The sequence below is a fragment of the Sprattus sprattus genome (assembly GCF_963457725.1).
Source record: "Sprattus sprattus genome assembly, chromosome: 16".
In the NCBI taxonomy this organism is placed as follows: domain Eukaryota; kingdom Metazoa; phylum Chordata; class Actinopteri; order Clupeiformes; family Clupeidae; genus Sprattus; species Sprattus sprattus.
Window position 1 is genome coordinate 30,718,625 of NC_137914.1, and position 72,089 is coordinate 30,790,713.

At 41.9% G+C, this 72,089-nt stretch overlaps 1 protein-coding gene and 1 long non-coding RNA gene across 2 annotated transcripts; one reads left to right on the plus strand and one right to left on the minus strand.

The window, feature by feature from the left end:
- Positions 1-1,760: 1,760 nt before the first annotated feature.
- LOC308377895 lies at positions 1,761-4,009 on the minus strand. The gene is made up of 3 exons (XR_013968959.1): positions 3,527-4,009; positions 2,634-2,716; positions 1,761-2,038 (listed from the first exon to the last, which is right to left on the minus strand). It is a non-coding gene; the product is annotated as an uncharacterized lncRNA (long non-coding RNA).
- Positions 4,010-10,448: 6,439 nt separating this feature from the next.
- Positions 10,449-34,586, plus strand: slc7a4 (solute carrier family 7 member 4; the record flags this gene model as incomplete). Its single annotated transcript, XM_080853890.1, has 4 exons — positions 10,449-11,430; positions 12,137-12,927; positions 26,545-26,653; positions 34,360-34,586. 4 exons carry the CDS (start codon positions 10,449-10,451, stop codon positions 34,584-34,586), a joined length of 2,109 nt encoding a protein of 702 aa, XP_080710016.1.
- Positions 34,587-72,089: the final 37,503 nt, after the last annotated feature.

The window sequence follows — 72,089 nt, forward strand, 5'->3', positions numbered from 1 at the left end:
TTAGCAGCTAGCTTCTTCATTCATCTTCAATCAAAGCGTTAGCAGCAAGCTAACATAACGGTTAGGAGCTTAATTTAAGACCTACAATATTCAGTTTGCCCTGACAATGTTCATATAGTATATACACAACAAACTGAGTCGATGTAGACATATAAAAGTCGTGTAAACACCTTTGTTCACATACAAATATTTCCAGTTAAACAGACTCCCGGGACCCAGGATTAGCAGCTAGCTTCTACATTGATCTTCAATGAAAGCGTTAGCACCAAGCTAACAATAATGGTCGAGAGCTTATTTAAGACCTACAATATTCAGTTTGCCCTGACAGTGTTCGTATAGTTTATAAACAACAAACCGAGCAGATGTTGACATATTAAAGTCGTGTAAACACCTGTATCCAGCTTGATTCACATCAAATATTTTCCAATCCGGACTTGCGAGGCTCCGCCATTTTCTATGAAATATTTTGAATTCACCGGGCTTCTGCACTACGTCAGTAACGTCAAACTCCAATTCTGACACACGCCGCGCTGATTGGTGACCGCCTGGTACACATTTGCATAAAGTTAAAGGTTCGTCAACTTTGATAGTCAGGCGGCGGCGTTTTTTGCTCAACAGATGGAATTTCGTTTCCATTCATTCCCAATATAGGCCGTATGGTGAACCCTGTTATCGTTTCATCCCGCTCCACAGACGGCGAACTACACAATCTTTAGCTCATAAAAAAGAACGAGTCGTGCTGAGCTACCAAAAAAAAGTTCGCCGCTTACTTTCGTGTCGATTGTCGATACGTCTATGTTTTATGCAGAACTAGAGCCTTCGCAGCGTAATAAGATTTTGGTCGCGGGTGGTGGCACGGTTCGACACGTGATCGTTCTACACCAATGAGGTAGCTGCTTTTTGAAAACAGACTGGCAAGATGGCGACCACCATGGTTTGAATTTACGTAACAGATAAAGAGGAACACATCCGAACATCCTCAAAATCGGGCCAAAGGGATTCTAAACAGTGTTGTATACCTAGCCACGTCCAAGAAGAACAATGAGGCAAATATACGATGATATTATGTTTATGTTAAGTCATTTAAATCAAGTTTGAAATACATGAGAATACGCCTGACTGAGGATCTAACATGGACTGTGAACACCCAGCAAACAGTGGGGTGTACTACGAATCTCGTTACAGATAGCCGGGCTATCTAGACATAGTGAGGCTTGCTAAAACCTTAACTGAGGCTATAAGTTAAGTGGTACTACGACCGCAGCTATGTGATATATTTGTCAAACTGGGTTTGGATAGGTGGAGCTTCCCCTGTAACATATGACAGAATCTTCCACGTGAGATCGCTTGTTCAGTAGGCGGTGTTTTCACACGATTTGAGTTTTACTTAGCACAAAATCTCCTCCCGACCAGGTTTACTTGCTAGCATAAGATACCATGGTGATGTAGCGACGCAAAAGAGAACAACGTTCGTGGTACTGCATACCTATCTCTCTAATCGAGTTTCGTAGTACACCCCACAGCTGTGGATAGTGTCCTGACGGCATCATCACTGGCCATTGACTTTTCAAAACACTGAGGTCAGGCAAAAAGCTTAACACCAAACAAAATGTCACTACATGCTTTACGTTAGTATTTCTATGTATGTGACAAATAAACCTCCTTCCTTGTATCAATAAAAGGCAGCATTGTACTTAAACCAATGACCATTTGTTAATTCAGTCATTCATTCATTCTTCCACAAATGAATACAACACTGATCAACCATATAAACAATCTTTATGAAAAATATGAAAACAGTACAAAACAGAATTAAAGAATAACAGATTAAGGACACTCAGTCCTCACTGTCAGTGTCAGGACAGCTATCAAGTTCCTCACTTTCTTTCGAATTGGCACAATAACTATAATGACATAAATCTGTGCAACACAGTCCTGCTGAAAAGCAAAGACCAGTTCAGAAGTGTTGCGTTTGGCGGGGATGTGGAACACTAGCTGTGGAAAATCACGGCTGAGTCTCTTCTTCAATACATCCTGTCTGCAACACAACAAATCAACAACAAAAAAAAGAGTCATATGAGTACCAGCAAAGGGGGGCTTCATGTTGTGGCTGATATACAATAGCCACCTTCGCAAATTAACTCAGAGTGAATAAAATAATATTGGTGGAGTTTACTTGCTATGCAACAGATATATAATACCAAGTATTCCCAAGAGAAGCACATACTGTAACAAACATCACACTATCAAGAACACTGCCATCCTCCTTATTGCAAAATAATACATGTACAGTATGTGCACACAAGGTCAATAAATGCCTTCCTCAGTTGGCTCATCCTCAGCACCTCCTGGCTGATCAGCAGCCTTTGACGGATTACCCTTTCGCAGAATAATTTATAGCTCAGATCAAATGTTGACCTGATCCTTACAAAAAATATAGAAGAAGATATGTGTTGTGAGAGCTTTCGTTGTGAGATCCGTGTTGTGAGAACAAACTGTCTCAATCATAGGACACACATTGTACTGTATGTGTTTTCATAAAATTAAGATATGACTTGCTGTTCTTTCTCTCCTCTGGCAGGCTCACTCAAAAACCTTGTATATTCTCTGTAGTAACTTTTGTGGTACTGCACCTCCAGAGCCACACAGTCTCTGTCCTTGATGTGAATGAGGATGCTCTGGTCATCCTTTACTTCAGCTGCTTCCTGCAACTTGCCTTGTACAAAAGAAAAGAAAAAAGAATTTATAGGGGTATTATAGGCATGGGAATGTTATGTATTGGATTGTAATTTCACTCTCTCACACACACACACACACACACAGGACATTACGGCAATTCACACATACATTCATATTAGAATTAGACAAATACAGGGATTGTAGCAGTGTAGGCTAGATAGTAAAAAGGGTGCTAGGTGGTGCACCCAAAAAAAGAGTCCTTAAGCACACATATGTGCAGCACAGGCAGGATACACCTCTAGAGATGGAGTAAGGTTACTGGGACCGCCCAGCAACACACAGGGACAGAAGCGGATAATCCCAAGTGTACAAGTGAGGGGGGGGGGGGGGGGTATGGGGGAATGGGCTTACTCAGAAGCGGTGTGCTAACCAGACAGGCCATCAGGCTGAGGAGTCACATTTCTGAACAGGTATTCAGTGTCATATTAACATCAGGCATGCTTTGACATCCATATAAACATACACACTACCCTATTAAAGTCAGATTGTGATTCAGTCAATATCAAAAACCTAAAACACTGGAGGGGAGGGGTGTAATGTAATTTCACACCCAGACACATGCACAACACATTATGGCAATTCACACATGCATTCATATTAGAATTGGACAAATACAATGATTGTGCAGCAGTGTAGGCTAGATAGTCATTCAACTTCTCCAAACATCTGTGTGTGTGTGTGTGTGTGTGTGTGTGTGTGTGTGTGTGTGTGTTTTGGGGGATGGGATGCATTCACATAGACTACCTACTGTTAGTGTGTGTTGGGGGTGAGGGTGAAACAGTCTTACCTGCTGTTAAAGTCTGTGTTTTTGACAAAGCTTCTTTTGGACGTCTGCCACTCGCGACGATGAATTTGCTGTCTTTCTGGCAAATTATACAGATGGCAGGTAGGACGGGGCCAGACCTTGATCTGGATCGAAGTTTCCTAGGTTTCGATAGGTATTCCACCTTACGTTGGTGAAATTATGTGTTTCCTCATGCTTAACAGAAGACATATGCATGTAACACATCTTGCGTTTCGAAGATATCTTTTGTTTTACATTTTCTGTCGAGATTTTTTCTTCTTCGGCTAATACGATGGCTGCCATGCCACTTCTGTTTACTCGAGCTCAGCTGACATACTAGCTATCTGATTCGTTCCTTCTGATGACGTCTGAACCGTGGCACCTCTCGAGGCGAAAAGTATTATTACGCCTGCCGAATATGTACATACGCCTCGGAGACACTAGTTCTTCATTAAACGTTGTGAATTTGAATAGCCTTGCATTGCGAAAAACGGCGAACTTTTTTTGAAATCCTTAACATAACTCATTCTTTTTTATGAACTGAAGTTCGCTTAGTTCGGAGCCTGTGGAGCGAAGTTAGGTTTCTAAAGCACTTTTCGAGGGTCACCTTACGGCCTAATAGGAGCGGCACGAAGTTCGTCTGTGTGTGAACGTACCGTCAGTGGAAGAGATATATGAGGCAGCAAGCTGGAGTTCTCGTCACACTTTCATTAGATTATATTTGTTAGATGTGGTTGAGACCAATTTCTTAGTTACAATGCGTTCCGCAGCCAAGCGATCTCTGAATCGCCAGAGCCTAACTAACGACAATGACCAAGCTCGCGGTTATTGTCGAATATTTTCTATTATTACACGGCTCTTCTTAATGCTGTAGAATGCTCCATTCACTTGAATGGGGCTTCCCAACGTTCTGCGGTCAACTATTTTCCGATAACTGACCGTTGCTATGCAGTTAATGACCGCTGTCAAGGAAAGTGGCCTTTTTGCCTCTGATTCACATCTTTCGTAGCACTCCGCAAGTAGTACGGTAACTTATCAAGGGAGTTTCAGCGGACGGTTGAGCAGCTGTGTTCTAAAGAATGTTCAACTGTCTTTGAAGTTCAACGTCTTTGGCGAACTATTTCTCTGCTTTTTAACCTCACTACGTATAGTAACAAAAGCAAATACATTGTAAAAAGACACACTGTGTTAAGTATTTTTTTTAGTTTTAGCCGTATGATAAGCGGGATAATGTATAGAACGCCGGTCATTGTCGGGAAAATAAGCCCCTTCAGGGTGAACCAACACCCCTCCGCTTTCGCGTCGGGGTGCTGTTCGCCCTGTCGGGGCTTATTTTCCCGACAATGACCTGCGTTCTATACATTATCCCTTACTTATTATACCACACAAACAGTTCTGCTTTTTTACGTCTACAATTCAGGTTCTTTACAATTTAATCATTTACACTGCATGCTCTGCTAACTCAAACACAAAGAGGCTGTTCGAAAACCAAGAAATGTTTTTATTATTGCTGTAATTAGACGACGTCTCCCTATGCTTTATATGCCGCGAGAGCCACGATGGAGCAAGGAAGAAGGGAGATGTCGGTTTTCCTCCTGCATCGCCGCTGGTGCCCTTCATAGTTTTTTTCATTTTTACAAACTTGTCCCTGATCTTCCTCCAACTCCTAATGCACTCCTGGACCTCCAGCCCCAGGTTCCCAGCGATCTCTCAGCGATTTTTTTTAAAAACGGAGGTGCTGTCATATAGGGAACGAAACAGGAAACGTCATTTTAGCCAGGGGTGTCGGACAGCTCGGATCGGATAGTGAGAAAATTCAAGCGGTGCTCCAGAGGCCATCCGACACATAGACATGTATAGGTAGACACCGCCTCCACTGCTTCTCGGTGAAACGCGTCGCCGCCATTTTGGGAAAGGAGCTCTCTGCCGTCAGAGGTCTGTCAGACGTGTCAAACTAGCGCAAGTTGCCAGGAGCTGCGGTTTATCTGGATAAAAATCACGATAACCTTTTACATTTCGCAACCAATCTCATGGAGTATTCAAGGGTTTATGCTCTACGTGAAGTGTGTGAAAAAGATTTGCCTCTACGTTACTTTGAATCTCGCTAGTTTAATCGCCAGTCATACATGTGCATGGGTCTATAATAAACGCTCGTGCATTTTGAAAATACTGAGAAGATCTATAAACTATCGAAATAGTGCTTCTTTAGTTACTACGTATTGACCATCATTAAGAGAAAGAGCATACATCAAATAGTGAGAAACTGGCAGTCAGTGTGTTTTTCATAGTTTAATAGTTCTTTTTCAAGTATGTGCATTAAGAAACCTTGAACAGTGCAATTGGCAATACACAGTTATTTCACAAATCAACATTAGGCTGCAAAAAAAATCTATATATTTCTATAGCAGTAAAAATATACACATCTCAATATATACATAGCCTACACATCTCAATAGTTGAACTGTAATATAAATAACATAGCATATAATACAATATAATATAATGACTCAGTATAATGTGCAATGGAATAACATATGATATATATATTATGTGATACAATATAATGTATTTTAAGTATAAGTATATATGCATATTATAATATATATATATATATATATATATATATATGTACATTTGTACAATTTGACATAATACACAATCATGCTCTTAACATTTTCAGATCTATGCAGTGCAATTGACACAATATATAATTGTGAAATAACGGTGTATTGCCAATTGCACTGTTCAAGGTTTCTTAATGCACATACTTGAAAAGGAATTAATTAAACTATGAAAAACACACTGACTGCCAGTTTCTCAATATTTGATGTATGCTCTTTCTCTTAATGATGGTCAATACTAGTAACTAAAGAAGCACTATTTCGATAGTTTATAGATCTTCTCAGTATTTTCAAAATGCACGAGTTTTGAAAGTAAAGTGAGCGTTTATCATAGACCCATGCACATGTATGACTGGCGATTTGACTAGCGAGATTCAAAGTAACGTAGAGGCAAATCTTTTTCACACACTTCACGTAGAGCATAAACCTTTGAATACTCCATGAAATTGGTTGCGAAATGTAAAAGGTTATCGTGATTTTTATCCAGAAAAACCGCAGCTCCTGGCAACTTGCGCTTGTTTGACACGTCTGACAGACCTCTGACGGCAGAGAGCTCCTTTCCCAAAATGGCGGCGACGCGTTTCGCCGAGGCAACGGGCTGAAGCAGTGGAGGCGGTGTCTATCTATACATGTCTATGATCCGACACCCTCGGATGGCTCTCCGAGGTGCTCAAAGGTGTGGTCCCACTTCAAGGAGGGCGTTTAAGGGCGTGCCTCGTGAGATCGGAGAGCACGATCGGACAAGCATGTGAGCGCCTTAAGATTAACTTAATAGTACAGGTGTTCATCAGCCCTTTGGGCCAGACATAAGGCATGCTTGTTTAACTTCCCCCACGGCGTTCGTACACCGAATTTTATTCAAACCATGCGGGGGAGACCCCAGATCTCTCCCTAGGCAGAGCGGTAGCAGATTTAGGTTATAATTATTGAATAATGAGCGGGCCAGCAGTTGCCAGCAAGCTAGCGCTGATTGGCTAGTCAGTAAAGGATAAAATGTGTTGATTGGCGCTTAAGAAAATCTGCCAAAAGCGCTGATTGGCTCTTTTGAAAGGCTGTAAAAACAGTGCCATTTTGTAATTCGTAACAGAAATCCGTAATGCGTAACTGAAATCCGTATCTGCAGATAGATTTTGAAAGTGTAGATAGTTTTTGAAAGTGTAGATACATTTCGTATTTGGAATCTGTATCTGTAAATAGATTTTGAAAGTGTAGATAGTTTTTGAAAGTGTAGATACATTTCGTATTTGAAATCCGTATCTGTAGATACGTTGAAAGTGTAGATGGTTTCACAGATGCTAAATCTATATTGCAGATACAAAATCTATATTACAGATTACAAAATATTTATGGCATTGATCTGATTCCATACAATACCGTTGCGGACCCTCAATTGAAAACATATGCTCTTGGTTAATGAAGAGATAGGTGACATAAGGAACTCTTAGTCATTGGCGCCATCTAGTGGCTGAGAGTCTCAAGAGGAGAAAGGAACTCTTGATATGAGAAATGATAGGTGGGGGACGCATTCTGAGAGATTTGGATTGTCGTTGAGAGTGAGACCGACTTGGACTCTTGGTTCTTTATTGATTAATTATGACTGACTTTATTATGTTTAGTAATCATGTGTGCATATACTCTGTACATTGTACATAGTCTACGATTTGTTACATTTCACCCTGTTGGTGACCCTGGACAAAATGTGTCTGGTACCAGCAGACAGACAGGCATGAGAAAAGTCAACATTACAGTCACACACATGATTTCTGACTTTGGCCAAAGCTGGCATAACCTGCAGGCATAAGCGGATTATAATGTGAAATGCCTGGACACATAAAAGGCCCATCCAATGCACACAGACACACACAGCGCATATACGCACAAACACACATACACAGACACACACAGCGCCTATACACACAATTAAGGCCAGAAAAACAGGATTTACAGTACAGCCATCCAAACATTAAAAACTAACAACACAAAACAAGAAATCAATTTCCGGTCGGGGCCCCCTGACCTCTTGGGGCCAGCAGGCCCGTGTGGTATCCCTGCCTGTAGGCCTACTGGACATAAATCCAAGGATGGTCTACTTTAAATAGAAGTGCCCCGTTAAAACAACAGGCATTGAGCATACTGTAATAATTGTATTATTGTTTGAGCATGGTAAAATTATTTCGTGTCTTGCAGTGCGAAATAAGTGAAAACAGTTATGATAACCATTGGCGATTGTGATCATAAATTGTGACGATTCGCATCAATCCTTACTGTGATAAAGAGTATAGGGGACTGTCTCTTTAAATAGGGAGAAAGCGCACTGTCTCTCCGCACCGCCCTCGCTTTATCGGACGGTCGTGATGTAGAAGCGTTCGGATCAAGAGGCCGGACAACAAATGAAGACGATATCACATAGAAGGTGAGCCAATTAATTTACTCTTGAACCAAATGTTTTGTTTTGGGCTTTTATCTGCTACTGTGATGTCATCTATGCTGGAACGTATTCTGGAGTTCGTATACCTGCCATTTTAGGCATCTCGGTGCACCTTATTGTCCGCAGCGTGACCGCTTATGATAAAATACAAAGGGCTGTAACGTAACAAACGGAGCTGGTTCAAGATCCTTTGCACATAATTCAGCCTTAACAAACCACATTTAGACTACTGTCTGTCCTGAAACAAAGACACCTGGAAACCGCCGTTTCTCCATTTTGTTCTAAATTATTCATTGGGCATTTGAGGATGAATTGGCTACGATGCCCGTTAAATGTTCAGTTTTGTGAGTTGTTTTTAATTACGATACTTTTCCTGCTGAATAAGAAGAGTTAGGTTTTCTGTAGCGTAGCCTATCTGAATTCGGGGGAAATAATAGGGAGATCAAGTATTACGTAATCCATCGCAACCCAGAGAGCCTTGTAGGCTACAGGAGATTTGCCGCGTTGAGCCGGAGCATCCCAGCCGGTAAGAGCTATCTGCGTAGCATCTGCCAACTCATGCTCACGCCACAGAAACACACACTCATCGTATGGCGTCCAGAGAGTAAGGAAGACAGAGACCCTGGGATTGTAGATTTTGGCCTTATATATAAACTGCGTTCAGGTGTAGATATCCCAATCCTTTTAGTTGCTATGCTTAGAAATTTGACTAAATATTGTACGCTGGGGGCTATTATGGTAATTTGACGCACGTGTTGGATAAGTGGTTTGTAAAGTGTTTACTTACTTTTGTAGGAATAAAAGTATTATTGCTGGGATATAAAGAATTATGTGAATTAGCCTACTCCTCATAATTTACCTGATGGCAGTCCTTGATATGTGCTTAAAATCAGTAACAAATTAATTCAGTTAGTCTTGACATGTGTTTGGCTGGGGTCTACATTGACCCTATCCTGCCGTGTCTCTTTGTCTTTCTCTTTCACCGTCACATAAAAAAATACACACACGCATTCAGTCTAAGTTTCTGGTGAAATTGTCCGTGTTAAGACTAGTAGACCCAGGGAAGCCTCCCGTGGACCCAGTGAAGCGGTGACGAATCTGATTAGCTTTGAGTCCGGAGAGCGATGAGAGAGCTGATTAGATGATTGGATGAAAGGAAGGTTTATGATTATTCATCTCAAGGGGAGAAGAGTGTGTGTGTGTGTGAGAGCGGGTGTGTGCAGTGGTGTAGTGGTCCCTGGAGAAGTGGGTATACTCTTAATTTTTTTTTAAGCAGCCCATACAGCACAGGATAAACGCCCTGTTTTGAGAAGTGGGTATACTCAATGCTGACTGAAAAATAAGTGGGTATACTCCGTATACCTGCATATACCCTGGACTACACCACTGGGTGTGTGTGTGTGTGTGTGTGTGTGTGTACAGTATGTGTTTGTGTGTCTCATCACACCTCCATTTCACTTGCACATCAATTCTCTCGTAAAGCAGTTGCTGCTGTCTTCCGTGACAGTAACAACAAAAGTAGTTCTGTATAGTGTGGCATTACTGAGAATGTTTGGTGTGCATTGACAGGGGTATTTTTAATTCCTTTACTACTTTTTTAGATTTTTTTTTTCCTAGTTGTGTGTTTGTGTGTGTGTTTGGTAAGTGTGTGTGTTTGGTAAGTCTGTGTGTGTGTGTGTGTGTGTGTGTGTGTGTGTTTGATAGTGTGTCACTTCCTTTCTCTTTCATGCCTTCTCTCTGACAGTTGACTTGGGCCTGTGGCTAGACTCTGGGGAGGATGGACCACGTCTGACCCAGTCTTGAGTCCTTCCCCTCCTCTCTCTCTCTCTCTCTCTTTCCTTCTCCCTCCCTCTCACCCGCTGAACCTGGCGTAACCATGGAGACGTGCACACGGGGCTGCTCCTCGGCCATGCGGCTGTGTGGGAAGCTGAACCGGCTCAAGACGCTGGAGGAGGACGTCATGGCCACATCTCTGAAGCGCTGCCTCTCCACCGTGGACCTGACGCTGCTGGGCGTGGGCGGCATGGTGGGTTCAGGCCTCTATGTCCTCACGGGCACCGTCGCCAAGGATACGGCCGGCCCGGCCGTGGTGCTGTCCTTCCTGATCGCAGGCGTGGCCTCTCTCATGGCTGCCCTGTGCTACGCCGAGTTCGGAGCCCGCGTGCCCAAGACCGGCTCCGCCTACATGTTCACCTACGTGTCGGTCGGGGAGATCTGGGCCTTCCTGATTGGCTGGAACGTGATTCTGGAGTACATGATTGGCGGGGCGGCGGTTGCGCGGGCCTGGAGCGGCTACCTGGACTCCATCTTCGATCACCGCATCCAGAACTTCACGGTGAGCCACGTGATGCGCTGGGACGTGCCCTTCCTGGCGCACTACCCCGACATGCTGGCAGCAAGCATCCTGGTGGTGGCGTCCTTCTTCATCTCGTTTGGCGTGCGCGTCTCCTCCTGGCTCAACCACATCTTCTCTGCGGTCAGCATGGCGGTCATCCTCTTCGTGCTGGTGTTTGGCTTTGCGCTGGCCGACCCGCAGAACTGGGGCGCGCGGGAGGGCGGCTTCACCCCGTTCGGCATCTCCGGGGTGTTGGCCGGCACCGCCACCTGCTTCTACGCCTTCGTGGGGTTCGACGTAATTGCCGCCTCCAGCGAGGAGGCCCGAGACCCCCAGAAGGCCATCCCCATGGCCACAGCCATCTCCCTGGGCCTGGCCGCCACGGCCTACGTGCTGGTCGCCTCGGTGCTCACGCTCATGGTGCCGTGGCACTCGCTGGACCCCAACTCTGCCCTCGCTGACGCCTTCTACCGCCGCGGGTACAGCTGGGCCGGCTTCATCGTGGCTGTGGGGTCCATCTGCGGTAAGTGTGTGTGTGTGTGTGTGTGTGTGTGTGTGTGTGTGCACGCACCTGCGTGTGTGTGTTTGTGTGTGTGTGTGCTGCAAGCTTGTGTTGCTTCACATTTTGCAGCCTGTGTCTGTGTGTAAACTAGGTAAACTGTGCTGTGTATGCATGCATTAAGTGTTTGTGTGATGGTTTATCGCTCATTTTGATAAGCGTGTGTGTTATGTTAGACCCGCCATGATTTTCTTCCAGAGTGTCAAGGTATTAAGAGTATCTATATACACACACACACACACACACACACACACACACACACCCACACACACACGCACACATTCACAGACTATATGCTATGGCCAGCAGTTGATGGCTAGCAGGTCATTCATAGGAATAGGTCTTGATCTTTGTGTACCAGCTCTCACAACCAGGAATCTGACTACTCATTAACCAGGAAACATTATGGAATGCTCGGGAGATGGATGTACGTTAAGGAACACCATAGAAAGCCTTTTTAATGTCTTTCAGTGACATATCAACATGGCACTGTAGAGTACAGAGTTTGAATGGGAAGAAATGTCAGCTATGTGCTGTGTGCAGGTATTATGCCTTGGCTTTAAAAGAACCACAACTGGAGGACATGACTTTGATGGCATGTTGTGTTTTATTTTTGTTTACCCAATCCCCCCTGCCCCCCCCCCCCCCCCTCCCCCCAATTCAACCCCAGCCATGAACACCGTGTTGCTGAGCAACCTGTTCTCGCTCCCGCGCATTGTCTACGCCATGGCGGAGGATGGCCTCTTCTTTTCGGTGTTCTCGCGGGTCAACCCGGTGACCAAGGTGCCGGTGGTGGCCATCCTTGTGTTCGGCAGCCTGATGGCGCTCATGGCGCTGCTGTTCGATCTGGAGGCGCTGGTGCAGTTCCTCTCCATCGGCACCCTCCTGGCCTACACCTTCGTGGCCGCCAGCATCATCGTGCTCCGCTACCAGCCCGAGAGGAAGAGCGCCTCGGACGGCGGGGGTCAGAAGACCGATGCCTCCTCTTCCTCCGGCCCCATCACGCCCTCCCCCGGGGTTACCAAAGCAACCACCCCCTGCGCAGCCCCCCCCGCCACGAGGCAGGCGGATGAGACGCAAACGCTGACCACACCGGACGGCGGCGAGCTGAAGGAGTACGAATCGTTCTCGGACAAGCTGCAGCTGGTGGAGCGGGACCCGAGTGACGGCAGCGGTGGCGGGTGCGACCGGCGGCCCCCGGGGCACCTGAAGGCGCGCTGGGAGCCCTACCTGGGCCGTGTGCTGGGGCACTGTGAGGCGGGCGGGGTGGTGCCGTTGGCCGTGACGGCGCTCATGGTCAGTGCCGTGTCGCTGTGTGCCGTGCTGGTGTTCGGCTCCAGCCCGCTTCAACTGCCCCCCTGGAGCTTCGGCCTGCTGGTGGCCATCTTCAGCCTCACCTACCTGCTCAGCCTTGCCCTCATCTGGGCACACCAGCAGAACCTCAACCTCAAGACCTTTCAGGTGAGAGCAAGGACAGAAACACACACACACACACAGCATACACACTCAACACACACACACACACACACACACACACACACACACACATTCATTATCACACACGTTCACACAGCAAAATAATGCAACAAGTGGTCCCACATGGTCAGGCCAGTGACATTCACTGTAAAAAATGTGCTTAAAATTGACAGTGAAATGGCGTAAAGTCGTGACATCAAAAAAATGTAAATAGAAATACAATAGAGTATTGCTTATTTCACAAAAAAATTTGGTACAATACTAAACGGAATATAAATGTTAATTTTAAAGTAAGATTATGCATATTTCTTTTTAGAAACGACATATGGCTGTCATTTTCAGGATGAAAAACTGTATTACAAGAAGCAATGCAATGCAGTTTGAATTGCAACATGGTGGTGTTAAAATACTAAACGAAATACAACTGTTAATTTTAAAGTATTTCTTTGTTGTTGTTTTTACAAGAAAGATCTGGCAGCTGAGTTGCCAGAATAATTCTGTAAAAAATACGGCCAAACCGTAACCATCTTCACAAAACATAGCATTGTAAACCAGTACATTTAACATTGGATTTATGCTGATTTTGCATAACCGTTGCTATAAAACAAATTATTTCAGTAAAATGTACATCCAGTTGTTGTCTATATAGTAAATCCCATTCAATTTATTCAACTGATTTTCAATGTAGATTCCCCTATAAAGTTCTTTATAATATAATGTTTTCAAATGCATTAATAACAGTTTGGACCAGGGCCTTAATAGAAGGGGGTGCAGCAGTGGCACTAGGGACCCCGTAACCTTCCCCCCTTGAACTGTGGCTGACAGAAGTCTCTGACTCCAGTGTCCACCCAGTGAAGATCTGATATTCAAATTGCAAGGTGGCAAATGTTATATAATCCCTTGAAAAGGTAAAGTTTTCTCGATCATGGTGGGTATTATTTGTGGGAAAAATAGTAACAATCTATAAAATAAATGATATGCGTAACTTACATACACTATAGAAACTTAAAAAAAAAAACATTCAATGAAATGAAAAATATTATTTTCTTTGGTATTTTTGTCATTTTCAGATTTGCAATGATTGCTGGGTAATATGTATGTTTGTTCATGTGACGAGACGGTACGATATAGCAAGTCTCTCAATTTGCCAAGATGCTGACTGTGGCAACTGCAAAGTGACCCTTTTACAAATTGAAACTCATTAAGACCTACCTGAGGAGCAGCAGAGGCTGAATGGTCTGGCTATCCTGTCCATTGAAAAAGCAATCATGCATCACCACTTTTATGTTTGAAAGGCATCGTTTCGGCTTGCAGGCCTGCTTTGTACAGTCAACATGTCGGTCTTGACTTTCAGATTTTGCGCCTAAACTAGCTATATCGTATTGTCTTGTCACCGGACAACAACATACATATTACCCAGAAATCATTGCAAATCTTTAAATGACAAAAATCCCAAAGAAGAAATCCTAAAGAACTTGTTCATTTCATTGAATCTTTTTTTAATAGTTTCTATAGAGTGTGTAAGATAAGCATATCATTTTGTTATAGATTGTTACTATTTTTACCACAAATAATACCTACCATGATGGAGATACGTTTACCTTTTCAACTCTCTAGCTAGCATTACACACTCTCTTAAATGCATTACCAGTTCTTCTCTGTTTTTATGCTGCAGAAACTGGAGTCATAGACTTCTGTCAGATGCAGTATAAGAGGGTGATGGCATAAATTTAAACATAACATGTCTATGGGCCCCCAAGAACTGCGGGCCCAGGTTTAACCACACCTGCTGCACCCTTCAGTTAAGGCCTTGTTCCCAACTGTTATTAATACATTAAAATATCTTATTTTATAAAGAACTTTTTAGGGGATCTTCATGAAAAAACAGTTGAATAGTGTTATAATGAGACTTAAGCAGTTAAATATTGTTGTTTGCTTGGTATTTCTCATTGAAATTGAAGGGGATTAGATATACAATAGACATCAACTGTATGTACATTTTACTGAAATAACTGGTTTTATAGCATAATGGTCATGCAAAATCAGCATAAATCCAATGTTAAATGTACTGGTTTACAATGTAATATTATACATTATAAACTGTTAAAGATACATATTGCTCTGTGAAGATGGTTACGGTTTGGCAGTATTATTTACTGAATTATTCTGGCAACCACAAGCTGCCAGTTTTTTACAGTAAAAACAACAGGATTTGTTTTACAGTGTAGCATAGCAGTGATGTAAATATAGCTAAAGTTCAATGTTGAATACACAGGCTTAAAATGTTACATTTACTGAACATACTTGTCCAATATAACATAACAGTGACGTAAATACTGCTCAAATCCAATGTTGAATATACAGGTTTAAAATGTTAAATGTACATGCTGCTCTGTAAAGAGATTTACAGGTGGATGTATTCTTTACAGGATTGCTCTGGCAACTCAGCTGCCAGAATTTTCCTGTAAAAACGATGGCAGTTTTTTTTACAGTGTTGATCTATAGCGTAGCTGCACCTGTTAGCGACCAGTCTGTTAAACAATCTGCCAGTATGTTAAACAATCGATATGCTACGTTTATAAATAGATTAACATCACAACGGGAACATAGCCGATAACTCGCGCATGCTGCTATTATATCCCATTACGATACCAAGGCTAGAAAAGCTGCTTAAGCATTACATTTTAAAATCACCCTACCCAACATACTGCAAGGCTTAAAATATGATGAATTTCAATTCAAATATGGTTTCACCACCAGGTAATCCTGTTATGTTTTTCTTTTCTCGGAGGCTGATAACAGTTCTAAATACAATCTCAGCCACAGCTGTGCCCCCCCCCCCCCCCCTCCTATTTCCTTCTATGTATTGCATGCTGTGCTATAGCCATAGGGGTTCATTAGTTTATGAATCCACCCATCCCTCCATCCATCCATCCATCCATTCAGCCATGCGTTCATCTGTTCATCTGCTCATGGGTTTCATCACTCTCTTCAGCTAAGAGAGTCAGGTAACAGGAGGGGGGACGGGGAAGGGTGACATGCAGAAAGGGCCACTCTTTCACAACATCCTCCCATCTGCGGAGACACACACACACACACACACACACACAGACACACACACACACACACACAGAATGGGGTCTGTGAACTGCTGAATACTGTAGGAGGTTTGATGGGGGAGGGGAGGCAGTGGAAAGACTGGTTTTGTCCTCCTTAATGCAACTGTTTGTCCTGTTTCATAGTGGATGACTAGTTATACTAATAACCCCAGCAGTTGAACTAGCTCTGCACAGAGGCAATACTAACTAGACGTAACGCAAAGCGTTACAAAATATGACCGCCGAACTGTTCAGTAGGTTTTGGCACAGAATGAGTCATGGTTGTCAGTGTGTTTGTGTGTTTTTATGTGTTTCGTGTGTGTATGACTTGTTTATTTCACGATATGAAAAGGCGTTATAATCCAGCGCATTCTTTCAACAGAAATAAATCACATTTTGTTATATGTAAATGAATATGTGCAGAGCAGTGACGTGCCGTGAGGTTCGCAGCTGGTGCGGCACAGAAACCGGAAGTGATTACGTCATTCCGATTGCTAGTTGTTTAAAAAAAATAGAAATGTATACATCATACATGTATATATGCTTATGGTTTAAAAATTGTCATCTCACCAGAACTGAAAAAACTTTATGTTTTATTGTCTAAGTAGTTATGCGGCTCAATAGTCAACTGACTTTTACGAGGCCTACAGCTAAACGTACAATCGGTGTGGTAATTGAACTTTTACACCGTGTCAAATAAGATATTAATAGTTACAAGGTAGCGTATGTAGCCCTCCCACCAATGATATGGCTCATTTCATTTTGTTTAGGGAAAATATAACTACGTTGGTGGGATGCTAATTTAAATTACCTTTTACACAACTCGGATACTTGAATTCGCAGTTTAGAAAAAAAACAATTGCATATTTATTTACACAACGTATTAACAAGCAAACAGTTAAACACCGCAGACATAGCACACAATACCAAAATGTTCTACTGACCGGTACAATTTAAAGTTGCAGTGTTTCCCACAGAAATTTTGGAGACTATGGGGGGGGGGCGCACATGTCCGGGGGTGGGGGGGGACGCGCGGTGGGCGCATGTTTACCGGTTTACCACTTTGGGGGGGGGGGATGTTTTTTCGGCCTAAAATTCCTGATTTCGCGGGAGCTTCCCACTTTTGGGGGGGATAAGCCCCTACATAAAACCTATTATTTTTCCTGTGACCCAACAAAACTAGGGGGGTCTGGGGGCATGCTCCCCCATAAGATTTTTTTTTTTTTAAATAACCTTTTAAATAGTGTCCTCTAGTGGGTTTTAGGAAGATAAATTAACAAATTGAGATTCAAAATATGGCACAAATATAAACATATTGAAGACATCTGCTGAGATTTTGTTTGGGATTTGTGTGAAGCAAGAGCACCCTGACCCGGGAGAGAAAGCTTAGGAACAGCTACTACACTTTGCCTCCACATATTAATGTGAGGCCTCCTTCTCTGCAATGACTGATCAAAACAAAGCAGAGAAACAGACTGTGCCTGGAGAAGAGCTTGATATCAGCAGTTGCCTCCCTTTGTTTTAGGAAGAGAAATTAACAAATGTAGATTTAAAATATGGCACAAAATAAACATATTGAAGACTATAATGGTCTAAAGGTGCTCATTATAGTTAATGTCAGATATCCTCTGTTCAATTTTCAAACTCTCCCTCACTATATTACTTTTTTGATCGAGCAATATTCCATGACACCTGATACGATGCCAACGTGACCGTTTTAGAGTACTTAGCCGAGTCTGACTGATGTATCAAAGAATGTACCTTGTGCTTGCCCAGCTCTGCTTTTAGGAACTCCTGGGCTATGTTAGCATCCAAGTTCAAGGCTTTAAAATGCGACCGTGACGTCTGCATATTAAGCAAAGGGGTTTTCCATTTCGCTCCGCAAATAATTCCTCCCATTCAGGCAAGAAGGCCCGGTGTTCATATTCATACATTCGTTTAGCTCTACGCTTTGCTGGATCCATGGCATTCTTTCAGTAGCTAGCTACCGCTAGTCTGGCTAGTAACTTTCTGAAACTGGGTGCACACATTAGAATGTTTCACTTTGGAACATTAACGTTACTTGAAGACATCTCTCAAGATCGAGTGATGACAAAATACACATGAATAAATACCCCCATTCAAATCGGACAGCTTTTTGACTGTATTTCCAAATATATTGCGAGCAAAATATGCTTTTTAGATGGTTTAGATGGCCGGCAACTACTAACTGCTATCTTATCTTCAAACAGAAAGTAACGTGTGCGCATCGGGGCAATTGTAAACTCGCGATCATCTAGTGACAAAAATGACATGCCGTTGTGCAAATAAGATAAATAACACAAAGCTATTTATTGTGTTTAATAAAATAACAAGCTATAGAGTATAGACCTGTTCTACAGGAAAGGTATCCTTAACTGACTTCCGTTGTGATCTGGCGCTTTATAGAAAATTAAATTGAGCAAAGTTAACTTGACCTTTCAGGGGGGGTGCCGTTGGGGGGCGGGGCACCCCCTTATACAATGGTAGGGGAAACACTAACATATCTCAACAGTGTTTTGTTTTCGGCACAGTCGCAGGCAGACAGCCGAACTTCGTGCTCTCATGCAATCCCAATGAGAGCGACACGAACTTCGTATAGCAAAAAAAAAAAAAAAAAAACTGTGCACGCAGAGACTATGGCGGCCGAAATTAGACTATGGCGGTGCGCCATAGTCTCGTCAATATGTGGGAAACACTGAGTTGGTGCACTTTTCGTTGGAGCTCTTAACCGTCAATTTGAGGTGAAACCAAAGTAATCCACTCACGGCTCTCCGTACAGTTCAGTAGAAATCCGTTGTCCTTTTCATGAATATGTCCCGTTGGGAAACTTGAAACACTCCAAACACTTCTGTCCCGTCGTTTGAAGCAAACATTTTAGCTCCGCCATTGGTCTCCCATTATTAATCATTTCACGTTTGGACTGCAAGTCCAGTTTTGAGAACTGCTTCAGCTTAGCAATACAACTTTAGCAATACAACACCATTTTCGCCGTCAAGCAGAAATGTAGAAGAAGACCTACTTTTAGAACCAAAATATACCCGACAATTGAGCTCTCGCTCGCCTCCCTTCTTGAAGCAGTGGTACTGCCTGCCTCACTTACAATATTTTTCAATGCGTTTTGAACTCAACTCAAAGCTTCTACGCTTGCGCACGCATGCGTTAAACCCAGTTTGGAGTGATTGCGCAATCCTAGAAAGGCACTGGCTCAGCTGCCCATAGACACCAATGCATCTGCCTCCCTTGACGGCACGTGCATGTTCATTGGCTGATCATTGTCACTGGGAACCGGAAATGCGCAAATTCAGCGATTTTGATAATAAAAATGCTCGAAATGATCGGAATCATGCAGAAATGACACTCGTAACACAGATAACTAGAGAAATATGAATATTTATTTTATAATACAAATATATATTATTATTATTATTTATTTTTTTTAATATTTTTTTTTTTTACTTTTCAAAATGACAGGTATGACTGCATGTCCCTGGTGTAGAGTGTTGTTTCTGTGTGTGCCTGTATGTGTTTGTTAAAGTGCACCCATTTCACTTGCATAAGCTAGTAAATATTTCGGCATGAGAACGAGGAAAACAATGTAAACACACATGTGCTAATGACTTCTCAGCCCACAAATGAGGAGAATACCAACGGACTTACGCTAATATTCCACACAATAAAAACAACTTAACAAAGTTCTACAATGTATCAATGTGGCCGATAAAGCATTAACTTTCAGTCAGATTTAAATCGCCATTCAATTGGCAGCTTGCGCATTAACTAATGTTTGTATTTCATATCAGCATTATTTACACACACAACAGGTAAGCTACAAAATACATTGGCAGCTGCTGGCTTGTGATAAACGCGTGTTATGTGAAAATGCACTCGTGAATATTAATTCTTTCATACGATGTTGCATATAGTCACCCTGAGGATTCCTAATTCCAATTATAATAACATCAGCTAGATAACTAGCTTTCATTTCACGCTAATTAAACTCTTAAATCATTTAAGGTTAAGGTTATTAGCTAACATAGCAACAAGATAACCAAATACACCAGGAGACAAAACGTTACCTGCAATTTAAGTTTAATTTCTCAAAATCAGCCTTGTTCGCTTGGAATACGAGTAGTTCATCGAGTTATCATATGCCCCTTTGTTTGAAGCATACCTTTTAGCTCCGGCATTGATCTCCCTTTATTGATCACCCTAAGTTTTGATTGAAAGTCCTGTTTTGAGAAATGTTTCCATTTTCGAGATCAAGCACATACCCGACCGGTGGGCTCTCGCACGCTCCCGTCAGTGAGGGAGAGGTACTGCTTGCCTAACAATTGTTTCTTTCGCTGTGGTTTAAGACATAGACCAAAATATGTCAATGGTTTTACACATATATACGTATATGTCTTTGTTTTTTTATGTCAGATCACAAGACTATAGGTTCTGTATAACTGAGCGTCAAGTGTTCCAAGCATGCATGTAGGTGTGCTTGTGTGTGGATGCATGTACATAAGGGAGTGCGTGTGTGTTTATGTGTCTGTGTCTGTGTCTGTGTGTATGTGCATGTGCCTGTGTGTGCACCTGTGTTTGTACATGTGCATGCATGCGTACATATGTCTACTGGGTGTGTATGTGTGCATACGAATGTCTACTGTGTATGTGTGTGTATCTGTTGCAGTTTTGACCATGCAATATGGTGCAGTTTTGACGATGTTAGCCAGAGATACCTGCAATTACATCACCTCATCAGTGTTTCCCCTACAATGATATTAGGGTGGCGGCCCGCCCCCCCAACGGCCCCGCCCGCCCGCCCCCCCTGGAAGGTCAAGTAAAAAAAAAAAAAAAAAATTAGCGCCAGATCACAAAATAAGTCATTTAAGGTTACCTTTACCATAAAACATGTAAAATTATACTTATTGACTGCTGTCATTCAAAGAAACACATGAACATCACAATTCATTTAAGTGTTTGTGTCCGTGTCCGCCGCCGCGGCGCACCGCGCCCCTGCCGCCGTCCCCCCCCCAAGCTGTAAACCTAGGGGAAACACTGCTCATGTTTGCTTTTTAATTTTTAACTAGGTGGCGCTATACATAAGATTAGTGGTTATGGGATGGGTTGACATGGCCCCTTAAGACAAACATACAAAAAACATGTGGCCCTCCTAAGCCCTACAGTTCTCGGGATATTCGAAGTAAACTGTGTCAGGCCACCTACAGGCCAGTTGGTGTACAGCCACATAAAAAAATAAATATTGTATGGCCCCCCATGGACGGAATTGCACGAAACTTGGCATGCATTCAGAGGGTCTCAAAATGATCCACCTCTTTCAATTTCGTGCACTTTCGACAATATATTTATGCATAAGTTATAAGTGACTGGAGTTGTGAAGAGTGCATAGTTTGAGGGTCTGTTACACCCACACCCTCCAAACTTTGTAAAAGATTCTCATAACTTTCAATTCTCCATTGCTGAAGAGTAACCTGATCACGTTTGAAGGCATTACCAATACATTTGTAGGAGGAGTTCAATCACATGCGAGGTGTGGAAACAAAGTGAAGTTTCCAACACCAACAGGTGGCGCTATAGCTGATATCAGTCAGGCATATGTAAGCGTTCGGGCCGGATCCAGCATCCACCCTAAGACATTTTCTCTGGATCAAACAATGTAGGCAAGACTTACAAGAGACTTTGTGTTTTGTGGCAAGCACTGACAAGTTGACAAAGTTTGAGGGTCTGTCACGCCCACACCCTCCGACTAATGACAAAACGCATCTTCCACTTAAAATGGCCGACTTCCTGTGGACCTGCCACCATGGCGTCAAGAGACTTTTTGGTGCGTCCAAGCATGATGAAGACGTGTACCGAATTCCGTCAAGCTACGCCAAAATAACCCCAATGCGCAGGGTTTTTTGCAATGTTCTAGGGGGAGCTACAGAGCCATTTTGCTCCATCCTTGGACAAAAACTCTACCGAAGATGGACGGTTACATGCTTGATGTCCCTGGCAAATTTGGTAATTTTTCGAGCACTTTGACATATATGCGATTAAAACCAGGGATTAAAAACGAAATATTTTTCATTTCATTTTGTTCTGACCAAAAACGTTATTTTTAAAAGGATAGCAAGAAAATGCAGCAGCATAGACCCATGGCTATTCAAAACAAAATGAGGCTATATCACCTTGCAGTTAAAATTTGGCAACATGAAATTAGGCTGCCATATACCATTAAAGCACAAACATTAAACACAAACATGGCCATGTCTTTCGAACTGACAAACAAACAAGCAAACAAACTTAGGCCTAAGTTCAAATTCTTAAAGCATCTCAAACAAAACGTTCTCCCTTACGCGCAAAATAAACACAACCCTACGCTAACCCTTTGAAATGGACACACCAAATTGCTGAATAAGAAATTTGGTATAGCTTACATACCAAATTGCTTATTTAGCTTAAGGAAAAGTATGTCCTCCAAAACATTCTCCTTCAAATTGCTGCGCAAAGGAGACAGGATATATTTGAGCGACGAAAAGGCACGCTCTACACTGACCTGGGTAACGGGCACAGGCAGCACACTCATTGCAAGCTTGTATAGCTCAGGGTTTGCGCTAGACATGCCAGTCCAATAAGCAAAGATGCTTTCGCTTCTTTTAAGTCTAGCCTCTCTAGCATAGACGTCTAGGAAATTGGACAGTGAAACGTTTGGGACTGTCCTGCGACTGGTCTCCCTTTGTTGAAGTAAACGATCGACTTCGTCTTCTTCTTCCTCAGATGAGGATGACGGGGTTTGAGGAGAAGGTTTGGTGGATGCCAGGGTCTGCATTATTTCCCACGTTTTAATGAGGTGGACTTTAGCCACGTCAGTCTGGTGGTCACTTAGGAGGACTTTGTAACGCGGGTCGAGAAAAACGGCAGAGATAAATGCGACATTGTCGAACAGCATCGTTTTGCGTCGCTGGAGACAGCTTGACAAGGTTTTAGCGAATCTGGACTCCACCTTATCTGTTTCGAGTTGGCATTTTAGCCACACACCACAAAAATCTCCTGCTGTTAACTGGTCACACTGTAGACATTTTGTTGCTATTTTGGCAGGTTTCAATGCATCCACTAAAACAGAGATCTCCTGCCATTCTCCTACGTTAAGATGCAGCTCTGGGATGCTAGGGGCCATATCCTCACAAAAAGCTCTGAGTTCACAAAGTCGCTCTAGCATATCGTGGGTTGAATGCCATCGTGTTATGCAATCGATGATGGCTCTTTTGTGACCCATTCTCTTTAGCACGGCACCTACAGTTGGCGTTCTAAGTTTTTTAGTGATGTGCCTGGCTTTTGCAATGAGGTTAGACACTTGTCTATCTTTTAAGGCATCCAGTACTGCTAACTGTAAGGTGTGGGCAGCGCATCTTACACTTCGAAGCATTGGACGCCCATTCAGCTCACTAGTGTCAAACTCCACCTCAAACCCGTCATCCAAGTCACTCTCCCCCTCCTCACTATCTTTGTCATCCATCCCCTGGATCTCCTCTCCCTGCATCTCAGTCATCAATGACACAGCTTTGATCATATTAGCCCCATTATCAGTTGTGACTGAATAGATCTGATTAAGCGTTAAATTATATTCCCCAAGAACTCCGCGAACGATCGATGAGATGTAGCTTCCAGTGTGCTTCTCTGTAAGTTCTCTTACTGCTAAAGTTCTCAGCACTATTTGCTGCCCATCTGTAAACTGTACATTAATCCCAAGAACAGAGCGTTCCCTGCATGTTGCTGCATCTGTTTTTAACATCAGCAGCTTGTCACTGAGCTGTTCTGAGAGTTTTTCACGCTCAATTCTGGCGGTATCTATAACCATCTCCCTGACATTTGACTGGTTGATTGCAACAGAATTCCCCATCGCCTCTACAATTGGAGAGATTATCTTCTGGAAACCAGAATCTTCCATAAGGGAAAAAGGTCGACCATTTGCAGTAACGAGCTCTAGACAGGCTTCTTTCAAAGTGTCCGGTGCTAACTGAACAGATATACTGCGAGGTTTTTTAATTACTAAAGAGTCCAGTGTTGTTTGGCTATCAGCTGGCCTCTTTGATCCAGTCGATCGTGTATCAGTTGACGCGCATACACTGTGGGATGCCTCCTCTGAATGTGCCGCAGTAGATTTCCTCCATGGTTGCCCTTAATCGAGTCAGAGCAGCCATCTACCTTGCACTGCGATGTGTTATCTACAGGATTGTAGTTGAAAAACTTTCTGGCTGGATTTCCCTGGTGACGTCCCATCTGTTAGGTCGGAAGAAAGTGACCCGTTAGCCCCAAATTCGCAGGCTAATCACACCACTTTTTAACTGTTAGTTAACCCATTTTCTAACGAAATTGCTGCCAATTGCACGACACGTTTTTAAGTGTGGCTGGTAGCACTAGGCCTATGTTTAACACACTTACAGTATTTATCATTAGGAAAATGTAAGGGCATGTAACATTGGATGTAGCATCTTACCACTGTGAAATAGGACCAGGAAGATGGCTGAAGTAAAATTGTTGACACTATAGTCTAGTCTAGTCTACTCGTTAGTGTCAACAATTTTACTTCAGCCAGGCGCTCTGGGGAACATTGAGCGGGCACTTCCGGAATAAAACTTTATTTCAAGATTCACTGAGGATGCATCCCAGCGCTTCCGCAGGAAGTATTCTAAAAGTATTTCCACATTTCCAGTATTTCAAGAAAGGTTATTTGGAACGAAAAATAACGTTATTAACCGGTTATTAAAAATTGAAAATATCGTTTTCACTCCGGAACAGCTGAAATAGTTTTTGTTCCCGTTTTCGATTACGTTCATAACAAAATTTGATTCTTTACCGGTTTTCGTTTTCGTTCTTTGAACCGTTTCTAATCCCTGATTTAAAACATCTCATTTTTGCTTTTTCATTTTTAACTAAGTGGCGCTATACATGTAATGACTGGTTATGGTATGGGTTGACATGGCCCCTTAACACAAACATACAAGAACAATTTGGCCCTCCTAGGCCCTACGGTTCTCGGGATATTCGAAGAAAACTGTGTCGCGCCACCTACAAGCCAGTTGGTGTAAACCATATAAATCAATTTATTGCATGCCCCCCGTGAACGGAATTCCACGAAACTTAACGTGCAATCAGAAGGTGTCATAATGATCCCACACCTCCGATTTAGTGCAGTTCTGACCTTGTCAACTTACAATTAATTTTTTTTACGACACTCCATTTTTGCTTTTTCATTTGTAACTAGGTGGCGCTATACATGAAATAAGTGGTAGTGGAATGGTTGACGTGGCCTCTTAAGACCAACATACAAAAAAAATGTGGTCCTCCTAGGCCCTATGGTTTTCGACCTATTCACAGAAAACTGAATCGCCCCACCCTCTTTAAAAGGGGTCAAGTCCGACGGGGGTGCAACGGATCAAAACGAAAATCAATGGTTCCACGCTTATCTAGTGGGGCTACATGCCCACCAAATTTCGTGCACCCCGGTGTTTCAGTGTCCCGGGAATCGTTGACAGAAAATCGGCAAACCCCAAAAAAACTGAAAAAAAAAACTCCGACTAAACCTATATGACCGCCGCAGCGCTGTTGCGCGGCAGTCATAATAACCCCAGTAGTTTAACTAGCTCTGTGCACAGGGGCAACACTAAAAACCCCAGTAGTTTAACTAGCTATATGCACAGGGGCAATACTAATGACCCCAGTAGTTTAACTAGCTATATGCACAGAGGCAACACTAAAAACCCCAGTAGTTTAACTAGCTATATGCACAGGGGCAATACTAATAACCCCAGTAGTTTAACTAGCTCTGTGCACAGAGGCAGACAACTCTGACCCTGTGGTTGCATCTGCTAATGCTCTCATGTGAGCATTCATCTGTCTCTTTCGCCTACATACTTTCTTTGTCTTTCCCTCGCTCTGTCTCTTTTCTCTCTCTCACACACACACACACACACACACACACACACACACACACAAACACACACACACACGTACACACGTACACAATAACAATAAATAACATTTGTTAATAATGTAATAACTCGATAACACATTCCTAAGTAACACAATGACACATTCTCAGTTTCTAATCAGGAGTAGCAGTTACAGCCCTGTTTATGGTCAAATTGTGTGTCTGTGTTTTGTGCGTGTGTGTGTGTGTTTGTATTTCTGTATGTTGGTGTGTATATGTTCAAGAACATGGTTTGTAGATGTTTGGTGATGTGTATATGGGTATGTGGATCTGTGTGTCTCATGTTTTTTGTTGTTTTCTGATTGTTGTCTAATTCTTCTGTGTGTGTGTGTGTGCGTACGTGCGTGCGTGCGTGCATGCGTGTGTGAATGTGTGTGTGCCTGTGTGTGTGTGGTGTTTGTGTGTGTGTGTGTGTGTTTGTGTGTGTGTGTGTGTGTGTGTGTGTGTGTGTGTGTGTGTGTGTGTGTGTGTGTGTGTGTGTGTGTGTGTTTTCTCTCTGGCCAGGTTCCTCTGGTGCCATTTGTGCCAGGAGCCAGCATCCTGCTGAACCTGTTCCTCATGCTCAAACTCAGCCCTCTCACCTGGATTCGCTTCACTGTGTGGGTCGCAATAGGTATGTATGCACGCACGCACTCACGCACACACTCACACACACACACACACACACACCCACACATACATTAAACACACACACACGCACACACACACACACACACACAAACACACACAGCCATCCCATCTGGTTATACTTTACAGTGTGATTCACAGCAGTTATGAACACACAGTGGATGGATTCCGTCAGATTTACTCTGTTAAATCATTTCTATCAAGGAGCTCAGCAACTTGTAATGCCTGAGCAGCTAGATTCTTCCATAGCTGCATTTGAATGCAAACAGAAGATGTTAATGCACACATACCAAGCGCTGTTTAGTGGAAACACTTTATCAAGTACAGTTGTAGGGAAAGGCTGTGAGATTTACTCAAAGTAAATTATTTCAAAGTAAATGTAAATGTTTGAACTAACACACACACACACACACACACACACACACACACACACACACACACACACACACACACACACACACACACACACATATACAGCAACACGCATACACGCTGCACAAGAATCCCAATGCTTGTGAATGAAGACCTACCCAGTACATCAAACATCCAGACAAAGCTGCCAAGCATTGAGGAGAGAGGGTGTGTGTGTGTGCGTGTGCGTGTGTGCACCTTTACCTACATGCACAACCCTCACCACTAGTATCCCGTTACCAAATACTTGTTGAGGTAACAGACAGGACAGGAGCTGGCACTCACCAGTCATCCGTCCAGCCTGCCACTGCCCTCCAATAATATGGTGGACCACAAGAAAACAAAAGCCAGTTCAGTACATCCAGCATCTGCTTGTTTGTTTGTTTGTTTGTCTGCTTGTTTGTTTGTCAGCACAGGGTGAACAAAAACCTAGTGTGACCACTGCCTAATCTAACTTCCCTTCCACCCCATCTCTGCGGGGAGAGAGGCTTCTAAGTCATTCTTATTAAGTAATACTCTGCTATGCTTTCCCATGCCTGTTACCCAACCCCCCTGTGTCAACGTGATGATAAATATCTATGGAGGTGTGAGAAGAGATGCTGTTCACGTGTACATTAGGGTAGTGTTGATAAAGATCTATGGAGGGTTGTGAAGAGATGCTGTTCACGTGTACATTAGGGTAGTGTTGATAAATATCTATGGAGGGTTGTGAAGAGATGCTGTTCACGTGTACATTAGGGTAGTGTTGATAAAGATCTATGGAGGGTTGTGAAGAGATGCCATCTAAGTGGACATTAGGGTAGTGTTGATAAAGATCTATGGAGGTGTGAGAAGAGATGCTGTTCACGTGTACATTAGGGTAGTGTTGATAAAGATCTATGGAGGTGTGAGAAGAGATGCTGTTCACGTGTACATTAGGGTAGTGTTGATAAAGATCTATGGAGGGTTGTGAAGAGATGCCATCTAAGTGGACATTAGGGTACTGATGATACAGATCAGGTAGGAGGAAAAGAGACGTGTGTGTGTGTGTGTGTGTGTGTGTGTGTGTGTGTGCGCGTGTGTGCGTGTGTGTGCGTGTGTGTGTTCGTGGGTGTGTGTTCTATCTGGCCAGGTACCTCTGGTGCCATTTGTGCCAGGAAGTGTCCACATGTACATTAGGGTAGTGATGATAAAGATCTATGGAGGTATGTGAAGAGATTGTATGTGTGTGTGTGTGTGTGTGTGTGTGTGTGTGTGGTGTGTGGTGTGTGGTGTGTGTGGAGTGGTGGTTGACTACACAGTTGATGTTTCTCCTGCGTCATCTGTTCTCATCACTGTGTGTGTGTGTGTGTGTGTGTGTGTGTGTGTGTGTGTGCTCTTGTCAAAATCAGCGAAATTAATGGTGTACAAATGTTGCTAATTTGATACAATGTGTGATGCAAGAAATTAATTGTGGAAGTATTGGTGGCTTCACATTGGCTATGAACCAGCTCACAGGAAGAGTCAGTGGATAGAATCAGAATAGAATCTGTTTCTCTCTCTAGTCTCCTTCTTATTGAAACATAGTCAAAGAAACAGAGGTCAGGCTGAAGCTACACTGAGGGCCACCTTTGTGTATCTTTAGTGTCATTCTCAGAGATCACAGAGAGAAGACAACTGATCCTCATTTAATCAATGCCACTACTCCAACTCCATCTGCTAGCTATGGAGGCCCTGGGGAAGTCCCCAGGGGCTTTCTGATTGGCTGTGCTATGAGTGGTATATATTGCTCTGTGTGACACGTAAATGTATGTTCAAAAAGCAAATAATTAAACACTTGGGTACAGCATACTTGTGACACATGTATTTTAAATTGTATGATCATTATTTTGTGTATTTAAAATCTTGATATTGGTATCGTAATGTATGGTTCAAATGTTAGATATTGGTATTGTAATGTATGTTTTAAATGTAAGGTATTGGTATTGTAATATACAGTAGCTGAATCAAGATGGCTGCCGTGTCAAAACCAAGATGGCTGCCGTGTTGTTGCTCTGAGACAGAGGCTCTGTACATCCAATTCTAATCGTCACAACTCTTGTAAGATCTTGCCAATTATCGATCTTATTTGGCAGTGCTCAGTAATATCTCTGCATATGGTGAACATTGTTAAATCCATCTACAAGTTTGAGGCAATCGTATAAGTGGACATCTTCAGGCCTATTAGGCCTGTCTGCAGACTAACAGCTCATCTTATCAACATCTCTGGTACATCTTGGTAAGATACATTTTCTATTCTACCTTTTGACTAAATTGCAAAAGTCTGTGGAAAATGGCTGAGTTGCATCCAGTCAAAGAAAAGGAGCCCTTAACAAAGGAAGCAGTCTTGCCCATCTTCATCCTGGAGAGGGAAATCCTTTCTAAGGATGAGTCTATTAAGAATCCCATAAGGGAAGGAGAGATCTACCACTGCCTCATACAGGAAATTCATCCCCATCATCTTCGGTCTGTCCAAAGAGTCGGAGCACTCTGGCGTATTTATCTGCATGATAGGGACGCAAGAGCTAAACTCCTTACAGAGGAATCACTGTACGCAGCAAGCATATTTACCTCAAAGAAGAAAATCCTTTCAGTCTGAAATCACGCATGGCCGACCTAAACGCCATCCAGATTACTATCAAAGAGCTACCTGAATCCGCCAATGATAGTATTGTGACTTATTGAGTTTTTTAATCAAAGAGGATGCAAGATTGAGAGTAATGTCATGAGACGCATGATTCACTACAACAACCAGCTGACAAACTGCTCTAATGGAGACCGGATGGTTTACATAGAAGCATTGCCCCCCAAGCACATTCCTCGGTCAGTGAAAATGGGCACACACTGGGCAAAGGTCTTTTACCATGGACAGGTTAACATCCAACCGCATGAAAAACACAGTAGTGACACAGTACCCAAAGTAGATTTTAGTCCTGCCACCCAAGACTCAATCAGGGTCATAGAAGACACTTTAAATGAGTATGTGGTAAAAACAACTTTTACACCCAATCCTGATACAGACCAAACCAAGTCTGAGGAAAAGGAGCCTGAGGTAGAGAAGGCGCCCTTGATGGGAGGCGAGTCCCCTCCTGAAACTCTAACTGCGACTAAGAAGGGTAAAAAACAGAGGAAAAGGAAGACGCTGGCTATGAAGCCTCCCAATAGTAAAGGATGTAGATGGGACAAATCAAACCGACAACTCAACTCTTTGGGAAGCGCTTCAAGAGCTGATACATCTTCGCTACTTTCTTATTTCCAATCGGTAAAAGCCTTACAGACTAAGCGAGCAAGAGATATTGGATCACCAAGCTCCGAATCAAGTATCAGCTCACCAGCAAAAAAGAGGGCTGATACAGATGATGTGGATGCACAGGACCAGGAGGAAAATCAACAGCTGCCAAAGCAACACCAAGGCCCCTTGTGTTCGTCTGAAGCTGGTGCAGCACCAGGGATGAATACCAGCCTACCAGGAAGAACCAGCTCGACAGTCAAATGCACCCAGCATGACAAGTGCTGCACAACACCAGACATACAGCCTAGCCTGGGGGTTGCTGCCCCTGGTCTAAAAGGATAAACAGTCTTACTGAAAAACTCCAGAAGACTAGTTACCATTAGAGATGATTTTCCATCATGTTGCTTCTGTACATCCCTGTATCTGTTTACCAATGGGATTTGAACACTTGATAAATAACAATGACAGTCAGCCATGTGTTGACTATATGGATAGAGTAAACTGCTCAAGCTACTCTCCCAATCAGGTGAAACGTATTCCCAATGATAATAATTTCTCTCTTCTCCATCTTAATACTAGAAGCCTGCAAAAACACCACGACGACTTAGTTTCCCTCCTGTCTACTACCGAACATGGTTTTGATGTGGTGGGCTGTAGTGAAACCTGGTTAAATGAGAGATCACACATAGATTCGCTAAATATTGAGGGATACCAGCTCTTTTTCAGAAACAGACCAGATAGAATTGGAGGTGGTGTATGTCTATACGTGAAATCCATACTAAATGCTAGAGTGCGTGAGGATTTAAAGATTGATGATGGCCCTCAGATTCTCTATTTCTTAAAATCAAAATCAGTAATATCATAAATTACATAATTGGAGTGGTCTACCCCCTGGTTCAGACCTTCACTCTTTCAGGATGAAGCTTGATGAGCTCCTTTTTACCCTAAATAGCAACAAAAAGGATTGCATTATCCTTGGAGATTATAATATTGACATAGCAAAAAATGATATGGAAAAAAATGATTTTATTAACACCCTACACTCAAATATTTTTTTTCCTACTATTAACACTTACACAAGAGTCACACAATACACAAAAACTATTATTGACAACATAACCACCAACATAAGAAATGCAAGTCTAAGATCTGGTGTAATCATCTCCGACCTTTCTGATCACTTCCCTGTACTGTTATCCATTGATCGGGTAGTCAAACATATAACCTCAAATCCTAAAATTAGAGTCAAAATCATAAATGACCGAACACTCCAGAAATTGTGTCATAGCCTACAAAATAAAAACTGGGACTCCCTTTATCACTCTAATGACCCCGATGCCGCATACAATTCCCTTATAGACGCCATAACTGCCTCCATTCACCAAACCATACCTGAAAAAGTGGTTGTAAGCAGTACTAAAGTCCATAAGCCATGGCTGACACGAGGCATCTTGAAATCTCAAAAATAAACTGTATAAACGTTACATAAAGGACCCCAATGATTCAAATAAGGACATCTACACCAAATATAGGAAAAAACTGACAAACATCATCATGAAGAGTAAAAGAGATCATTACACCAACTGCCTCAAAAAATCGTGGGGGGATTAAAAAAAAATGTGGCAGGTTCTCAACAATGCCCTGGGTAGGGACAGGAAAGACCTTGTTCTCCCTGACATTGGTGGCTCTACTGGATCAGCTGCTGACGACCTAGCAAACCGCTTCAATAACCACTTTGTTTCTACTGGGGAGAATCTAGCTAGAACTATTATCCCACCTAGAGGAGCATCCTTTACTCATTATCTGCATGGGGAGTATCCAAACTCACTTTTTATTCGCCCAACTGATCCTCATGAGATTTGTGCAATCATAGGGAGCATGAAAAGCTCTAAAACATCAGGCATAGATGAAATTAGTAGTGTCTTACTTAAGGCTATTAGGAATATCATCACTAAACCACTGGCTCACTGTGTAAACCTCTCCCTGTTCTATGGGATAATTCCCAAACTTACCAAAACAGCTAGAATCATCCCAATATATAAGTCAGGTGATAAAAATGACATAAATAACTACAGACCTATATCAATTCTGCCTACACTGTCAAAGGTATTTGAGAAGGTAGTGCATAAGAGGTTGAGTAGTTTCTTAGACAAATACAACATACTTCACCCCTCTCAGTACGGCTTTAAGAAGCAAAGCACTACCTGCATGGCCATCCTAGACCTCCTAGAAAACATCAGACAAGCCATTGACAATAATCAACTGGCGATTGGAATATTTCTGGATCTGTCAAAAGCATTCGATACCATTGACTTTAATATCTTACTTCACAAGTTGCAGCATTATGGGATCAGAGGCACGGCATGGAGATGGTTTAAAAGTTACCTCCAGAATAGAGAACAGTTTGTATGTATAAATGACCATAAGTCAGAAGAAAAAACTGTCACTCTTGGGGTTCCCCAGGGATCCATCCTTGGGCCTCTCCTGTTCATTCTTTATATCAACGACCTCGTCTATGCATCTGATGCCTTCCATAAAGTGTTATTTGCAGACGATACCAACCTGATCCTATCTCATAAAAATCTGTGTGTCCTACAGGAAACTGCTATCAGGGAGTTGTTGAAGGTGAACACCTGGTTTAAGTGCAATAAATTATCACATAATATTTCGCACCATCAAAAATACAGGTAATGTGGAAAATGGCCATGCCATTGATAGAGTAAAATCAACTAAGTTCTTAGGTGTAGAGATGGATGAGTTCATAAACTTTAAAAAACACATAGATAACCTAGTAAATAAACTTTCAAAATATGTTGGTTTATTTTTTTAAATTAGACACTTCCTTCCACTTTCTGCTACACTTTATAAAACTCTGTTTGAACCCCATATCATCTACTGTAATATCATCTGGTGCAATACATACCCTAGTTACCTCCTAAAGTTACAGTCCCTTCAGCTATAACGTGCTATAACGTGGTCAAAATACAATGCTCCGTCGGTGTCACTGTTTCACTCACATGGCCTTCTCAAACTCCCTGAAATCAACACTTATCACAATGCTTGCGCTGCACCATGTACCAGGTGGTAACCAAATTGAACAACCATCTATGTGATCTTGTACCAATATTTCGTCCACTGCATGCACACCATACTAGGAACAAACATACAATCTCCAGTAAAGGAAGGAAATTGAAGAGCACTAGCCTAAGTATTGTCTCCAGAGGACCACAGGTGTGGGACAAGCTTGAAGGCTTCATAAAAATGTCCCAGTCCTTCTTGGCCTTCAAACAAAATGTCAAATTGAAACTGCTATCCTCCTATGGCTTATACAAGTAGTGGCACCGGTGGTCCACAGTGTGACCACAGTGACCTATAATAGTGCACCCATATGTTGTTTCTGCCTGATTTTTTAAACTTATGTCTGGATGTTGTGTCGGGTGAATGTGTATCTCTGTGTATCTCTGTTTGGCTGTTGTGTGTGTGTGTGTGGTGGTGGTGGGGGGGGGGGGTCAATGGGTCAATGTGTTTGTGTTTTTGTTTGCTCAGCATGAATAAAGTAAAGTAAAGTTAAGTAAAGTAAAGTTTTAAATGTTGTGATATTTGCTAATGGGGATCCTTCTAAATAAACAATAAACACACACAAACACACTTTATTCCCATTTAAACACAACAGCCAATGCTACACACTCACTGTCTCATTCACACTCGCTCTCTCTCACACACACACAAACACACTTTATCCCCATTTAAACACACCAGCCAATGTCTGATACACACTCACTCACTCACTCACTCACACACTCACCCACTGTCTTATTCACACACACACACACACACACATACACACACACACACACTTGAACTACAGGTGGTCAAGCTCAACGTTTATACTCTAGCCTCTGTAGAGACTACAATAGAGGCTGGTGAACTGGTGTACAAAGTAGCTGTCTGTCCATTTTCAGTTTGTACATGCGTTTACGTAACTATGTTCTCTCTCTTTCTTTCTCTCTGTCCCTCCTCCTCTCTCTCTCTCTCTCTCTCTCCCCCCTCAGGTCTGGTGGTGTATTTTGGCTATGGTATCTGGCACAGTAAGGAGGGTTTGCGGCAGCAGCAGCATCAGGGGGCGGAGGTGGTGGCAGCACGCTACGTGGTCCTGCCCGGCGGTAGCCTGGTGGAGACAGTCCAGTCTGTCCAGCCAGAGGGCCAGGAGCACACACACACACACACTCACACACCCCCCGCAACCTCCCCCAACGACCTAGCGCACACCAACAGATGAGATCTGCATGTGTGTCTGGCTGTGCATAGGAGGTGATGACTTTCAGAGCAGGACAGGAAGCCAGAAACCCTGTTGTATTTGTTGCCTGTTTGTTCAAATTGTAATTTATTCCATTCCTCTTTGTGATGTCTTTCTATATCTATTTCTCTCTCTTTCTCTCTCTCTCGCTCTCTCTCTCTGTTGTTTTTGTGTCTCTTTCTGGACACAGTCTTGGTTTGTTGACCATGAGAGTAGTGGCCTTTCATGGTTAAACCTGAACACGGAATGAAGGCTGTTCCAACAGCCATATCAGAGGGGATGAAAAGCACAGCTCTTTCCAGACTCATTTGCTTCTGTATGCATGTATGCCACCCCCATCCTCCAGCCCCACCTCACCCTTGCCCGTTCAAGGTGCTTGGCGTCTGTCAACAGTTTCATGTAAGCAGAACTGATGATGGGCTCCATTCATTTCATGAACTGTGTGTTCCCTCATATGCCTCTTTGTTCTGAGTGCTGTATTTAGTTCAACAGTGCGTGTGTGTGTGTGTGTGTGTGTGTGTGTGTGTGTGTGTGTGTGTGTGTGTGTGTGTGTGTGTGTGTGTGTGTGTGTGTGTGCGCGTGTGTGTACTCACTGTCGACAGACAGTGTTGGGTTACTGATGGTTCTTGTTTGCTCTGGATGGTAGAAATTGGTCTCAAATTGAGTCAGTCCACTATGGGTTGACCCTGAGTCTGGTTCACAGCCACTCCCACTCCTGTGGCTTCCTGTAGCCGTCTCAGTTTGATGATGTCAGCTGAAGCAGCTGTATAGCTATGCTTCCTGCAGAAAGCTGCATTGTTGTTGCTGCTGCTGCTACTGCCTGTTCTGTGGTTTATTCCTTTTCTGTGTAGCTGCTAATCCACATCTCTGTGTGTGTGTGTGTGTGTGTGTGTGTGTGTGTGTGTGTGTGTGTGTGTGTTGGGGGGAGGGGGGTTTCAGGGGGTGGTGATGGTCTCCATTAAATCAGTGAACGTTGCAGGGTTTCACCTATTTTACTCACAGAGAGGAAAAAGAGATTGTCAGTTGGCACACAGCAATGATGTCATCATCTCACGTGTCAACACTATTGTTTACTGTTGGCTCCATAGCGGATACATTCCTAACAGACTTTCAGTGATTAATGTCTGGAGGTTTGCTAAAAAAAAAAACGAGCTAATTTTCTACTTTGTATGGCAATGTCATTGCGCACAGTGTTACATTACGTATCAATATGAGGATGTTTCTAATCCCGATTTTTAATTGGTATGACTTTATCAAACCAGAACGTTTCAGTTATCAAGCAGTAAACTGTGGGTCAGAGGAGCCTTTCATTGTCATTTTGATGTCTTCTCCTGAAGCCGCTAGAGTGTGGAGGGTTAAAGGTCGCGGCCTCAGATGTTCTCACTCTTATGGGTGTCGGGTCACTAGGGCTGTGCTAGAGTGTATGCTAACTGGGATTCATTCTGCTGAAGCGCAAATCTATTCAAGATGTCATTTATTTAATTTGTTGACGATCTGTGAAAAAACATAGTTGCAAGCACATTGTACACGCTTTCCCACACATGAACACACTCACTCTCTCTCGCCCGCGCTCTATCTCTCTCACTCACACACATGCCCGCACACACACACACACACACACACACACACACTACAGATTGCAAACCCTCTCACAGATACACATAAAACACTTTTGGTCACCCCATGGCTACATACTATTTATTTATATTTATTTACTGTAAATACATTATTTATTGGTATGGTTTTTTTCATACAAAGGAATTCTTTATAGCTTTATATTTTGACAGATATAAAACCCTACACAAATCATGCGTGCACACACACACACACTCATCATATGACCTGGAGTACTTGACTGCTCCACTTCTTTCACGTTTTCTTTGAGTGCTGTTTGTTCCCACAGACAGATTAGCACCAGTCACACACACACACGTTCAGACATTGTAGTTTCTCTTAGGTTTATTCGCATCATCTTCTCGTTCTTCATCAACACACATCATACAGACACAAACCTCTGCACCTGTCAAACAGACATAAGCACAAATGCACATCACCCACACTCACAAACACACAGACATGGAAACATAAAGCACACACACACACATACCATCATGACACAGCCTCTGGTAATCCCTTGAGAATTACTGAGTTTGCGCCGAAAGAAGCACAGATTGACCTAGATTATTCTCACAGACACACAGCTCACAGATCACATCCGCATAGCAGCAAAGTCTGTAAGCTTAACATCCGAAAACACAGCTCAGCCAGTGTTCTCCTTCTGTCTGTTTTAAGTGTTCTCACATTCACACACCTTTCCAAAAGCACATTAACACACACACACACACACACACACACACTCACTCACACCTAGAGTACAGGATATGTGATGATTGTGTCTTTCACATGAGTAAGCTAACCTGCCTTATCCATTTCAATACTCTTCTAACACATCAGTTTGGATATTTGTTGATGTTGATGAGATCTGGTCCTCACATGCAAACCCTCAGTAAGGTGAAGCGTAGGAGAACTGCTACAGGAGTCCTTACCTCAAGAACCCTAGTTCTAGTCTGGTCTGAGGGTCTTTCTTGGTTCCACTTGGTCCTACTCATTTCCTGTCATAGTCTCTACTGTTCTATCAGTGCAGACTAAAGAAACCCCAAAACAAGAGGCCTGCTTGCTAGAGCTGTCACTACAGTGGCTATATGATGACTATATATGTTAACTAGTTTAAGTTTTAAAAATCTATAAAATAAATGCATGTGGAAATTATATCCGCAAATTCACCTCACGCAAGTATAATGGATGACGGACTGCACGGTGTTCAGGTAGAAAACGAACAGCGTGAAGTCCGTTATCCCTTACATAAGGACTGTAACTATATACTGCATATGGCAGGTGTTTTTATCCGAAACGACTTACAGTACAGATGTATGTTTTCATCAGTAGCATGTAATGCTGCCTGGAAATCCGACCCATGGTCTTGGTGTTGTTAGCACCTCGCTCAATCAGTGGCTCTACCAGTTGAGCCCGAACAGAAGCATCTCACTGAACACAGGATTGATGTGGCTTTTGTGGATTCCAGTGGTGGAACTACCCACCCATTAAGATGTCCTCAGATTTTTTTCTCTTTCTGTTTCTTAGTTTGATGTTAATGTGTGAATGTAAACTGGCGCACACACACTTAATGTTACTTTCTCAAGTGCGTTTGTGTCAGGGTATGTGTGTGTACTAACATATGTCTGAGTTTGTGTGTAGAGGAGTCTGTGTGTGTGTGTGTGTGTTTTGAATGTTTCCACTCGAATGTTGGTGCCACTTTAAGCTGGCTAATCACACGCTCCAAGTGCAGTGGCTCGCCTCTTGTGCAAAACTATTGTCAAGACTGAGATGATCTGTTTCTCTTTGCACTCAAGTATAGACACTCATATGTAGACTCTCTCAACTTATTTTCCTTTCTGATCTGCTGTCCTACTGGCACTCCTGTGCTTGTGGGCCGTGATCCGCTCCGTGTCTTTGAAGTAGCTCAGCTGTTGTCTTAGTAGCAATGGAGCTGCAGAGCTGAACGGGTGGTCTGGTAAAGTGCTTGTTCAGACCACAAGACCCCAGTTGTGCTGTGTGTGTGTGTGTTTGTATATATGTGTATGTATATTTATTTATATACATACCTTATCTGTGCATGTAAATATGTAACACAAACAACCAATTGCCTTAATGATGATGTAATCACTACTGAAGCATTCCCAAAGGTAACTAAGTATAAAAGATGCTGTTCATTTTTTATCCTGTTATAGTAGTTCTCATATAATCTTAGTGATTTTACTATGTACTTTTGGAAAATATATATATGTATGTTATCATGTCTTGACATACAAACTAACCAATTTGACATGGAAATAGAGGTGAATTTTGTTACCCAAATTCTGGAGCACATGTTATGTACTGGGTAGGGGTGGACGTTGACAAGCACCAAAAAGAGAACACAAACTAAGTCACAATAAAAAACACACAATGTATTTCCTTCTTGCTTTTGCACATCACTGTGGAATAAGTGCTGACAAAAGAAAAAAGTTTTAAGCAACAATTGTTCTGTTCCTCTCTTTGTTATTGTTGATCTTGCATCTCTGATTCTATTTTGGTTGCCATGACAGTGGTAGGTGACAGGTGTGCACTCTGAGATGCCTATGTGCTGTTGGCAGGCTTTCAGCTCTCTCCTTCTCCCCCCTCCTTCATTCCTCTCTATCTCTCTCGTTCCTTTCTCTCCCTCCCCGTCTATCCATGTGAGCACACTGAGCTGTACCCCTGCCATATGCCCCTCCCTCTGGCCTGCTGGCGTTCCTCTCCCATCACCTTGTCCCTGTTCTATTGCTTTTTTTTCTTGTTCTTTTTTTTCAGATGACTGTTATTAAGTGATGATTAAATGTTTTGAAGCATTGCTGAGTCTGCTGGTGTCTTTCATTCATCTTATTATAAGTGTTAAATGCCATTAAGTGACCGGTAATAATAGAATTACACTCAGATGGTTTAGCTGAATATTCACTGTGAGATCGTGAATGTGTTGAAGGGAAACCATGGTGTTCATTTTGTGGGGACATGACTACCAGTATAGTCACAATCTAATACAGCTGGTCTGTATGGGTCACAAAATGATATAAATGTGTATATGTGCCAGTCTGCTTTGTTTGTGTCCATGTAATGTGTGTGTGTGTGTGTGTGTGAATGTAAGTGAGTAATGTGGGTCCATATAAGCCTGTATTGAAAGGTCATGTTTATACGTGTCAGAATCATATGTTAAGGTTAACTTGTGTGTGTGTTTGTGAGTGTCCTTGTGTTTGTGAGTGTGTGTGTGTGTGTGTGTGTGCGTGAGAGAGTGTCTGTGCACTTGTGGGTTTGCAGACAAGGCTGGTTATTTCTCTAAGGACTGACCACAGAGCTTAATTAGAGCGATCTTACACTCCTTGTCTCCTTGACCTCTGACAAAGAAAGTGGTCAAGCACTGAAGGGGGGGGGGGGTCTCTCTCTCTCTCTCATACACACAGGTAAAACAAAACAGTCTATTGAGCTCTTAATTCATGTCTCATGTAGATGAGAGCTGACATACTGATCTCCTGAACATGTTTTTCTAAGTTTATTTTAAGGCTAATTTATCACAAACATTCTCTGAACAGAGCTCTCTCTCTCTCTCTCTCTCACACACTCACACACAAAAACACACACACACACACGGGAAGGGAGAGAGTTCCAGTGCAACGTCCTGAATATGACACCCTTTGTGTTTACTCAGAGAAGTAGAACCTATCATGCCCTTCCCTCCAGTTATAACAAAACACACAGTGATCACGTTTCCTATGAAGGTCATAGTAAGACAGTACACCCATCAAGATGGCATCATGTGACACCCTATATATACAGTATATGATATGCGGTTTCTGCCATTTGTGTTTCACTGGGGGAAACTTTTCAGTCTATGACTGTAGTTATGTGTTAATGTAACAGTCGAGTAGTTAGATGGGAGTGTTGCTGTCTATGCCTTTCAGTTAATGTAACAGTCGAGTAGCTAGATGCAGGAACAGGATCTTTTATTTTGTTCCACAAGCCAACAAAGGAGAAAAGCTACCCAGAAGTTCTTGCAAATTTAACAAAATCTTTAACATCGACAATGTAGGCAAGGCAACCTTCTCTCAGCAAGACTTCACAATTAATAACAGAAACGGTAGACTTTTTAAAGGCACTAAATGTATTCAAAGCAGGGGCCTTTTCCAAACCGGACCCTACCCACCCCCACTCTGTCACTCTGTTATGTAGTCACACCTGCCGCTGTGGAGAGCACTTTTAATGAAGGGGTAGGGTGGGATACAGCGGCAAACTTTGGAAAATTTACGTCAGACTCGTTTTACGTCTTTCATTATGTGTGTGTGGAGCTGCATTTCATGTGTTATTAACCTTAACCGCACCATACGCTGTAATATGCAGACCCACACATGTTGTTTAATGTAGGTCTATATGGAGCTTTATTCCTATCTTTATTCGTAAGCGTGTTCTTTCAGTTTGCAAGCATGAAACCCTGCCTGTTATTGGGTTAACTGCGCCACCTAGTGGTGGCTTGTGTATTCAATGCTTTTGGGACCGGAACCTCATTCATGTAATGCAGTGACACGACTTTATACAGCAGTTCAGTAAACTCCATGCTGTAGTTAATATAGCGACTCCGAGTGCCTTATTACTTGCAAACGTGTCAGAAGCTTGGGACAGTCAGTGGCTTGCCTTATGTCACTACTGACGTGATTTTAAACTAAGTTTTATGGGCTGGATTCAATGTTGCTAGAAAACGGACGTAGCAGGCTAGTGCTAACCCAAAGATGACGATGAAGATGACGATGGTGCGTTCGCTTTAGTTCGGTAACCCATACCCATATACAGCCGCGGAAAAAATTAAGAGACCACTTCAAAATTATCAGTTTCTCTGGTTTTACTATTTATTGGTATGTGTTAAAGTAAAATGTACATTTTTGTTTTATTCTATAACCTACTGGCAACATTCCTACCAAATTTCAAATAAAAATATTGTCATTTAGATCATTTATTTGCAGAAAAATGACAATTGGTCAAAATAGCAAAAAAGATGCAGTGTCTTCAGATCTCGAATAATGCAAAGAAAACAAGCTCATATTCATTTTTAAACTACACAATACTAATGCTTTAACTTAGGAAGAGTTCAGAAATCAATATTTGGTAGAATAACCTTGATTTAAAATCACAACTTTCATGTGTCTTGGCATGCTCTCCACCAGTCTTTCACATTGCCGTTGGGTGACTTTATGCTACTCCTGGCGCAAGAATTCAAGCAGCTCGGCTTCTTTTCATGGCTTGTGACCATCCATCTTCCTCTTGATCACATTTCAGAGGTTTTTTATGGGATTCAGGTCTCGAAATTGGGCTGGCCATGACAGGGTCCTGATCTGGTGGTACTCCTGGCTGAGGTTTGTAAAAGACCATAAGGATTGAACCAAAGCGGACTGGAGGGTCTTCTAGTTCGTCTTCTCTGATGAGTCCAATTTTCAGCTTTGCCCAACACATGGTCGTCTGATGGTTAGACGGAGACCTGGAGAGGCCTACAAGCCACAGAGTCTTGCACCTACTGTGAAATTGGACTCATCAGAGAAGACGAACAAGACGACCCTCCAGTCCGCTTTGGTTCAATCTTTATGGTCTTTTACAAACCTCAGCCAGGCAAAATACAACGTTGTCCCGGAAGAAAAACTTGCTTCCTTTTGCTCTGACAATGTTCCCCAACTCTGAGAAGTGTTTTTTCCAGCAGGGCAATGCTCCGTGCTACACAGCCAGGCCAGTAAAGGTGTGGATGGAGTACCACCAGATCAGGACCCTGTCATGGCCAGCCCAATTTCGAGACCTGAATCCCATAAAAAACCTCTGAAATGTGATCAAGAGGAAGATGGATGGTCACAAGCCATGAAAAGAAGCCGAGCTGCTTAATTTCTTGCGCCAGGAGTAGCATAAAGTCACCCAACGGCAATGTGAAAGACTGGTGGAGAGCATGCCAAGACACATGAAAGTTGTGATTTTAAATCAAGGTTATTCCACCAAATATTGATTTCTGAACTCTTCCTAAGTTAAAGCATTAGTATGGTGTAGTTTAAAAATGAATATGAGCTTGTTTTCTTTGCATTATTCGAGATCTGAAGACACTGCATCTTTTTTGCTATTTTGACCAATTGTCATTTTTCTGAAAATAAATGATCTAAATGACAATATTTTTATTTGAAATTTGGTAGGAATGTTGCCAGTAGGTTATAGAATAAAACAAAGATGTACATTTTACTTTAACACATACCAATAAATAGTAAAACCAGAGAAACTGATAATTTTGAAGTGGTCTCTTAATTTTTTCCGCGGCTGTATATAACGAGGTTCAGCCGTTATAGGCCGCAAGGTGAAGCAAGAAAAGTCCTTTAGAAAATGAATCCCGTTCCACTCACTGGCATCTACACAATCTTTAGCTTATAAAAAAGAACGAGTCGTGGTTAATTACCAAAAAAAAGTTCGTCGCTGATTTTCCAGTCGATTGTCTATATGGCTTTGTTTTATGCAGAACTATAGTCTTTAGAGCGTAATAAGATTTTTGTCGGGAGCCGTGCCACGGTCCGATACGTGATCGTGCTACACCAATGAGAAGGCTGCATTTGTCAACAGAATGGAAAAATGGCGGCTCCCGTGCGGTTAGCAACAACGTGAATGATAGAGGAAAACACTCGAACATCCTCAAAAGTGGGCTAAATTAATTCTAATTAGTGCTGTATACATAGCCGCGTCCAAGAATAACAATGAGGCAAATATACGATAATGTTATTTTTATGTTAAGTCATTTAGATCAAGTTTGACATACATGGGAATACACCTTAGCCTACTGACGATCTAATATGGACTACCCAGCACACCGAATAAATCAAGGCAAAGACTGTACTTCCTACATCAGCTGAGGAAGTTCAGAGCATCCGCACCCATCAGCTGTGTGTCCTGACAGCATCACTTGGTATGGGAACTGTACAGCCTGTGACTGCAGCACCGAATCATCAGAGCATCTCTCCATATTCTGCAGGAGACCTACAAGAAAATACTTATCTACCAGCGCCCAAGGTATTGTAAAGGATTCCTAACATCCTGACCATGGACTTTTCAAAACACTGAGGTCAGGCAAACGTCTCTGCTGCTACAAGACCAGAACAGAGAGACTGAGGAGGAGCTTCTTTCCTCAAGCATTCCTTATCCTGAACACACACAATGACTATAAAACATCAATTACACCTTTTTCACACACTGCTCTTTAAACCCCCTCTTGCTATTTATGAAAAATATTTCTTGATCTTTCTTTCTTCACACTCGCACAGAAAAAACAGTAGTATTTCTATGTATGTGACAAATAAACCTCCATGTATCAATAAAAGGCAGTAATTGTACTTATACCAATAACCATCTGTTTGTTCATTCATTCATTCATTCTTCCACAAATGAAAACAACACTAATGAACCATAAAAACACTCTTTATGAAACATGAAATATGATATATAAAACTGTACCAAACTGAATAAGAAATAACAGATTAGGGACACTCAGTCCTCACTGTCAGTGTCTGTGTCAGGACAGTTATCTTCCAGTTCCTCAGATTCTTTTGTGTTGGCACAACTACAGCAACGACATAGGTCTGTGCAACACAATCCTGCAGAAAAACAGGAACATCTCTCTGTCTCACAGGCACCTTTGCAGCCACAGTGTATCACATGCAAAACACTGTCAGGGGCCAGATTTCTAGTCATCCAGGTGACTTGCAAGTTCCCATCCTCTATTTGCCAACCATATCCAGCAGGTGATGGAGCACTTATATTTAGTTTGAGACATGACCTCATTACTGCAGCCTGGTAGTTTGCCCTTTTGCAGTGCTGATGGAGGGCATCAGTGGTAGGGGGAATGGATAATTCTGGCAAGGCTGATGATGTCATACAGAAAGCCTTGTACCTAGCTTCATTTACATTATCAGCAGCTGGCTGATCATATAAGTGGCATACATACTGGCAAAGAAATGCAAATGTTGACTGCTCCAAGTTAAAGTTAGTACCTAAACTTTAAAAAGCCTTTAGGTACTCATCTTTCTCACATGCAACAGAAAATGTCTTTCTTTTTCCTTTGCCATAAAAGGCACTTGTGGAGTCACACCCAGAGAATGTTTGAATTCCGATCAAGGCTGAACACACACTGGTTCCCAGAGCTGATGACACCTTGGTAATGTCAATGAGAATGATACATGTCCTGTTGCCAGTCCCTGTGAAAACATATAAAGTGCATGGCAAATCTGTCTGCACACTTACAGCAATGACTGCGACATCTGTCGATGCCAGACAGTGGAGTGGCTTGAAACGAAAACAGGGTTCACCTTACAGCCTATATGCAGTGGTGGGTAGTAACGCGTTACAAGGAACGCAAATGAGTAAAAAAGTAAATTTTTCGGGTAACGAGTACTTTTTGCGTTCCTTTATAAAGTCTGCACTTTTACTCTTACTCGAGTAAATATTTGAACTAGAATTCTACTCTTTCCTCCGTTACATTTCCATTGTGCTTTCATTAAAATGAGTATTGTGATAAAAGTACACATATCTTTGTTTACTGGAATACAAGCGCACAGCAACCAGAGGGTAAAAACTGAGAGGTCAGTTAGCTATGCGCTATCGACGCGCCCTCCACAGGTCGCAGCATTGTTGTCATTTCATAGCGTTCAAAAACTCCACATCGAACCTTCGCAAACATGTTCAGGTAAGTTGCATTTGTTTTATCTGTACTGCAGCTAGTCCTGGAGATAAATGTTACATCCTTTACCATTTTACAAACTCACATCCTATGCACAAGGCGCAGTGCAAACTCTTGCACATAAAACCAAAGAGTATAAAACTCTATACTGCTAAGACGTTTCCATTTAACGTTAGGCTACATTGGCTGCAGTAGTCACGTTAGAATGTTAGCGGCTAGCGTAACGACTAGATGGCCACCGTTAAAGTTAGCAGTTTGTTTGACTGACTGACATAGTTGCCAGCTAACGTCCGAATGCACGTTTGCTATAAAATGCAAGGGCACAAACAAGTAGGCTATACCTAGGCTACAGTATGTTAAAATTATGTATCACATCAATACCGCTGGTATGGTTAATAAAAAACGGTCTCGATATTTGCGTGTGTGTGTACATCTCTGGAGTTGATCTGATATCAGATCTACAGTATGTAGTCTAGTCTTGTCTGGTTGGCTCAGCTTTAAGTGTGCGTGTAATAAGGTTTAATGAAAATAAAAGTAATGTATGTGTGATCTATTAGATGTGTAATGGAAAAAAAATACATGATACAATGAAGCAACTTGTGAAGAAATGTTTCAAGAGTGCATTTCTTTCTGAATACTCATGTTATGTTTTGCATTGATCCAAACACTCCAACACAAAAAAGTAACTTGTAATTTGAGTAACTTTTAAACAGTACTTTTTTACTCTTACTTGAGTAACTTTTCCAATTGGAATATTTACTTTTACTCAAGTCGATTTTGAAGGAGGTAATTGTACTTTTACTTGAGTACCAATTTTCAGTACTCTACCCACCACTGCCTATATGAGGATGTGCATGTGTGTGAGTGTGCACACACTGGGCACCTTCACGAGTCTTCTCTCCAGTCTTCTCTTCCACACACACACACACACACACACAAACAGAGTTGAAAAACCTTGTAAATGTTTTCCCACATAGTATGTTTTTGCATATGAAAATGCCAGTGAAAATGCCTAATTACATATTGTAAACATATAAAAGGTCAGGCACATTTATGTGGACCTTCCCTGCCATGTACTATCAGGTGACGTTTTAAAGACCCAGCTTGTTTAGAAGTTTTTCCACATTGGCATGAGTATCAACATATGCATTTATGAAGGGCAAACTTAAGACTTCAGAATTCAAGCATTTACGTGGCTTTTCTTCACTGTGCAACCGCTGATGGCATTTCAGACATGATGTCCTAGTGCAGTGTTTCAACCACTGGGCCGTTGCACATCATCCTTATTACTTCTGTATTTTGTGCTGTGTCTTATTGATATAATGTATTTAACCCTTATTTAATGTTAATCACAATTACAAACGAGGGTCTGACAGGGCTTACAATTAGGTGTGAGTGCTCCAGATCAATGAGGAAAAGTCAACCCCCTCGCTGGATTTCTAAAGTTGGGATGATTATTGTATTTCTGTAAGTGTGTGTGTATGTGTGGGAGAGAGAGAGAATCTGGGAGTGGAGCTGTAATGTTATAGGGGAATGAGGGTTTATTGTTGTGAATGAAATCACACCTGTGAGTGTGTGTGTGCGTGTGTATGTGTCGATGTGGAGTGAAATGTGTGTGTAGCCTACTGTATGTGGGGTGTGTGTGTTTGTATGTGGAGTGTGTGTGTGGTTGTTGCCACCTTAAGTTTTTGCCCATTTTCTTAAATCCATAGTGTCAAAGTTAGTTAAAGGGATAGTTCGGTTTTTAAGACATGAAGTTGTATGGCATCTACATCACCAGTGTAATGCAATCCACGCTGACTTACCTCCGACAGCGTCCTGTGAGCAGAGTTCTCGTCCAGTTTTGGTCAAACCGAAAGTAGTCCGGCAGGTTTCTAGACCCAGGAAAATAAAACGTTTCTCTTCCCAAAACATTATGTGTTCAAAAGAGTGATATATTTGCATCCCAAAACCGTTGTAGTGGAAAAAGTCACACCTCGTTATCACTTGGCCCTATTTTCAATACGCTCGATAATGCAATCTCACAGACAGAGTCTACCTCTTTGATTCGCGAAAGTTGATTCGCGAAAATTTGATTCACCAAAGTTGCCTGAGAGAAACGTCCATCACAGGAAAAGGATGCTTTATGTCAATTTTATCAAATGTTGTCTCAGTTTTCATCGTTTTCCTGTGATGGACGTTTCTCTCAGGCAACTTTGGTGAATCAAATTTTTTTGATTTATTCGGTGTGCTGGGTAGTCCATATTAGATCGTCAGTAGGCTAAGGTGTATTCCCATGTATGTCAAACTTGATCTAAATGACTTAACATAAAAATAACATTATCGTATATTTGCCTCATTGTTATTCTTGGACGCGGCTATGTATACAGCACTAATTAGAATTAATTTAGCCCACTTTTGAGGATGTTCGAGTGTTTTCCTCTATCATTCACGTTGTTGCTAACCGCACGGGAGCCGCCATTTTTCCATTCTGTTGACAAATGCAGCCTTCTCATTGGTGTAGCACGATCACGTATCGGACCGTGGCACGGCTCCCGACAAAAATCTTATTACGCTCTAAAGACTATAGTTCTGCATAAAACAAAGCCATATAGACAATCGACTGGAAAATCAGCGACAAACTTTTTTTTGGTAACTAAACACGACTCGTTCTTTTTTATAAGCTAAAGATTGTGTAGATGCCAGTGAGTGGAACGGGAATAATTTTCTAAAGGACTTTTCGTGCTTCACCTTGCGGCCTATAACAGCTGAACCTATATGTGTATGGGTTACCGAACTTAAGCGAACGCACCATCAACCAGGCGAGCGAGCATTTCATTGGTCAACACTACATCTGGCATTCTATTGGTTGCCCACGAAAAAATCCGCAAGCAGGAAAAATCTGCAAGGAGACTTTTCGCAAGCACGCGGAAAATATGAGTGCGAGCAGGAAATGTGTGCGCGCAACGGTGTATCTGAGTGCGAGCACACAGTTTGAGCGTAAGCACAGCACATTTTGCTCGCAAAGACTAGGTTTTTGAATGCGAGCACACAGTTTGAGCGTAAGCAGAGCACATTTTGCGTGCAAAGACTGGGTTTTTGAGTGCGAGGGCAGGGTTTCATGCTTGCAAACTGAAAGAACACGCTTACGAATAAAGATAGGAATAAAGCTCCATAGGTCTACTTCTTTTCTACTACTACTTCTTTTGGGTTTTACTGCTACTGCTACTGCTTACTGCTGCTAATATCAGTTCCACTGACATGTTGTTCATTTAATCAATATAGCACGAGTGGGAGTGGGGTAGGTAAGGGATAATCCCACGGGTGTTGTTCGGCCGTAGCCGTCGAGGCCGAAGGCCGAGTGGCGTAGGCAACATGTGCTGTGCCCCACTATTGCTTTTATAAAACAATTCTACTGTCAACAAATTAACATTTCAACACGAAGTTATTGATTAAAAATGGTTTATTTCGCCATTGTTTCTACGCAACAAAAAATAGTTCCATTGTCAACGCCTTGGTTTGGAATTTTAAAAACTTTTAATTAACGGTTATCATCAATGCGAATGTTTCATCGTGGAGTGATTTATTTTTAGCTGTGAAAAGTCCAGTAACTGTAGGTATGTTGACGAATAACCTATAGCATGGAACGTCTCTCGTCCAATCAGAAACAGCTAAATTATGCGCTAGAACCCAATTGTTTTATAATACTCTTTATAACGAATACCCGGCCAGAAAAACAACCAACATGTACACTTAAAGTAACACTATGCAGCAATTTGAAACTTTTTGAGGAATGTTGTTTTTAATTTTTTCAGGATTTGTTTTATAGGCATCTAGTTTTGGTACCATCCTTAAATTCATTTTGACAGCATATGGTCATGTGAACGACAGATAAACACCTGTGTCTTTCCCACTAGCCATCCAGGATATGCTATATGTAGTTCTATGTTCCGGGCTGGAACACTCAGCAAAAATGAAACAAAAGCTTTCACAGCATGGCATTGTGAGCTATACTGCAAAAAAAGACACCAGTTAGTGTGTTGGAAAGCTTCTATCAGTGTCAGCTGGGCTGTTAGTGGTGTTTGCAAGGTTTTTGCATGCCTTTTAGGTAGTTAGCGTACTAGTTTTGGAACAGAACTCCTTATTGCTGCTTTAAGGTGCTGCTCGGACATAAAAAAAGAAGCATGCATCGATACAGAATCACTGTCGGAGGGTTTCAAAGCCCACGCCCACACCCTGCTTATTGGTTTGGCGCTTAATATGGCAGACTCTCCATGTGAATGCCCAAACTGAGAGGGGGTGGGGGGGGGGGGCATTATGGAAACGGCCCCATGTGAGCCCTTACCACAGGTGAAATTATGGAAACCTGCCAGTAAGAACACAGGGGATCCAGAGTGCCAGAGCAGAGCAGGTGGCATGGCTAAGGGTGTGACAGTCAACAGGTTTCCTATAGATACAGTGATCACGCTATAGTGACCTTTATGGGGTAGGTTCCAGAGTTCACACATACTGATGGACATTAATACCATACCTGTACATGAATGTATGTTATTGTATGTACAGTAAATCACTACCCCCCCCCCCCCCCCGTCTAGCAGAAGGTAGTTAGAGATTGTCTTTTTGTTCCTTATTATATCAGGGACTTTTGTTGTTAGATTTAGTAGTAAGATGCTGTCAGTGCTAGGGGTACAGGTTGCAATGCATACAGTACGCTGTGTATCACTGGGGTAAGTGGTTTGGAACAGAACTTACCCAGCATACCTTAACAAGCTGGAATACATCAGGCACTGATGTGGCACTGATCTGGCCCGGTGTAACAGGCCATAGAATACCCCCTGTCCGGACTACACCTGGGGTTAAAGGGGCCTAGGCTAGAATATAGCCCGGGTATATTATGGCCTAGGCCAATTGATACCCCTCAGGCCAGATTATACCTCCATGATATCAGTAGTGATTAGTGATATACGGTACACAAGTTACTTAATTTTTCAACATTTTATTGGGGGTTCAGCTTTGTCGGGTAAGTTAAGTGAGAAACTGACTGACTTAAATCTTAAAACTCTAAAACGTACACTTTTATTACCTCAACCAGAAAAACAGAAAAAATATTAGACTTCCACAGAGATCAAAGATTACTACGTCCTGAAACTTCAACTTCTAACAATAGCAAGTCCTCGCTACAATATAAATGTTCAAAGTTAAACACTGATAACAACATCAAAATGATCATGCTTGTTTTCAAGATAAAGTGCATGTTCTGTTGATAACTGCAGATTGAAGCTTGCGGGATAGGTCAACCAATCCATGGAGCCACTGACTTTTATGTGGATGAGGATATCGCCCTATACATTCGACTGCCCCAGTGAAGTTGACTTAACGTTGGCTAATATAGGCTTATAACATCATCACATAACATAATCATTGACATTTACTAGCTAATTTACCGTATCATAATTTACAGGTAAATGAGGTTTGTTGTGTTCTTCCAACCTATTTTGAAGCCAGATGGTTTCTCTCCCATTATTGCAGTGTATTGTGTTTTATTTTCTGTCAAGTTATAATAAACGAGTGTCCAGATATCTATTCTTTTTCTTCCAGTACCAGAGTCCAGAGTGCTTGAACTTCAGCCATCATCTAATGTTTGTAAGGACGTATCTTGCATGTCTGGGCATCTCAGGGAGTGGAGGAGGGGATACAGAACCAGGCAACATTCATCCAATGATATTAAGTATGTACTGCACTAGGTGCATGCAAGTTTCGAAAAAATGATGCATAAGAAATTGTATTGCCATTTCGACCCACACTGGACCCAAACCCATCAATGCGCTAGCATGTTCTTAACACCCCGACCGCCTTTGTCGCCGATAGAAAGGGTCGGCCCTGCCTAGAGGGGTATAGTCTCTGACCTAGGCTATTTTACACCCCCGGGAGTTTGGCCTAGTACAGTTTATCCCCGGGCTATACTCTGGCCTGGGCCAAAGTATACCCAGGTTTAATCTGGGTGGGGGGTCATTTGGCCTGTTCCACCAGGTCAGAACCTGGGCCGGGTCTAGCCAGATCCATAAGGGTTTAAAGGCCTGAGGCCTCAAGGACACACACTCACATGACGAGAGACTGGTGCAGGACCCAAAAGCAAGGTCCCCCCCCATGGCCTTCCCCCTCCAAAACACACACACACACACACCTCTTGTCCTGACCTGTGGGAACGTTTATATGTGCATGAATGACCTAAGCCATCAAAAACTCACACACACAAAATCACACTAATGACCTGCTCAGCCATTTGTTCTAATGAGATCTCATCTGTCGCAGGTTATTTTTCACATAACCACATGGGGGGACGGGCTGGGTGGGAAACTCACCTCTTTAAATGATTCATATTTATCACATTACAGCAATGCTGGAACACTTAAACCGACCAAGACAAACACAGAGGAAATCCAGGCAACTCAACTCAGCTAGATAGATGGAATGAAACACCTGATGGGGTAACTATTGTGTGGATGCGTCTGATACCCTTAACAGGGTAAACACACACAGAGAGATACATTTCCTGGTTAAACCCATACAGCATATAGCCGCGGAAGGACCGGAAGAGTGGATAGAACACTTGGCTTCAGTCTTAAGAGTGGATAGAACACTAGGTTTCAGTCTTAAGAGTGGATAGAACACTTGGCTTCAGTCTTAAGAGTGGATAGAACACTAGGTTTCAGTCTTAAGAGTGGATAGAACACTTGGCTTCAGTCTTAAGAGTGGATAGAACACTAGGTTTCAGTCTTAAGAGTGGATAGAACACTTGGCTTCAGTCTTAAGAGTGGATAGAACACTTGGCTTCAGTCTTAAGAGTGGATAGAACACTAGGTTTCAGTCTTAAGAGTGGATAGAACACTTGGCTTCAGTCTTAAGAGTGGATAGAATACTAGGTTTCAGTCTTAAGAGTGGATAGAACACTTGGCTTCAGTCTTAAGAGTGGATAGAACACTTGGCTTCAGTCTTAAGAGTGGATAGAACACTTGGCTTCAGTCTTAAGAGTGGATAGAACACTTGGCTTCAGTCTTAAGAGTGGATAGAACACTTGGGCTGCGTCTGAATAGTCTTAAAATGCTGTCTTAGCACCCTGGTGTCTTAGAAGAAGAGAAGGAAGCACCGTCCGAATCTGCTTAATTTTTTTCTCAGGTGTCATAAGACACCTTAGAATACGTCATATAACGGTCATTTTTCAAGGAACCATCGGTGTAGCCTTGATGCTGTCTACTACCCACAAACCTTTGCGCCACGACCCTCCGGCAACTGAAAAAAGTAAACAAAGATGGCGGACCAACTCCGCTGACGGTCGTGTTTTGTATGTAAATGTACATGTTTTCAGCGTTTTCGCGCTTATATTTTTTTAAAGTTACCGAGAAATAGACACCGCACTATCCGATAACACCATCATTGTAACCATCAATAATGGTTAATGCGTTTTGCGAGGCGTCAGTCAGCCAACTTTCTAACATCAGTACGTTAGCCTACGTCAGTTAGCTACGTAAGCTACGTAAGAACCTACGTTCTTTCAGCATACTAACGACATAAAAGAACGTTCGTAAAGAACGTTTTTTTGAATAATCTCACCCTTAAAAATCTACCTCGCGCAAGACAGCTGTCTGACAGCAAGACAGGTGAGACACCAAGGTTGTAAGACAGCTCTCTTACATTTAAGACTATTCAGACGCAGCCTTGGCTTCAGTCTTAAGAGTGGATAGAACACTTGGCTTCAGTCTTAAGAGTGGATAGAACACTAGGTTTCAGTCTTAAGAGTGGATAGAACACTAGGTTTCAGTCTTAAGAGTGGATAGAACACTTGGCTTCAGTCTTAAGAGTGGATAGAACACTTGGCTTCAGTCTTAAGAGTGGATAGAACACTTGGCTTCAGTCTTCAGAGTGGATAGAACACTTGGCTTCAGTCTTAAGAGTGGATAGAACACTTGGCTTCAGTCTTAAGAGTGGATAGAACACTAGGTTTCAGTCTTAAGAGTGGATAGAACACTAGGTTTCAGTCTTAAGAGTGGATAGAACACTAGGTTTCAGTCTTAAGAGTGGATAGAACACTTGGCTTCAGTCTTAAGAGTGGATAGAACACTAGGTTTCAGTCTTAAGAGTGGATAGAACACTAGGCTTCAGTCTTAAGAGTGGATAGAACACTTGGCTTCAGTCTTAAGAGTGGATAGAACACTTGGCTTCAGTCTTAAGAGTGGATAGAACACTAGGTTTCAGTCTTAAGAGTGGATAGAACACTTGGCTTCAGTCTTAAGAGTGGATAGAACACTTGGCTTCAGTCTTAAGAGTCGATAGAACACTTGGCTTCAGTCTTAAGAGTGGATAGAACACTAGGTTTCAGTCTTAAGAGTGGATAGAACACTTGGTTTCAGTCTTAAGAGTGGATAGAACACTAGGTTTCAGTCTGTTGGTGTAATGTACTACGCATTTATTCTCAATTTGTTGTTCTCACACACATAGCAGGCTTATTTAGGTTTGGCGTTCATGGAATGTTGGAAAGATTGCATGCTGCCACCTCAAAGTTTCATAAAGGTGAACAATACAATTGATTCACTAACCCTGACTCACTCACTAAATAAATAAATAAATACTACTGCCCACAAGGTAAACAGCGGTGGGTTGGGTCAATCACAGCCCTTGCGTCTTGCGTCGCCTTGTCAGATAGTTCAAAATTTGGGACAAGCACGCAAGAGATTCTCTGAGGGTGTTTGCAAGCACGCAAGGGGCTTTTGCGTGTCTTGCGTGTCTGCGTAAAAGGCTGACCATAAATTAAGCTTTAGTGCTGCCGTGGCATTTGGGCATTGTGAGATATCCACAGAGAGGTTGGACAGAACAGGACAGAGTCAGTTAGACAATAGTCTTTTAAATGAAGAACCAGTCATAGTGCTGAAAAACTTAAACATTTTCTTGACGTGAGAAGTCACCTTTAATTGACTGCACATTAGTTATAATAGATACATATATTAAATTAAACAATAGATTACATACATCAAGAATTTAGGACATTCCAGAATACAAAATTACAAATGGTTGTGTTCGGTTGAATACATAATTATGACAACACTGCCCCCTCGTGGCTGTAACTGCATACATGCCCAAAAGGACAGCAGTGGTTCTTGCACCGCTTATGAGAACTTGATCAAGATCAATACAACCTTTTCTTAAACAACCTGCAAGTCCCAAGGGGCCTCACCACTAGGGTGTATCCTCGAGTTTACCCTCAGCCTGACACACATTATGGTCAAGACTAAGATTAACATTAGATTTAAAACAAAACAGAAGAGCTGATGCCACATTTACAGATAACATGCAACCCTGGGACTGGGGTCAATACACTGTGTGCTGCTGCCCACAGCCACTGTACTTACTCACTGCCCATGGCTAGATCCTATCGTCATTAAATCTTCTCAGATATGTCAGTTTGTCTTACCAGATCTTTTCAATTGTCTTGTAGTATTTAGTTAATGGTGCAGTCCTCGATTCTTGCGAGAGGATGTTGATATTTGAGCTCAACAGCCAATCGAATTGCACCCAAATTACACAGAAACTACACTGTTCCAAGTGACAATGGTCAAAGTCATCAGAATGTCCTTATTTATTCTTTTTGGCCTCTACTAGTTTTGCTTTTAACGGCTATTGCAACTGCCGTTTGGTCAATTACAAAACATGACGCTTATAAATTGAGATCACAACCACTACAACTAAAAGAAGGGTACTACCACAAGGTAATTTCAATTTCAACACTATTATACCTGTCAAGTCTCACGTTTATCCGTAACAACCTTATTAACAGTCCCAAGCTTGACATATGTCATATAAGCACCTTTAAGTTTGTTGCGGGAATCAAAAACTGACCTCCCTCTTCACTCCTGTCCTCCACCCCTATTTAAAAAAAAGATTTTTCAAAATCTGTCTTACTCTGCCTTTAAAACATTTGTGGAGCCTCAGTCTTGACCGCCATCCTCAGTGGCCTTCTTAATTTCGACTACCTTGTCGTTCTGAAACACCACCTCTACCCATTTCATCTGCAGAAGCTTGTCCTCAGCCTCCTCCTTGTCACAGAAGCCCTCTCTCTCCAGACCCAATAAAGGTTTAATGCAGGATTTAGGAACACGAAACGGTCCACTAGGTCCACTAGCTGCTTGCACAGTGTTGTATGCTTCAGTTTCGCAAATGACTGACTGTGCCGTCACTCTGTGCTTGCAGGTAGAACATTGGACAGAAGTGCAATCTGGATCTATCAAAGGCAACTCAGCTTTACAGATGCAAAAGTGGCGGTTCTCCACAAAAGAGCTTAGCACCTTAAACTTCCTGCTGTGTTGACTGGAGCAGGCGTCTACCACATTGCCTTGGGCCGGGACCTCGGTCACTTTGGTGTGTGGTGTGAATGTTAACTCATTTTGGTTGCTGAACTTTTTCACTCTAACATGGGAGAAGGTGTACCAGCATTCTGGGCTAATGTCCCGTCCCCCCCCCCCCCTCCCACACAGTGAGAGTGATGAAGGCACTGTTGTCAGCCAGAAGGTATTTTATCATCATCATCTGCTTTCCCTGAACATTTTTAAGACTTCTCTCAGTTTCTTCTTTGATCTTCCCAGTGATGGTGATCTAAAAGACACGGAGGGGTAATTATATTTTCTAACAACCAAAAATAGAGAATAACTAGTTTAATGCATATACAGCTCCGGAAAATCTAAGAGACCAATTCAGAATTATCAGTTTCTCTGGTTTTACTATGTGTTTGAGGAAAATGAACAATTTTGTTTTATTCTGTAAACTACTGACAACATTTCTACCCAATTTAAAAATATATATTGTCATTTAGAGCATTTATTTGCAAAAATGTTGTCCTGGAAAAAGGAAATTGCTTCCTTTTGCTCTGACAATGTTCCCCAACTCTGAGGAGTGTTTTTTCCAGGAGGACAATGCTCCATGCCACACAGCCAGGTCAGTGAAGGTGTGGATGAAGGACCACCACATCAGGACCCTGTCATGGCCAGCCCAATTCCCAGACCTGAATCCCATTAAAAACCTCTGAAATGTTATCAAGAGGAAGATGGATGGTCACAAGCTATCAAACAGAGCAAAGCTGCTTACATTTTTGCACCAGGAGTGGTATAAAGTCACCCAACGGCAATGTGTAAGACTGGTGGAGAGCATGCCAAGACACATGAAAGCTGTGATTGTAAATCAAGGTTATTCCACCAAATATTGATTTCTGGACTCTTCCTTAGTATTGTGTTGTTTAAAAATGAATTTGAACTTGTTTTTCTTTGCATTATTCGAGATCTGAAAACACCAGTTGTATTTTTTAATATTTTTTAATTGAAAGTTGGCAGAAATGTTGTCAGTAGTTTATAGAATAAAAGTGTCAATTTTACTCAAACACATACCAATAAATAGTAAAACCAGATAAACTGGTAATTTTGAAGTGGTCCCTTAATTTTTTCCGGAGCTGTGTATATATTAGAATAGTATAGTAAAGTATACTGCGTTTATATAATATATAATCAAGAATACAGCCTTTTCTCAGACTGCGCAAACCAGATTTTTTTTAAAAAAGAAGAAAAAACTGCTCACCAACTCTGCTGTAGGACACTGTGTCGCCTCTAAAACAGAGGCAACAGATTTGGGCTCACAGCTTTTGTGGTCATATTCAAAATCAACAGACTTAATGTGAGACAGCTGGGAGGTGCAGCTGAATTTCACCTCCTGCTGGGACCTCCCAACGTGTACATTATTCAGGCTCACCTGTACTCTACACAGATAAATAGATCATTATAGATTAAAGATATAGCCAGGGGCGGACTGGCCATCGGGAATACCGGGGATATCCCCGGTGGGCCGATGGCCAAAACACCAGCCCACTATTAACATCAACCGGCCCACTGTTATCAGGCGCACCAGTTCAGTTTAATTTCACTTTTGAAGACAACACTACTCTACCTTTCTCTAAGAATTTCAATGACAATGGGGCACTGACTGAATTTTATACTCCTACTCGCGATTTGTCTGCACACTCATGGTGACTATTTTTCGATTTTTTTTTAAAAAAGTTACTTCTTAACCCTTGTATGGTATTCGGGTCTGTGGGACCCGTTTTCATTTTTGATCAAAACAAAAATAATACTTCTGATCATTTTTTCAAACTCAAACTCATTGGCTTTGGCTCATTTTATGCGAAGAACGGATATCAGTCTACATTTTCATTGAGCGTACACCGTAACCCCCCCCCTACACATTTGTGTTACATAGAGGGTATTCGGGTCCACTGGACCCGGGGCAAATAAAAGTGTGGAAATTGTAGGTCCTGTGAACCTAAAGTCAGTTTTCCTCTGCTGTAAGTGTTAGTGTACACTGTCAACCCGAATAAGTTAGCAGAACTCAAAAATTTTGACGTAATAAATTGCCTCAAATTTTTTAAGTTGATTAACTTAAAAGTCAAAAGTTTCCAGAACTTAAAAGGTTTGATTACTTGCTACTTGTACCTTTTGATAACAGTTAAATTAAAGTGCTCATTTAGCTCACCTCAAATATTTGCAGTTAATATTACTTACAGTTTTCTGTTAAGGCAACTCAGTTAATAAGACTTAAAATTTTCAGCTTTGAAACCACTGGAATAAGTTCACAGAACTTTTAAAAAACAAGTACACAACCACACCATTTTATGTTAACACAACTCAAAGTTTATTAGTTTGTGTTGTCATTTTTTTTAAGTACACAGTAGTCAAAGCAGTTGAAATAGTTTACTTAAAAAGATGTGACTTTAAACTTAAAATATTTGAGGCAATTTATTACCTTAATTACATTGAGTTTACCTTACTCAAAATAACAAAGTCATGAACATATGCTATTGCACAGCATGTTCTTGCCCGCTCTTTTCTTTTAGCACACTGCAATTTTGAAATTAAATAGAAAAATAAATAATGAACATCTATAAATCAAAGCCTCCTTCTCCACCAGTCACCTCCCTTTCCACCTCCTCCATCAGTCACCTCACTCTCTCCACCTCCTCAATCAGTCACCTCACTCTCTCCACCTCCTCCAGTCACCTCACTCTCTCCACCTCCTCCATCAGTCACCTCACTCTCTCCACCTCCTCCATCAGTCACCTCACTCTCTCCACCTCCTCCATCAGTCACCTCACTCTCTCCACATCTTCCAGTCACCTCCCTCTCTCCACATCTTCCATCAGTCACCTCCCTCTCACCTACTTCAGTCACCTCCCTCTCCACCTACTTCAGTCACCTCCCTTTTCCACCTCCTCCATCAGTCACCTCCCTCTCCTACTCCTCCATCAGTCACCTCCCTCTCCACCTACTTCAGTCACCTCCATCTCTCTACCTCCCTCATCAGTCACCTGCCTCTCAACTTATGACCATGCAACTGTCTACTATTCAAAATTAAAAACAAAAAACATATTTAAACGTGTCCTGTAATTCATTGTACAGCTTAAATAAATTGTAAAAATAATACAGACATTATATTTCTCTCTTGTTACAGCTATAAAAGAAAAAACAGTGTGTAGTAGTGAGTAAGGTAACAGGGCAGCAATTTGAAATGAAATTACAAAAATGAACATTTGCTATTGAACAGCATTTTCTTGCCCACTCTTTTTTAGCACATTGCAATATTAAAATGAAATAGAAAAATAAATAATAAACATCTTTAAATCAAAGCCTCCCTCTCCACCATCAGTCACCTCCCTCTCCTCCATCAGTCACTTCCCTCTCCTCCATCAGTCACCTCCCTCTCCACCTCCTCTATCAGTCACCTCCCTTTTTCCACCTCCTCCATCAGTCACCTCCCTCTCCTCCATCAGTCACTTCCCTCTCCTCCATCAATCACCTCCCTCTCCACCTCCTCTATCAGTCACCTCCCTCTCCACCTCTTCCATCAGTCACCTCTCCACCTCTTCCATCAGTCACCTCCCTCTCCACCAGTCACCTCCCTCCCACCACCTACTTCAGTCACCTCCCTCTCCACCATCATTCACTTCCCTTTCCACCTCTTCCATCAGTCACCTCCCTCTCCACCTCCTCCATCAGTCACCTCCCTCTCCACCTCCACCATCAGTCACCTCCCTCCCACCACCTACTTCAGTCACCTCCCTCTCTTCACCTACTTCAGTCACCTCCCTCTCTTCACCTACTTCAGTCACCTCCCTCTCTTCACCTACTTCAGTCACCTCCCTCTCTTCACCTACTTCAGTCACCTCCCTCTCTTCACCTACTTCAGTCACCTCCCTCTCTTCACCTACTTCAGTCACCTCCCTCTCTTCACCTACTTCAGTCACCTCCCTCTCCACCTCCTCCATCAGTCACCTCCCTCATCAGTCACCTGCCTCTCAACTGATGACCATGCAACTGTCTCTACTGTTCAAAATGAATAACAAAAAAATATTTTAAAATATACTTAAATAAATAAATTGTAAAAATAATACAGATATTATATGATCACTTGTTACAGCTATAAAAGAAAAAACACAGTGTGTAGTAGTGAGTAAGGTAACAGGGCAGAAATTACCCAAAAAAAAAAAATCTATAAGCTGTTTAAGAAGATTTTAATTTAAGACTTTGAACTAGCCTTTTAGAATGCTTTACCCGGCAGCCTTCTTTCAGGTGAGTTTTTCTACATCAACAAGTCATTCTTAAGAGTCTGCAACCTGGGTGACAGTTTACCACTTTCTAGACCAAGTAAAATCTTTTGGGTGAATTCAAACGTGTTGGTCAGTGCTTTGGGGTAGCTGAGGTGTAGTGCATATATCAGTCCAAAAATTACCAGGAAGGCATCGGCAAGTTTGGGGAGGTTGACCACAGCATCACTTTCAATGACCACAGAGATTCTCACAGGGTGGTACTGAACTTCACTTGTGACATGGTCACTGATGACAGTAAGGAGGCCCACTGCAACACCATCAAGGTCTGGCTCATCAGACTCGTCCTGAATGAATGAAAAAGAGATGCTAATCACAAACCAACACAAACTAAACTGAACTAAACCAAAACCTGTTTTACAAGGGAGTCCTGGGTCTCATTGTAAGAGGTGAAAAACATAAGATCCATGTTCTGCACACACGAATCAGCCAAATTACCAGAGAACTTAAGTGGTGTGAGAGACTGAAACCAAGCTAAAGGACATTTACAGGAAAATGTTTTACGTAACATCTTATCACTTGCCAATACATGGATACTGTATGGGTAGACTAAACAAAGGAAAGTCCTAAAAGATATTAGTATTTTGATGAACTGTTTACATTATACAAAGTAGAATCTGTTAGTGACTTAAGGAGACTCACTGTGCAGGTTCTGAAAAATCCAGAAACGTCCTCGTGCAGGTACACAGGAAGAGCGTGGAGAACAGTAGTGCGCCTGGTGTGGATGTCATGTATTTCCTATTCAGATAAAAATAGAATTGTTCATACTTAAGAGTTTACCGAATAAAGCTGATTTTTTTTAAACAGTTCAATCAGATGTCCACAAATAACCTGTTCACATCTTAAATGCAGGAAGACAAATGGCAAACACAAAGTGGACTATTTGCAAAATTCACAAAGCTCATTTGAGGCATTGTAACTGTTAGAAGTTTCACCGGTTCAACCTATGAAGTGTGTTCTAATCTATTTACCAGTTCATCGTGGCTTTTTAAAATTTTAGCCAGCGCATCTGCTGTCTTTCCAGATTTTGATGCCTTCTGTCTGAATAAGGTCATCAGTCGTGGCATATGGAGGTCAAGCTCAGCATAAAATGTGTTGGGCAGGTTCTGATTTGTAATTCGCTGGAACTCTGCATACAACTACATTGAAATGTAACAGGAGGAGAAAACAGCAACAACACTTAAAAAACTGTTAAATTTGAAGAATCTAGCAAACCTTTATAAAGCAGAAAATAGCAGCCAAACAAGTATGAATCACAATTATTTTCCCTTAAAACGAGAGAGCTGATCCATATTACCTCAGACTCTATTTTCAGTGCAGGCCAGAGGTTCATGAGCTCATTGACTGGTGGGCAGGACATCACAATGGTCTGACGGCGTAGGGGAAATGTGGTCTCCATCCATTTTCTTATAAGGGGCAGGTTCTTCTCTGTCTTCTTTACTTCATCAACAATTGTCTGCCTCAACTGCTCAAGGCTTGAAGGATCCTGTCCTTGGGGAAAGTTTGGTAAGAAGTTTACTTCGGCTCGCTTGGGTCTTTTTATGTTTGAATGTGAAGTTTCTTTTTCAGGATTGCTTCTGCTTCGTTTCCCCCCATTTACAGTCAGTGACCTCCTGGCATCCAGCCCGTCTCATTTTTTTCCTGAAATTGCCCATTTTGAATTTGATGCTATTTTTCCATCCATTCCAGCCAGTCTCAGATCCTGCTTCCTTCAAGCAGGGATGTTTAACTACAAGAGCCTCAGCAGCCTGTGCGATCTCTTTATCACTTGGGTAGGCCTTAAAACCATATATAGTAGATGCAAGCTTTTCTAAAATGTCGTGCTTCAGGTCTCTTTTCAACTTAAGGTGTGTGTTGTTCTTCTCATATTCCGCATTTCCATCTCTAAGTTTCAGTTCAACATCAAATGCAAATGTGGGAACAGGAAAATGACCTGGAGGCCACCTGCTGAGGCGCTCTGGAGATGACACATCTGAAAGTAGAACCGTAGATGCAATAGAGCTGGAGTCTAGTGAAAGTGAGATGTGCACAACAGCTTTTTGTGGCAATTCCTCAATGTCTGTAAGGGAAGTAAGTTTCCCTTCGAAGTCTGGATCTTCGTACAGCAAATCGAAGTCAAGGTTGATTTCCAGCTGTTCTTTTATGATGTTGATCAGTGCATCAACAGAGGCTGGTCGTGAGCTGAGTTTTAATTTTCTAGCCTGGTCTGGCTCAACAACACGAAGAATCATTGGTTGTGGGGATGCAGCCGCCATTGTGCTAATGAAAGGACAAAATCAGGTTGTTAAAAAGTACCACTTATAGTATATGCAGCTTATAAATTGCTTAACTCCACGGTGAGTGAATAAACACAATAACTGATAAATAAAAGAACCATTCATTATTACCTGAACTCAGTTCTGTCTCACTTGAATGAACCGCTTGGGGGTCAGCAGCAACGAGCCGTCTATCTTGTATGCTGAGAGAGGGACTGTATCATTCAGAACAGACTGCAGGTGGATCGACAGGCTTGTGTCTGCTGTTGACAGCTCATAGGACCGTAGATGTTCTACATACCAGGAGTCAAAATCATAACACAGAAAAGATACGTTGTGATTCACAAGAAAGATCTCTTCTATTTTGCTAAATTTAGACAGTCCACTGCTGACTCCTACAGACAAAAACATTCCACAGACATAATCTGTGCCATCAATGGTCACATTTGATGTCTTGTAGATTGTGTCACTAGTTGTTTGTTCTCTAATGTGTAATTGAGCAACCTCTGGTAGAGATGACACCAGAACAGACTCAACCCTGGATGCCTGAGTTTTTGGCTTGAAAAATGATGGTGCAGCAAGATGATATGCCATCATGTGTTGGTGTCTGATTGCCATTGTCTTCAAAATATTTTTGAAGTTTTGAGCGTCATGCACCACTCTTTTGAAAAAGCGGTGCTTGGCCTCAAACCGCATGGTCCAAACATGCAGCAGGGGCCCAAAGCACTTGATAAGAGCGGGATAATGCTCCACATAATGATGTTTAGAACGGAGCCTAACCTCAGGGAAAACCTCTAGCAATGCCTGTCTATGATCACTGATCTTGCAATCAAAATAGTCTAAGGTTTCATCAGTAAATGACGGGCACAATGCTAACTCTACCACTTCTTTCAACTCCATCAAAACTGCCCATGACTCATCACCCTCTGGTACTACACTGCCAACAAGCATTGGAAGAAGTCGGAGCAGAGTGGCATTTTCATGTCCATTACCTCCAATCGTTCCTCGAGAAAGAAAAGTTTTGGGAAGTGGCTGAGGTCTATCCACTTTATCAGTATGTTGATATGGAAATGATGTAATCTTGTTGTTCAAATAATCCAAAGTGAAGTACTTTAGCCGGATCATCTCTTTAACACAAAGAGACAGCTCCATGGGAACGATACCTTCCAGAAGATCATGGAGTATATCAGGAGGAAATCCAGTGATTGTATGGAAGTAATTCAGGGACTCACGCAAGACACAGCCACCTTTAACACCGAAGTGGATGCTCAAAGTGTCACTTTCTTGAACAGTTTGCACATGTAGGTCATGGCTGGCTTTGGTTCTCTGAAGAAACTCTCTCTCTCTGACTTCAGTTACTTGAAACTGTTCAACTGAGCCCGTACAGAATCTGCAAACATGGCCTGCTCTAAATGACTCTACAAAGCCACCTATTCCATGAGCAGCCAAATTGTCAGCAGAAACACAAAAGACAGTGCCTCTGACATTCTGACCAACTCTTTCAATGAAGACCCCGTCTTTTTCCAGAGTTTGAAGATCACGCAGCAATGGAGCAAGTACAGCTGCATATCCATACTTACTGAGGTCTGTCACTTTTACCAGTATTGCTAGCTGTATAGCATGTAATGCTGATCTGTATTTTGGTGGCACATTAGCAAGGACCCAATATACAGCACAAAATTTGTGAATTTTGCGTGATGTGCCAAGTGGGTTGCAAATTTCAAGATCATCAGTATATAGCTGGAGTGGTAATATGAGACCCCCTGTTGACAGTAACTCATTTTCAAGGAAATGAGAGCCATTGGAGCACGATACATATTGACCAGCTGCAGTATTTGTTTCAGTAATCTTGTTGAGAATGTCTGTGTTTTTAAACAACTCTTGGATCATTGCAAGGATAGGAACATACATGCTGGTATGTCCAGGTTGCTCCAACTGATACTCCACTGGCATAACATAAGGATAGTTGTGTTCAATAAAGGTTTTCCTGCGCTTGGATGAACTCAATTCGGCACCTTTAGAGGTTAACGTAGAGAGAACATTGCAGTCCATGACAGCGGCAACAACTTCACTCAGTGTAGGTTCTGCAATACTGTGACCATTTTTTTGCAGTATGTCATTTACTGCCTCTTTGATCAACGGCTCAGATAAAGAGAAGATCTGATTCAAGTGGTCTACTATTTCCTGAGTAGATGTGTTTGAGACATGGAGGATAGCCTGCATCTTCAGAAATAAGGAAGATACGTTTTTTTTAAGTTGATTTCTTAGACTGCCAGTGTCACACTGATCACCACTACTCCCTTCTCTGCTCTGGCCTGGGTTTTCTTCATGCAAATCACTAGTTTCCTCAGAAATACTGGCTTGAAGACTATGGGGATCCTCACTGACAATATCAATTTGAAAGTCAGATGCAAGACCTGCTTGGTGTTCTCTACTTTTATGAGTATTGAACGAGGAGTACACATTTGTGCTGTAGCTACAATCCTTATATGGGCACGTCACTGTTTCATGATTTTTCAAATGCTTTCTGAGATGACTGAAAATGGCAGAATTAGAAAAGGGTTGCTGAAATGTGCATAAAGGGCATTTAAATAACACAGGACCCTGACTCTGCTCTGTACAACTGCTAGGTTGTGCTGTAGGATATCTTGACAAATGAGTACTCAGTGCATTAAGTGTCTCAAATGTGCAAATGCAATCAGTGTAGAGGCATGGAAGAGGGCTGATTCTGGAATAGTGGCTGTGCTGCAGCCTATAGTGTCTAAATAACTGTATTCTGGAGGTGTAAGAAGCTGCACACAACTTACACTTCCAGAGCATTTTGGAACCAGCAACCTAAAAGGCAAAGAAAAAAAATGAAAGTTTAGACCACCATCTTAAACCTTTAAAACAGAATTGCTTACTTAATATAACAACAAGTGAATTACTATTAGCTTACCTAAACGTGTTCATGGACTACATCTAACACTGCTTTAAAATTACATGTTTTACTAAAAACAATTTGTTTTATATGATGTCTATAGATGGAAAATAGCATAAATAAATTACTTTTTAACAATTCTTGAATGAAATGTCTTAAATGAAAGAGGGGTGGTTGATAGAGGAATTTACATTCATTGGATTACCTTTATCACATCTCCAGTTATCTTCCTTAACTCGGTCTTAACTTCTTGAAAACTGGAACAGAGAGATACAAAGGCATAAACTGATCTGAAACTGAACAATTAAAAGCATTCAAAGCGTGTCAAATTAATAAATATTTTATTTTAAAAATGTTCCCTGTTTATAATCTTTCCATTTATTCACAAAGTGTCAAGCCGCTTAAGCCATCAAGCAAAATTAACATTAGCCTAAAGAAAAGCAGCAGCTCTTTACTACACGAGTCAACTGCCCGCCATCTTGTGCTGCGTCGGTTGAAAAAGAAATGGAAATATTGTTCATTAAACAGTAAAGTTAAAATATTGCAGTAAAGTTAAAATATTTATAATTAATCCAACTTTACTGCATGGTTTATCAACAATATTGCCATTTCTTTTTTAACCGATGCAGCACAAGATGGCGGGCAGTTGACTCGTGTTCAACAGCAATCTCTTGTCTCGGTGCTGCTCACTGCTCAGAATTTAAAACAAGCTTCCCTAGAAGCTACAGTGAACGTGGACTTGCAGTGTAGGAACTCAGTTGGAGCTTAAAGTGGCCCCATTATGCTCGTTCATGCTCTTTTAATATAACATAAAAAGGCTACGGTAGACGTAAATGGCCACGGAGTTCGACTTTACGCACTACAAAAAAAATTAAATAAGCGGTTCCACCAAGCAGATTGTTTCAACTTAACACTTAGTTATAACTTAATATATATAACATTGACATTTCCCAAATATTAGTACAATTCCGTTGAGTACGTTAAAATACTTTACCCAATATAAAATACATCTATCATTAGTAAACTGAGAGTACATTTAGCCTGTATCATTAACGGTGCAAACCCATGCCACCGTTGTGAGCGACGCGATCTCTAAACCCAATGCATTTCAATGGGAGCCAATCCATTGTGACGTAAATTAGCGATCTGAGCGACGCGTCCGTTGAAAATTCGAACATGTTGAAACTTATGCAAATGAGGAGCGATATTTCCCGGCAGCAGCCAATGAGATTGTTTGGTGTCGTCTTTGACAGTTGGACTGTATGCTATTTCCACACGCTACACCACGCCCACTCAAAGTGATGGAAGTCGCTCACAACGGTGGCATGGGTTTGCACCGTTAGGGAAAGTCCCTCAAAACACACTGTGCCGCTAGCGTAATGAGGGGTGGGGGTAGAACTAGCAAAAACAATCTTTGAAGGTTTTCAACACCAACCCTTTGACATATATTATCATGACTAACACAATTGCTCGCCAGCTCGGGTCACCAGGATTCATTTAAGACCACTCACGAAGAATATGGTTGCTCGCAGACGTAATAGTCTAGTGACTGGAGTGTGTAACGTTAGAGGTCTGCTAAGTGGCTCGTCCCTTAGCAGCTAACCTATATCTGACTTAACTCACCAAGTTGCCAATGCCTTACAAGACTCCCGTGATAAGTCAGTGAAGGGCGCGGGCTGGGAGAAGGTCTACGAGACAAAACACCTCAAATGTATAAAAGTGAATAAATATTAACATTCAAAACTTACATGTAGTCCAGTGATGCTGACTGCTGTCGTGTAGGGTAGTAGTAGGTAGTCACTTTCTGCAGGTCGCCTTCTGTTGCTTCGCGCCAAACTCTCTCAACCGTTTAAACTTACTTTTTTTTCTTCCAGAGCTAGGGCAAATGAGTATCCGTTTTAAATTAGCACCGCCCTCTGCTACGGAAAGCGAATCAGAGATTAACTCGAAATTAAAAATGATCCCTATATATAAAGACTACATTAAACTGAATTTTAATTGAATTAAAATAAATTAATAAAATGAATACATTGCAGAAGAAGAGCAACTGCTAAATAGGTTCTTGTGTTGGTAATGGAGACATTATAGTGAGACTGACAGGTCAACAAACCAATCACGCCACTAGCAAGCTGTTTACCTTGTGAAGTAGCATGCTAACATTAGCTAGGTGTCTCAGTCAACTCGTAAATCCTATCAGACGTACTTTTCAGTTACAATAACGGGGTTTTTACATTGTACGATGTGTATTTCTCGGTAACTTTATGAAAATATAAGCAAAAAAAAGTAAAACAAACTAATGTCAGGTACAAATACGTCCATCTACGGAGTTTGAGCCGCCATCATTTTTTTTTTTAGTTCCCACTCTTTAGATCGGATCTGATTGGCTAGCGCGTGATTGGTTTGTTGAAATAGTTCCAGTCAATCAAAAATTATTAGTTAAAATTACTCAAAAGGAAGAACACGTTACATCAACTTGACACAATTAAGTAAGTAGAACTTTATCTAAAACTTTGAGTATCCACTACTTAATATATTTAATTACTTTGGACGTTCGGGTTTACAGTGTAAGTGTGTGTGTGTGTGTGTGTGTGTGTGTGTGTGTGTTTGCCCCGCGTGTGTATGTGAGTGTGCCTGCAAGTGTGTGTGTGTTCGTGTGTGTGTGTGTGCAAGCACACTTGTGTGTGTTTGTGTGTATGTGGACCTTGTTTGTATGTAGGCTAAGTATGTGTGTGTGATTGAGTGAGTGTGTGAGTTAGTTAGAGTAAGAGTTTTGTGTTACTGCCGCTGATGCCATTTAGGGGCCCCTGCCCCTTTAGACATTATATACCATCTAAACTTGCAAAATATGGTATAAAGATCTGGGCTGCCTCTGTGATGCGACTTCCTCATATGCTTGAACTTACAAATCTACATAGGGTAACCTGATGAGGACACCCTGAGAAAAATCAAGGAATGAGAGTTGTCCTGGACATGGCTCAGGGACTCAGTGGACACAACATCACATGCTAATTTTTTTTACATCCTACAAGCTGGGACAGGAGCTGACCATGGTGGGAACAATAAGGAAAAACAGATCTGAGCTCCCACCCCAACTGCTGCCTACAAAGAACAGGCCTGTCAACTCTTCTAAATGTATGTACACGGCTGACGCGTCCCTGGTATCCTATGTGCCAAAGAAACGCAACAATGTTGTACTCACGAGTAAACTGCACACGGATGGGAGCATCTCTGGCCTGGAGCATCAAAAACCAGACATCCTGGATTATAATGCCACAAAAGGTGGGGTGGACAACATGGACAAGCTGGTGTCTGCCTATAGCTGTAAAAGGAGGACCCTACACTGGCCACTGCCGATTTTATTTTACATATTGGACATCTTGGCGTACAACGCCTTTGTCACCTGGATGGCACTGAACACGGATTGGAAGAGAGGGAAGCTCCAGAGGATAAGCCTTTTTCTCAAGGAACTGGGAAAGACACTGGGGAAACCTTTAATCCCTGAGAAGACAACATGTTCCAAGAATCTCAGCCTCTGAAGCCACCATCAGAAGGATTCAGGAGGACGATGTTGGTGCCCTAACCACCCATATTGAGCTATGTAAACTGACCTGTTTTCAAATTAAATTCACATAAATCAAATAGTTATGAAAACCCTTGCTTCATTTGTAAATGTGTTGAATTTTGTCCACTGATATCTTGATTCTAATTGATTTTCTTGATTTTTGTAAAAAAAAAACGAAAAAAAAAACGGGTAGCACTTAAATTCATAAATGTGATACAACAAAGCTAAAGGGCCAATATTAACCATATTTGCTGTTAATATTGGTTGTAATTCAGATGAAGTAAACATCTGTTGAGTATTTTGTTTGATTGTACTGAATTAAACACCCCAAAATCGAGCGGGTCCACCAGACCCGCAATACCTTCTGTGTAACAAAAAATCGAATACCATACAAGGGTTAAATGTGTTTTACAGACTTCGGATGTTCAACGTCAGAAAATATCTCCACGTTATTAATGAACACCTGAAAATTGGTTCTTACACAGCCGAAGTGTTCTCAGCTGTGCCGACTGAGGTAGAGGGTTCTTACATTTGGATTTGCATACATACACGCAACACGCCCAGCCAGGGCACCCAACCTTGACGTGTGCAGTCAGCCCTAGCCCTAGTTCTAACACGGATGAGGCACAGCTCGTCGCTGCCTCTGTCAAGCTCTTCCGTCAGTCTAATTTTGTTTTAGGTATTATTAAATGTCAATCACTCTAGCCTACATTTTATTTGGAAAACCACCGACTGGTGACAGTGATAAGGTAAGATGTGGCGTTGTCCTTGCCAAATGTTAGCTTGCTGTTCACAGATGAGGTAACGTTCCCTACAGCTAGCCTAGCTAACGGTATGTCTTAAATTGAGACCATTATGATCTGGTAAAATAAGCAAGCTGGTGCTACATTGTCAACATCGAGATTATCTATTTTAACATGTTAGCCGTAGTCACTTGCTTACAATCGATGAGCAAGCTATCCATGGTGGTAGTTGTAAAGAGGGCAATCTTATCATTTCTATTAACTTGTGTCAAATAAGTTAACCAGCTAGTTTGTTATGCTAAAATCACTGTGTTACACACAACACTTACATTATAAACAAAGTTATTATGTTATCTAGATTATTAATATGTTATCTAGAGGTGTTGACTTGGCCAAGTATAGCTTGCGTTTCACAACACTTACATTATAAACAATGTTAAAGGCACCCAGTGCAACTTTATGTAAACATTCAATGAAAAATAAACATTCAATTTCTAGTCTTTTTTACACGTAGTAAGTTTCAATAACTCCATACCATTACATATCGACATTCAAGGAGCAAAGATGAGACGTCGTTGTGTGGTGAGAACTGATAGAAAAACGTAAACAACAACAATCGCCGGTGGGGAGAAGCCATTTTTCCATTGACTGGAAGCCTGCTTTATTTATTGTAGGTTACAAAAAAAAGAAAATGGCGGCGATTGTTGTTGTTATCGATTTTCTATCAGTTCTCACCACACAACGACGTCTCATCTTTGCTGCTTGAATGGCGGTATGTAATGGTATGGAGTTATTGAAACTTACTACGTGTAAAAAAGACTAGAAATGTAATGTTTATTTTTAAGCCTCGAAAGTTGCACTGGGTGCCTTTAATATGTTATCTAGATTGATGATTCTGCTGCTGGAATAAAAAATGGATAAATGGATAAAAAATTAATGAAGGGACATTTATAATAGACAAAAAATTGCGATTAATTGTGTTTAAATATTTTAATTGTTTGACAGCACTAATTTCAAGTATATTAATCTAATACGCTTTGAGTGTACTAACCAATAGGCTTTGTAGTTATACGTATAACCATCTGATCTGATAACTATCTGATCTGATCTGATACTATTCATCTAGCAAACTATACCTACCTTGGAGTGTTACAATAGCCAGTATCATTTTATTCCATGTGTCCATCCAGGCAAATTGGTGGATCCAAATGTTATTAAAAAACATGCATGTATGATGTAATTTCTTTGTAATCATCCAAAGTAATGTTAAGTGTATGGGTATTTTTCCCAGTAGGTCACTGACTGGTCGATACGTGCGATCCATTGAGTGGGCAATGCAGCGTGTACTGAGTGGGCAGCGCCGTGTACTTAGTGGGCCGCGCGCCATGTATTGTGTGGGCCGGTCTGACAGTAACTCCCGGGCCACTTTTTCCCCCCAGTCCGCCCCTGATTGTGGCCGGGGCTTGTATTTACTTAGGCTGCACAGCGCACCGGCCTTTATTTGGGGCAGGCTTGTATTAGGGGCAGGCCTTTATTTCTTACTTATCTTCTGTTATAGAATTGTATTATTTAAATAATGGGCATAATTGCAGTAGGCTAATATAATTCATTGCATATGCGTTCAACACTGCCTGCACATCGTGTAGCGTTTTATGTGCGGTGTCAACGTAAACATAAACATCGGAGTTAACGTCTCTACTGTCAGTCACGGAAGAAAAGATTTCCAAAGCCTTGATTTAAATCATTGAGACACTCTACTAACTTTCTTTCTACATCCACCTGCTAGTCGTAGCCAGGGGCGTAGCACCAGATTCTGGGCCCTATGCACAGTGGGTTCATAGGCCCCCCCCCCCCCCCCCCCAAAAAAAAAGAGTGCCACGCCCCCTCCCCCCTGACAGTGAAACGAGTGCTGATGTGGAATGATGGTGCTGCTCTGACTACTTTTTGACCTCTCTTCATCCCTTTCACTTTTCTCAGAATCTTCTCTGCTATCACTTCCTTCACTTGTGTCATCCTCACATTTTCTCCATCTTCCTGGACAGAACCCTCTACAAGCATGAAGCATATGATAGATATTACTGTAACAGGCAATTCCAATGTAGCCTAATTTGTGTGACTGAACATGTTTAAAGGTAGAGTATGGGATGTTTTCCTGGAACACTTTTTACTATATTGCTTAAAATCCCCTTCACACCCTGATTGCAACAAAAAAAGTCACCTTTGGATGGAACAGCCTGTGTTGCTAAACACATTAAGCCTACAGTATAGCTAAAAGTATGTACTTTCATTTTAAACTGCTCACCTTGCCTCAAGACCACAGTGTCAGAGGATGAGGGGTCTGCATCACCAGCTGCTTCTGAAGCTGAGTGCCATGTTTCACAAGTTAACTTTGCTAGCCAACTAATTTGACAGCCTAACCTTATGAACCTATTGAGCCTAGACTAGCCCTACTAAATAAGGCTATTAGCCTACTTATGTTATGGCCCAATAACAAATATTAATTTAGCCAAATGTTCTAATTAGTATAGACATACTATTGCAATGGTGTGGTAGGCTATGCATAAAAATGAAAGAATACCCGCACACTGTTGCTGCAGCTCCCGTGTATTTTATTGGCATAACGTTTCGACCACTGTTGGTCTTCGTCAGGTGTTCGTCAGGTGTCAGCAGCAACAGTGGGTATTCTTTCATTTTTACGGATCTCTTTTTACCCTGCACCTGGATTGGATGTGCGTGCAACACACTCTGCAACTGTGGTAGGCTATGCAAACAAACATGTATTTAGAGTTTACCTCATATTACAGATAGGGCATGTTATTTCTAATTTTGTGTTATGCCGTTTTTAGCAATGACAATCGCGGTGGTATTGATTTGTTTTATTACCACATCATGAGTTCATTTAATGTAGGGTGTTTGCTTTCACATTTGGGCTCACCTTTCTTAGGAAAGAAGTCTGTTAGTAGTTGCTTTCCCTCGTCTCTTTTTCTCGCTCTTGCCTGCCTTTCTTTTCTTTTCTGAAACC